The sequence below is a fragment of the Bicyclus anynana genome, chromosome 2, assembly GCF_947172395.1.
Source record: "Bicyclus anynana chromosome 2, ilBicAnyn1.1, whole genome shotgun sequence".
Lineage (NCBI taxonomy): Eukaryota > Metazoa > Arthropoda > Insecta > Lepidoptera > Nymphalidae > Bicyclus > Bicyclus anynana.
The window spans coordinates 8,985,841-9,053,639 of NC_069084.1; the positions used below are offsets into that span (position 1 = coordinate 8,985,841).

The 67,799-nt window shown below is 34.6% G+C and overlaps 2 protein-coding genes across 2 annotated transcripts; both read left to right on the forward strand.

Moving 5' to 3' along the window:
• The first annotated feature begins 5,941 nt into the window (after positions 1-5,941).
• On the forward strand, positions 5,942-26,144 carry LOC112048868 (nose resistant to fluoxetine protein 6). The gene is made up of 14 exons (XM_024086553.2): positions 5,942-6,122; positions 10,536-10,721; positions 12,385-12,587; positions 13,953-14,164; positions 14,959-15,044; positions 15,971-16,152; positions 17,986-18,134; positions 19,072-19,240; positions 20,062-20,255; positions 21,440-21,581; positions 22,843-23,026; positions 24,346-24,488; positions 25,285-25,394; positions 26,023-26,144. Exons 1-14 carry the CDS (start codon positions 6,071-6,073, stop codon positions 26,093-26,095), a joined length of 2,085 nt encoding a protein of 694 aa, XP_023942321.2. The 5' UTR covers positions 5,942-6,070; the 3' UTR covers positions 26,096-26,144.
• A 145-nt stretch (positions 26,145-26,289) lies between these two features.
• Positions 26,290-47,769, forward strand: LOC112048858 (nose resistant to fluoxetine protein 6). The gene is made up of 13 exons (XM_052887719.1): positions 26,290-28,502; positions 29,550-29,752; positions 31,480-31,691; positions 34,522-34,607; positions 37,124-37,305; positions 38,463-38,611; positions 39,850-40,018; positions 40,963-41,156; positions 41,590-41,731; positions 42,929-43,112; positions 44,256-44,398; positions 46,412-46,521; positions 47,160-47,769. The coding sequence occupies exons 1-13, from the start codon at positions 28,196-28,198 to the stop codon at positions 47,230-47,232; spliced, it is 2,154 nt and encodes a 717-aa protein (XP_052743679.1). The 5' UTR covers positions 26,290-28,195; the 3' UTR covers positions 47,233-47,769.
• The last annotated feature ends 20,030 nt before the right edge of the window (positions 47,770-67,799 follow it).

The following is a 67,799-nucleotide window of genomic DNA, read 5'->3' on the forward strand; positions in this document are numbered from 1 at the left end:
ATAAATTCACTTCACATACACACTTACTTGCACAAATAATCATCCGCCTCGCGTATTTTGTTTAGATAATTAATAAATAACGTTTTTCTAATTGTAGTTTATTTTTAACATGGTCATGATATATTTATTAATCGTCATGATGAGCCCTTAAATTTGATACCCATATTGCAATATTCTAATTTTTTTTCTTCTAGTCTATAGCGTCTCCCAGTCGTCAATTTGGTTTTTTTTTTCAATTTCACCTATCTAACAACACTAGGGTTATTATCAGCGGTTTGGAAGATATGAAATAATAAATAATATTATATAGTTACATACATACATACATACGCGCGAAAAACATAACCATTCTAGCAGTCAGATACAAAGTGTTACTTCACCAAATTAGTAAAAAAATGCTGTCCAGTTTGGCAAGTAACTAATTAAGAAAAACAACATATCCTTAGTTTGCCATAAAATTAGGTACTTCCTTGAATATTGTTTCTATTAGCATAACACTGTTAATGCGTACGAGGTGCTCAGATTTTATACAACAAAATTAAATACAGTGAATTCCGATTGAAATCTCTTATCTATACTAATCTATACTAATATTATAAAGCTGAAGAGTTTGTTTGTTTGTTTGATTGAACGCGCTAATCTCAGGAACTACTGGTCCGATTTCAAAAATTCTCTCAGTATTAGATAGCCCATTTATCGAGGAAGGCTATAGGCTATATATTATTCCCATATTCCTACGGGAACGGGAGCCACGCGAGTGAAACCGCGCGGCATCAGCTAGTTTTTAATATAGCTTTCTGTTTGGCTATGTCTATAATATTATAGCTATAATATACCTGCATATTTCTAGCATAGCTAGCTATTATTTATATTATTTTTACCAATGAAAATCGCACATAAATGTTTTTTTCTAGTAGATAGATTCATTAACAACCTGTGTTCGGCTCACTGTTGAGCACGTGTCTCCTCTCAGGGTTAGGCTGGGCTGGCCCTTTGCGGATTAGCAGACTTCACTCACGCAGAGAATTAAGAAAAGGTTTCCAGACGATGTTTTTCTTTCAGCGTTCGATAAACTTGCTTTATTTCTTAAAATGCATATAAATAAAAAGTTGAAGGTGCATCTTATGGAAAAAATGTGTAGGCAGCAATACTTTGATTATATTAATATAATAATCTACTTCAGTAACTTACTTTAATTAAAGTATGTAGGAACCACGTGACAATTTTTTTGAGGCTCCAATGAATTTGTCACCGGCCTATATTTGTTATATTTACGCCAATGGACAACATTCTATGATAATTGGGATAAATTAATACATAATTATTGTAATAAACCTGATAATATTTATATATCGTTAGCAATAGACCGGTTTGCGCGTAGGTAGGTACATAAATAATTTTTACGTGTTCGTTTAAAAAAGTAAAAAAATTACTTATTCAATATACAAAAGTATTACCTGTTTGCCTCGCTCTGTTCGCATAGCAGCATGAACTTGGGATTTCTAAACGTAATATTTTGGATAAATGAAACAAGTTTCTTTATCACTCGACTAGCCGACTAGCAAGAAGGGTTATGTTTTTCACGCGTATCGTGTATGTATGTAATATCTGAAGATCTGTTGAAATCTAGATTATTATAAATCAAATTTTCATCACAATAATGATAATTATAACACACACGTTTTTTATATTGTTAAGTGCCTAAACTTTTTAAATTCACTCACACTTTTTGTTATTTTTGTAAATAATCCGGGGAAGAGGGCTGGTTATCCTTACGACAGATCTGTAAAATCTAGCTAGGATAGTCAGTTCTTAAACTCATGAAAAATTGTAAACTTTGTGTGATAGATAAACGATTTTTTTTTTAATTAGTTGCCTCTTAACTCCCAAACCGCTGAATGGGTTTACGTAATTAAGGTGTCGTTAAATTTGTATGGATAACCCAAGTGTTCTTGGTAGATAGATGAAGTTAAACACAATGACTGTGAGACGCTATAGACTATAGGTGCGTAGGTATTTTTTTTAATATTTATATATGGGTATCCCAGTACCCATACATCAATATTAAAAAAAATAGGCCATATTAAAAAAAATTCAATTAGGAAAAAAAAATATTCTTATTTATTAATTGTCAATGCAAAATACGCAAATTGGACGAATTTAGGAGAGAGCAGGTTTGTGAAGTGACGTTATTTTACACCTAAAATAGACTGAATAAAATATATGTATATTGGATTATAAAATCGGACTCGTGCGAGTCGGATTCGGCAACCGAGGGTTCCGTACAAAGAAGGCTATTTGGTTAACCTCGGTGGTTGATAAACGATTACGTACTTTATATTATTTAAAAGACGATATCATGAACATATTAAAAAAGCGCAATAAGAAATATTATGTTAAAAAAATATTTTTAACGTGAATTTAAAATAAGCAACATGTAACAAACGTAAAAAATAAAAAACAGTTGGGACTCATTAAATAGACTTAATCATTATATCCATTATTGGTCTCGACTGATTTATTCTTGATTTTTCTTTTCGGTTTTTATATTTTATGCAGTCGGGCTTTTAATTTACTCAATTATTTATTTTTGTTTTATCTACCAAAAAATCTTTCGCGTTCAAGAAACTCGCAGACGCTCTGTAGTTTTTAAAAGTCAAAACTAAAGGTGCTTTTCCACAAAAGAGCTATGCTGCATAGATGTGAAATCTACGCTACGAAAAAATTATGAGACCGTTTCCACTAGCCTAAGCTATGTAGCTGCGTGAGAAAGATACTCTTCTCTGCACATAGCTACTTGTACATATGTTTTCTGTGACATAACTACCCACTTGCGACGGCCCATAGCACGCATCCTTATCACGCATCTTCCCATATGTGTACCTTGAATATGAGTGGAGGATATCAAACGCATCTATAGCAACGTAGCGTAGCACTCTGGTGGAAAAGCACCCTTAAACTATGTCAAGTAGATTTAGTTTATAAACACTTTTGGAACGTTATAGGTTATGATAAAACGATATGGTGATAAATAAAGTCGAAAACATAAAATTCAAGTTAAGAAGTTTCTAAACGCGCCTTGGTCAAAGAGGAGCCCACTACAAACTCAGCCAGGGTTTTTTTGTCTAACATATATATAAGCGAAAGTTCAATCATCACTTGTAAACTGCTGTACAAAGTTGATTTTTTGCTGGGAGGTAGTTTATAGTTAGAATACGTCCGCTAAGAACGGATTTTGCGACAGATCCGTCGCAAAATCACTGCCTTCTGTATCCTCTTGATCCAATAGCCTAACATTAATATTATTACAATCACACCTTCTTGTCAAGCTTATGTTTTTATGAACATACATTAAATTCTCAAATATGTATCCCCTTTTGTTTTGACTGAAGTTTTATTTCTTTAAATTTCTCTCTTAACGACTCTTTAGGTTCCATTTTGTTTATCACACAGAGTAAAGACGATACAGAGTGAGTCTTTACAAGCAGCGTGGTGACGCTGGTAAAACCCATAAAAAAAAAGTCACACGTCTCCTTGACATCCGCACTTACATTATTTGTATTTCAAAATTTCACACTAACAACAATTATGTAAAATAATATAATAAACAATAATTACCAATAAAAAATTTTATTAAATTGTTTTTTTAGTTTTTGTGATCAGTTTTTAAAATATTTAAAAACATAAGACGCCATTTTTCTTGATTAATATTGAAAGTTACTGATGCGACGCTTCATGTCGTACTGACTCGAGAATGTATTAGTTTTTGAATTTTGTATTCGGAGCGGTAACGACACCGTCATGTTCTGTGCAATCCATCGGTCTATTATTCTTAATTGGTGGTATATCACAAGAAAGACTGAAGGACCATTAATACTGTCAGCACTTTCACCCGCGTGGGAATATAATGGGAATAAATATAGCCTTTTTTTTTATTCTTTACAAGTTAGCCCTTGACTACAATCTCACCTGATGTTAGTGATGATGCAGTCTAAGATGGAAGCGGGCTAACTTGTTAGGAGGAGGATGAAAATCCACACCCCTTTCGGTTTCTACACAGGATCGTACCGGAACGCTAAATCGCTTGGCGGTACGTCTTTGCCGGTAGGGTGGTAATTAGCCACGGCCGAAGCCTCCCACCAGCCAGACCTGGACAAATTAACAAAATCTCAATCTGCCCAGCCGGGGATCGAACCCAGGACCTCCTTCTTGTAAATCCACCGCGCATACCACTGCGCCACGGCGGCCGTCAAAATAGGCCTATACACATAAAGTCTATAACATGGCATCAAATTCATAAAAGAATAATCCAGAGATTATTCCTACATTCTCATACACTCGCAAACCTTACCTCTTTATAATATTAGTATACCTAGACTAGCTGTACCGTAAAAACCTTCGCAAATTTTGGTAAAACACACAAAAAAATTAATAAAAAGTGTTATTTTTTGCTGTTTTTTCTCGCATTTTTTTGGTATTTTCCTTTTCATAAGAACCTTCCCGAATCAAAAATATGAAAAAAAAAACGATAAATCGTGAGTCAGAATCACCCACCGAGGGTTCCGTTCTTATTTATAGCTACAACTTTAACTCCACGATTAGGTATTTTAATTAACGACTGTATTCTTATGATTATAAAATACAAACCTGCAGTTTTTGGACGTTTTCCAATGCTTATTGTAAGTCAATATTACAAATTGCCAAATTTCATTGTACTTTTTCTAGATTCACATCAGTGGAAAGTATCTATCCTATAATTTTTTTAATGTTATTTTAGATGTTTGACAGAGAGAGGGACAGATAATTATACAGACAGACGAACAATAAAGTGATCCTATACCTCTTGAGGTACAGAACCCTAATACGCTTTATACTTGGACGGTTGAGGGTCATGGCCCTCTAAACCAGATTCGTCCTAAATCCACCATGATTTTAACTCAACAGCTACGAGGTACCTGACCTATGGTAGGAACATAAATTGACAAACGGACTCCGCGGTGGTTTTACAACTACAAAACTACGACAAACTATTTACTAACTAATAATTTCGTTAATGGTTTCGTTTGGTTAATGTTTAGTGTTAACGTGACGTCATGAAACATGAAATATAAACCATCATGGCCGACAGCGTTTTGGCTCGTACTGTCAAAAAATATTTAAAAATTGAAATATCTATGTAATCATAACAAAATACATTTTTTCAATCTAGTAGAACGCTAATGAACTATTTAAGAACCTGTTTAAAAAAAGTGTCAACTAGCCTATGGACGACGGTGTGGCTATCACAGGATCTTAACATAACAATCTTAATATATAAATGCGAAAGGTCATTCATCACGATATCTCGAAAATCGCTTAACGTACAAAATTGAAAGGAGATGGTCCACAATTTTATGGAGCCCAGGATCAGACATTGTACCTACCTTGGCAGAAATAAAAGAAAATATTTTTCAAAACTATTTTTGATTATACAAGTCTACGAATTTACTTTTATTGTTTCGAAATAATATTCATTCTCTCCCAAGAAATACAACTCTAATATGGGCAATAATGGTGGATTGAGGACTTTTTTAATGCAGTAGTCGATTTGACGTTTGCTGGCATAGTTGCCTTATGGGCGCCATCCTGATATAACTCAAAAACTTGGGTTTTAATTTTATTTATTTCATTTTATTTAGTTACATTTATTCACTTATTTAGATTTTAATGAAATCCATGTATTTTTTAAATTTTAATGTTACGTGATACAAAAGTGGACCTGAAATGGACCATCTTTTGCCAGTTTATAGGTAGTGGATTTTGTGAGAAGGCCGGATTAAGGAGGTCTAAGGGCGGACGAAGTCGCGGGTGTCCGCTAGTTAGCTTTACCAGCGCTTCAGTCCATCCAGCCTTGTGTCGATATATATTAACGTACAAAAGTTACTACAGCAGTTGAAACTGGAAAGCCAGATAAGATTAACATTGAATTGATTAAAAAAAAAATTGTTTTAATACAAATTATGATTCCATTATAATATTTTTTGATAAATATTTACATCTGTAAGCTTTATGCCTTAATTATAATTGAAAAATGGAAATTTTGAAGTTAAGTTTGTGTATATTGGTGTTTTGTTTATTATTTGGTATGTATTATTGTCATTATTTATACCTACCTACTAATATAATAAAGAGGTAAGAATTGTGTGTTTGTGACTTGTTATTTTCAACAGACCTCAAAAAAAGGAATTCTTAATTTGACGCGTATGTGTTTTTTCATTTAAAATTTTGAAAATATTTTTTTTGTTTGAAAGAGTATACGTTCGTTTTCATGAAAATCGGTTCAGTAATTTTGTGTTAAAATCAACATAACTGAAATACGTCTTTGAAGTCAGTTCCATTTTTGTGTTAAAAAGATTATTACATCTACTGAATGGATTTTGAACATTATTATTTTTTATTTTTATTATTCTTTTACAAGTTAGCCCTTGACTACAATGTCACCTGCAGGGTTATTATGCAAGTCGGCGTACCATTCAAGTAATCATTCACTACATCGTTTTTCATCGTATTTTCGTTTTTGCAATCATCAAATTGTGTTTTCAACAAAATTACACAAATTATCTTCATTTTACGTATATCAATATTATAGTAAGTAAGTAGTATAGTAACAAAAAAACTGGTATTTACGTAATTTCGTCGAAATATTCATGTTAGATGATCGTAGAAACAAAAAAACATTGCCACTTTATGTAAAATTGTGCAGTTAAAGTTATTTAGTTGAAAACACAGTGTTGTAAATACGATGAAAAACAATGTAGTGACTGATTATTGAATGGTACAGCGAGTTACATAATGACCCTGCTGATAGTAAGTGATGATGCAATCTAAGATGGAAGCGGGTTAACTTGTTAGGAGGAGGATGAAAATCCACATCCCTTTTGGTTTCTACACGACATCGTACCGGAACGCTAAATCACTTGGCGGTACGTCTTTGTCGGTAGTGTGGTAACAAGCCACGGCCGAAGCCTCCAGCCAAATTACTAATAGAAAATCACGTTATGTTGAGTGTCATAGGCTATAGTTTATCCCTGTATTCCAAGGGGAACGTTAACTACGAGGATGAACCCACGGGACGTTGGGTAGTCACTTATAAACACATTTTTCTCCTATTACTCTAGATTTATAAAATAGTCATCTTAACTTTGAAATAAAAAGTGTACAGTTGTAGAACAAATAAGTTTGTACTTCCTCCTTCGTACTCCTTTGATGTTTTGCAATTTCAATTTTTTTTTTTTTATTTTTTCCAAATTTCAATGGGTTCTTTACTTACTTACTTACTTACATATTTTATTGGTCATTTTACATTTCTATGGTATAAAGTCTTTAAAATATTTAATGCAAAACCCGTTCGAACTTGGTCTTATTGAATTGATCGATGAGTGGTCAATGCAAAAATTCTCTTTTTTGTGTTTTTTTATACATTTTCTTTGCTTATCTCTGTTAACGTAGGTAGCACGTCAAAAATTAATTTGTTATTTGAGGTAAAACGAATTTTGGAAATGCTAATTGCGCATGTGTGACCGGTTCTGTGGCTAAACAATTTGTTTACAGGTTTTTTAATTATAAAAATACTTTATTTAACAACGACATTTAATCTCTATAACTCAATCTCTGTAACTGATCGCTTAAAAACTATAATCACCTGCCGCAAAGTTACGCTTTTATAATTGAATTCAAGATTAAAACAGCTTCATTATAGCAATTAACTTCTAACCTTAAAACATAATCTATTCATATTCCGTTAAGTTTCCGTCACATCTAACTATCTTGTTGTCAATAAAAAACTAATACACTTTTTTTCATGCGGTTTTCACCAACAGGTAGAGTGATTTATGACCAATGTTTAAGTAGGTATGTAGTTTGTATCAGTTGAAATATGACGATAATTATTGGAAATGTCGGAACGATGCCTAGACAAAGATTTTTTATACTAGATATTATGTTACGTGCCAATAAAATCACCGAAAAAGTGATCCGAATTTAACTACTCCACTAGGCACACACATGCACAATTTTGTGTTTATTTGTGTTAATATTTATATATATATCGTTTTTACACTTCCTAAACCACACAAATTGACATTGTAGACAATATTTAGGTTAATATTTAAGTTTTTATTATTTGTTTAAATAACTTTCGTTGTTTACAATGCGACTAAATGAAATTGAGACAATTATCCACTTTTTGACGTGCTTATGACATACATCTGTAGTATAAAATCTTTGTGTCTAGACCCTTCAAGATATAATAAATAATGCATGGTGGCATATTCCCCTTTTAAAGGCAAGTAGGAACGCCCTGCCCTGCCACAATTATTACATCTACCTTTTAAAGATTCTAAAGCGTCCTATTACGAAACCCATTCTATTACGAAAACCTTCAAGAACTGCTGGATTCAATAGATTGTTTTACAATATATTATGTATGTATAATTAAACGACAATAATTTGAAAACAATTTATTATAATATTGTTTGTGAATAAGTTGTAATAATAATGTAATTAGATTTCAATTGCATTCAATGAACTCACAACAACATGGAAAAATAAATAATTACTAATTGAAAGTCGTAGATACTAGGAATATAATCGCATATCTCATCATATCTCTATAAATAAAAATGAATATATGAAATGTGCTGCTCAACGCTAATCTCGAAAACTGCTGAAATTTCGGTAATTTTTATTAGAATACTCCTCGAAGTACGAGGCTTACGGAGAGATTTTTGTAGGATAGGGTTAGGGGTAGGTCAGGGTAGGAGTAGGGTGGGATTAGATTAGGATAAGGGTAGGAAATGAGTCAAAGCGAAGCTTGACCGGTTCCGCTAGTACAAGAATAAATTGCTAATTTATAATGACCTCTAAAACTTTTATGCCCATGTATAATACTCTCAAGTTTCATAGACCTTCAATTATGTAATTTATGTATCATTTAAAAAAAAACTTTTTTAAATGATACATAAATTTTTGTTTATTCAATGTCAAATATATCCTAGACTGTAAACCTTACTTGATGTCAAATGACGATGTAGTCAAAGTTCAGGATGAAGCGAACTAAACTTGGAAGAGGTACAATTATATGACAACGGCGGATATAATATAATTGACAGCAACGGATTTCACGGATTCAGAAATGGGATGTAAACAGTGACGTCAGAGGTCAATAGATGTATATACCTAAGAAGAGGTCCACCATCACAAAGTCAAAGTCAAATGCATATTATTTTATTTCAAGTAAGCTTAGTTCACAAGCACATCTGAAACGTCAGATTATGTTAAGATAAATACTGGCGATGAATTAACTCGTAATTTAAATTCACGAGGGTCCCAAATCCAGCAAGAAAAAAAATATGACTAGAGGACATTTAACTATACGAGTATCCTAATAGGAAAATCTTTTGCCACGATAACTACTTCAAACGTGCTCCTCGGATCGTGTTGGTGGCATTTCGGACTATCGGACTATTTAAGAAGATACTTTTTGTAACTGTACGCTACAAAAATTAATACGGCTATTCTGTAACGATATTTTTATAACTCGCAAGTGCGAGTTTCGAATTTACCTCTATCTCTCTCTGTTTAACACGATACAATAGAATGAGAAAGATAGAGGTGAACTCGAAACTCGCACTTGCGAGTTACAAAAATATCGTTACAGAATAGCCGTGGGCAAATTTGTGAGAGAGTAGAAAGGCCACTGCCACGGCTGCCGTGCGCCACACCGACGACGGCCGTTGACCTTACAGTTCGTTCGTGTGTCTACTTGAAGGTGACCATAAAAATCCGTTTTAAAGTAAACATCTTCGGTATTTTCTATCTATAATATAAAAATGAATGTATGAAATGTGTTGCTAAGCGCAAATCTCGAAAACGGCTGAACCGATTTGGGTTCGGGGAAGTAGGGGTAGGGTAGGGGGAGCTTGGGTAGGTAGGGGTAGAGTAGGGTAGAAGTAGAGTTATAGGATAGGAGTAGGGAATGAGTCAAGCGAAGCTTGACCGGGTCCGCTAGTTTTATAATAAAAAGAAAATATACGTTTCTCTTAAATATTGTTTATGTACAAAATGTAGAAGCACACTTCAAAAAACTTCTTTATGAACCTATTAGATTAATATATAATAGATTGTACCACTCGTCCTACGTTGATTGATAGTCTTAATAATTATGAGAATAGCTACTGTCATATCAATAGTACTAGTGTACTGTCTAACAGTAGCTATACAGTGTGCCTAGTGGGAGTTTTCAATGTGTTCATACTGTGACTATCGCGTTAACGTAAACACGAATTTATATGGAATTGAAATAGCTTTGCAGTAGTGCCACTAGATGGCGCTGTTTCGATTCTTTAGAAATTTGCGTTTACGTTAACGCGATCGTCACTGCCACTAGGCCCTCTGTACTATGTGTTTCTGAAGTACTTTCTGACAGTATCTGTACTACAGGGATCAGAGAATATTACTACGAGAACGTACATACCTATTGTTTTTTTTTTCATCAGGGCATACTCTACAGCAAACCCAAATAGGCAAGAGCAATCGACACACACAATCCTATGGGTTGATTATATCAAATTTTGAAGAAAACCTATTACACCACGAGTGGGCGAACGAGGAACTACCATGTCTCCAAAAGACCTTGGATATACTGAGGAATGTAAAGAATCATACGCTTTGGGCTACTTGGAGTAAGCTTTTTATCTTAGATTTGTTATAATTTTAGATTTAGATTTGTTATTTGATTTATTATCTATAGGTACTATTAACCACATCATAATTTATTGTATTAAACGGCTTGAATTAAAACATCACTTGCTTGGCACCGGCTTCAAACTGATCAGAAGGTAGCATAGCATAGCTGATCATAGGCAAGATGTTATTTTTTGCTTTTTAATTTAGGTTAATTTTTGAGTTGGAAGTTAGTTGAATTTTTTTTATTAATTTTTTTTATTTTTTTCCCTATTTTTAACCATTATTTTTTTTATTTTTTCTTTTTTTTAATCATTATTATCCTAATCCTCCGACACGGCTATCCTACATTACACACGTCCCAGTGTGTTACGCTACTGTAATAAACTCAGCGGACAGTATCACACCGCTCGGTCACTCATGACCCTCAAGAAAGTTAAAAGTTACTAAAGTGTGTATCTACTATGTTTTCGATAGCAGAGCAATTCCTATTTCGCATTAACTATTTGGTCAAATGTTACACAAAACATCACAGTAATAATAAGTAGAAAACAAAACAGTTATAATACTGCTGATCCAAACTGGTGTTTGGATCGTGTCGCGATGCAAGAACCAGCTCATTAAGGGCCCGTATGGGTTCGAAACTAGTCGGGCATACTCCTACCTAATATTATGTGAGTTTTAGCCGCGTTTCATAATCAATTAATATGAATAACACTCACGATAGTTTAAATTCTAAAATAAAAAAAAAATTAAAAACCAATAAAATAAAAACCTGATTTTAATATTATCACAATAGTTAACCTAAATTTTGCTAACCGATAAAATAACTCGCTCGCCGACATATTCATAACTTAGTTTTGCTATTAAATATGTTTATGTACAGCTTAAAATTTTTAAAATACTTTATCAGAGTACGTTTTATACTAGAAATATAAAACGAAAAACGCTTAATAACAGAGGAAAGCAAAAATATATTTACTGATGATTTTTCTCTATAAAATCACTGACTTAGTTGTGAGTTTATTAATTGCCGATCTAAGTTAGTTTATTGTTGACCAAAGTTAGTGATATTTCATTTTTTTAAAGTAAACCAGTGGGTTAGGCAGTTTTGAACTGACTGATATATTTACGAAATTTGTATGATTTAACTTTAAAAAAAAAGTGTATGAACTATTTAATAAAATTAAACTACTGTTTAATGCAATAAAAGGTGTTTTTCGCGATCAAATAATAAATAGTCAATTTAGTAAGTTTTCGCTTTCGTGTTTGCATTGAGTTATCGAAATTTTCGCTATGTAACTAGCTGTAGTTAACTCTGCCATTACGCTCTAGGTACCAAAGGGTAGACATAGTTACTTGGCGCATTTCATAAAACAAAAACTATGGCAGCAACAAGAACGACGGATAGACAGATATTTAGAGAATAAAATGGTGATTTTAATGGCTTTTTTCAAATTCAAATAATACGAGTACGTTTGATAGGCGAAAATTTGCGTTTTTCGACGACTACATAATTCTGTAAAAATATAATATTTGCAATTACATTAGATGCAGAAAAAAAATATATTAAAAATACATAAAAATATATAAGAAAAATCATGCACGAGTTGTTTTTAAATAAAAACGAAATAAAATATTATATTATTCTATATTTTTAAGTTTGGGACTCGATGCAGAGTCCAACTGGAGTGCTGTATGGGACAAGAAACCAGTTCGGAAACAACGAGCAATGTATCCATCCACCCTGGATACACACACATCCGGAACTACGCACACAGTACTGTCTAGCCGATATTAAGCTTTCTAAGAAGAGACAAATTAAACATGAGGACCCGTATACAAACGCAAATGAGTATGTATCTGTAAGTAATTATAATATTTTTTGTACAAATTCAGACTTCCTAGGTGACGAGGCGAATATCTTAGCAATCCATGGATTCACCGTGCGGGTGGGTCAAAATTGGTGTGTGTATTACCAGAAAAATAAATAGGCAAAGAAAGTTTACGAGGACATAATTATGGTCCAGTTAGGTAGGTTGAACATTCTTTCATCGATAAAAAACGTTATTTGCGCTACGTTATTTGCGAGTGTTACAGGCATTTTTTTTACTCCGTGATCTTTCGGGTACAGGAACCGCGGGGCGCCTTTTAGCAATTTTGTATTATCTCCGAAACTATATGATTAATTAACATAGTGTAAAAGGCAAATCTTATCTCTATACCTAATATCCTCCTGATTATTAAGTAATTCACTTTGGTACGGATTTAAGTTTAGTTGTGTATTGTTGTAAACGATAAAAGTTTAAAAAATGAGTGATTCAAGTGAAAATTTGACTTCGATTGAATTAAAACAACAAGTAGGTAATTGACAGCGTATTGGACTTTTTCTGGCAAAGTCGAGAGAAAAATACCTAATAGCTTATGATTTCTTTACAAAGGGGCAAAAACATTTTCGGAGACTGTAATTTGGTCATATTGTTTTTGTTACTTATTGGTATTGGTATTAGTGGAGCATATATTGTATGCATGGAGCATTAGCAGAATACCCATAGTAATAGCAATATTTTTAAAAATTGAAAATCCAAATCTATATACACTGGCGGAAAGTTACATTGAAGATTCGTTAGAAAATAAGTCAAACATTAGTAAAGGAAAAGATTATTGCAACCTCAAAACTCTCCTCAAACTACAACCATCTACATCCAAAAAAGAAAAAGATAATTTTTGCATATCCTTCCTTCCTTCATCGTCATCGGAAACATCTCCTTTGGAATACATAAAAGAGGACGCAGAAATATGTCATATCTGTAACAAGCACAAAGATAAATGTGCCTTTTAAAAATGTTACCTTTAATTCAACAAATTGTAACAATTTTACATTTAATTTTTAAGTTATAATTTAAAGTTCTACTACTTATCTATTCAAATAAATATTATTCTCACATCTTGTATTTTTTCGCTATTGTGATAAAGTTGTATGTATCACACAAGAGCAAAGTATTTGTCTCTTGTGCCTCCTTCACAACACTCAGGATTCTAAACTAGAATCACTCGCTACGCTAGCGCAATTATAGAATCCTTCGCTTGTTCAGGATTCAAACTCGCACTCGACTAACAAATTCGAACTTTGCTTACTTGTTGAACAAATAACTATTTATTTACTGTGTATTTGTACACCACAATTAGAATATAATTACCGCAAGTATAAAATATATCTTTTTTTACAGTCGATGTCGAAATATAAATTGGCCTTCAACAAGCTAACATGGGGCCTGTGCCTTCCGGATATCTGTACGCCAAATTCTATAAAGAAGTTTGCGGAGACTTTCCTAAACAACAGTCACCTTGGGTTTGCGATACCTGAAGTAACTATCAGTATAGATTCCTGCCAAAGTTATAATGAAAAGACTGAAGTATCGTATGGATACTACGCCACTGTGTATGTATATATATTTTTTATATTAGCGGTTTCACCCACGTATTTGCTGTTCCTTTGAAGATAAGAGGATAAAATAATATAAAAGCTTCACCCATTCGAATCACTGCTAAGCTTGAATCTCCTTTTAGAATGAGAGGGGTTAGACCAATAGTCCACCACGCTGGCCCAATGCGGATTGGCAGACTTCACATACTTTCATTTTAGAAAATTCTCTTAAAATACACGCAACTGTGAAGTTGAAAGTGCATGTCACTGACCGGATTCGAACCCACACCTTCTGGAATCAGAAGCAGAGGTCATATCCACTGGGGTATCACGGCTCTTGTCCTCTTGTCTTGAAAAAATGACGAAAATAACTTTCTTAAGAATAAATCGTTAGTATTAACTTTTCCCGTTTCCCCCAATACCTGATTAGAGGATCCGACCACCTTGAACTATTTACTGGATGAAAAGTATTTTATATCAAATGAATTATGCTATGTCAACAAATATATTGCTAATGGTTTGCCAAAAAAAAACAGTCCAGGATATGATTATGATTATTATTATTTAATCATATTCTGGACTGAAATTTTTCGGCAACCCAATGGCAATTTAATTTGATATAAAAAACCTTTTGAAAGGTTGTCATATATACGGGATCTTAGACCACTTTTTTACCAACTTCAAAAAAAAGGAAAAGGTTTCTCAATTCGACCGTATATTTTTTTTACGTGTGTTCACGTAAAAAAACATAACTTCGTCGTTTATGGAATAATTCTGATGATTCGTTTTTTTCTTAATTTTATTTCCAGTGCCTTTATCGGATCTATGGTTCTGCTAACTTCATTTTGTACACATTATTACGAAAATCACCGCTATGCGAAAGAAGAAACTCGGAGTAAGTTACATCTTTGTTTTAATTTGTATATCTATCTATGCACTTCGGCTTTTGGGTCTTGATTCTTGGCCGTTGCGTACACCTTATAATTATTTTTAGTTATTATTTAACCGACTTCATTACATAAATACTTATAGTACTTATAGTTAAACACATAAACACGGACCTTGGATGAAAATCACTAAAAGACAAAATATGTTGATAGTTGTCAGTGACTGTTGCTTTTTATCTATACTATCAGCTAATTCACTAACTTTGACGAATGCTATTTGACATATACGACATTCAGATTCTATGTAACAAATGTCATCCGGTCAATCATACAGTAGGTAAATGACATTTAATCAATTGATTTTATATTTATTTTAATAGGTTGCTAATAAAGACTAAAATAGTGAATAGGCCAGCTATACTACCATAAAAGTACTAAAAATATTATAAACCTTAAAGATTAAAAAAAGGGTTTGAAGAATTTTTATTATATAAAATCTATTGATCAAAAATGTTTTGGATTGTATATATTACCATTAAATTTAATATAATTTATTAACCGTTAGTTTATAATCTAACTTATTTTCATCATATCTTATTGTGAACTGAAAATACTAATTACTATTAATTAATTAAATGATTAATAATTATTCTTATTATAATGACTATTTATTATATTTAAAACAAGCGAAAATATTGTTTATAGAAAGGGGTGAAATAGGGGTTGAAAGTTTACATCGATTTTTGCGCGGATGAAGTCGCGGGCGTCCGCTGGTTTTTTTATAAATGAAGATTATGTTTTATATCTATATGCAACGATCTTATATGTGCCTGCACGTGGTACATGTACGTAAATAATTACAATGTCTTAAAGAAACAAAAACCTTTTAACTAACTTTTTAGCAGTTTGACCAAGACAGAGATCCTTGTTACAGAAATCCTTATAGCGAAAGCATTTTCAGCAGTTGTGAATACAGCAGAACTCTTCAAAGAGAAGAAAGATGCGATCTATTCCCTCAATTCGTTGAAGTTCTTGACAGCGTGTATATTATCATTTATACACTATACCATTATCTGTTTTGAAACAGGGATAAGAAATTTCAAAAGTGTAGATGCCGTAAGTATATCACAAGATCGCATCAATCATCAGCCTTAATCCGTCCACAACTGGACATAGGCCTTTCCAAGATTGTGCCACCACACACGATCCACCGCCTTCCTCATGCTGCCACTTTCCACTACCTTCTTAATGTCGTCAGACTATCAATGGCATAGCTACCCAAGCTCAGCTGGGGGCCCTCCAATTCTTACCAGAAAATCACGATCGAGCTGAACTTGTAGAACTTGAGAGCTGATGCTAAAGTACGTAAGCATTCTTATGTATTTGTACATATTTTATATTTTTAGTTAATAAAATCTAACCAAGTCTTCGTCGTTAACTATGGGCCTCATAAGAAGGCTCAAAGTCACACAGCGGGCGATGGAATGAGCTATGCTCGGAGTATCTCTGCGTGATCGAATCAGAAATGAGGAGATCCGCAGAAGAACCAAAGTCATCGACATAGCTCAACGAGTCACGAAGCTGAAGTGACAATGGGCGTGGCACATAGTTCGAAGAGCCGATGGACGTTGGGGTCCCAAGGTGATGGAATGGCGACCCCGCACTACAAAGCGCAGTGTTGGTAGCTAGTACTTAGCCGAACGCTCGGTGGGCGTACGTAAATTATCGTACTTTGTAATAAACGTAATAAATAAATCCGAAATTAACCATCTATCGTAACTAAAAAGTGTGAAATAAATAAATTAATTAAACAAATAAAAAAACCCGACTGCATAAAGTATAAAAAAACTGAAAAGAAAAAAAACAGGCTCAGTCCAGTATGTCTTATGTAGTTTTTTATTTCTTCAATTAATTAATTAATTTTAATAAGTTGATAATAAAGACCAAAATATGGCAGGCCAACTTGGTATGTTTTACAGCCTTCTGCATCATACAATAATATTATTGTCAATTTAATATATCTAATACCAATACATATAAAAAATTAAAACTTCTGCCGTGTTTTTATGTCTGACTTTCTGTCTGGTATTTAAAAACTACTGAATGAATTTTTATGCTGTTCACCAGTAAATACAGTGATTTATGAGAAAAAAATTGTTTAGCTGAAGAAACCAAATGAACATCACGTACTTCGCCGCAAAAGCAGTCAAATTAGAAAACAGTCGGGACATAATATGAAATAATATATTAATTAATTCTAACTTAATTCATTCTACATTTTTGTTAGAACTTTTTTAATTTTCAGTTTTTATATTTTATGCAGTCGGATATTTTTTATTATTACAAATATCCCGAAAGGAGATGGTTCAAAATTGTATGGAGCCCAGGTCCATTGTACCCTAATGGAAATAAAAGAAGATAATTTTTCAAGTATTTTTGATTATACAAATCTACGAATTTACTTTGATTCTTACCAAATAATATTCATTATCTCCCAAGAATTGCAACATTACTATGGGCAATAATAGCGGATTGATGACGTTTTCATTACAGTAATCGATCTGACGTTTGCTGTCAATTGTCATGTCATAGTTACTCTATGGGCGCCATCTTGATATAATTAAAAAACTTGGTTTTTTATTTTATTTATTTCTTTTTATTTAGTTAGATTTATTCACTGTTATAAATTTTAATAAAATCCTTGTATTTTTTAATTTTTAATAATACGGGGTACAAGAGTGGACATGAAATGGACCATCTCCTCTTTGATTTTTAGTGTATTAAGTAGTTAGTATTGACCTAATATTCCTGAATGTCTCCAAATTAATATATTTAACGTCAGTCAGATTCCTCTCGATTGTGCAGGTGATATAGGGTGTATATTTCCCGCATTTCCCACCTTTTTATAGAGTTGGATTTGTTGTGTATTTAATTTTTTTTTTTTTGCAGTTCATAGAACGCTATAGCCTGCATTTATTTTTTCATTCAGACATACTAGTTGATAGTTGTATAATGATATCTGGGGTTTTGTTGATGAACAGCATCTTGTCGACTGATAAGCCTGTTACTGTAAACAATGTGATTAAAAGATACTTCAGGTAAGATATTCCAATCTCAAAACGTTCAAGGGCAGGTTTCATCACCTTCTGACAATTGTGTCGTATATTCTAAACGTATTCAGTTTTTTTTTTTAATCTTTACAAGTTAGCCCCTTGAATACAATCTCACCTGATTGTAAGTGATGATGTAATCTAAGAAGAAAGCGGACTAACTTGTTAGGAGGAGGATGAAAATCCACACTCCTTTCGGTTTCTACACGACATCGTACCGGAACGCTAAATTGCTTGGCGGTACGTCTTTGTCGGTAGGGTGGTAACTAGCCACGGCCGAAGCCTCCCACCAGCTATTTTTATGGGATAAAGAGTTGCTCAATTACTTCCTCTATCTTTCAGTGAAAGTCCCATTGAAATCAGTATAGCCATTTGAAAGATTAACCCAGACAAACAGACTGACGGACACAAAATTTTACAAGTAATAATGTATTAAATGTAAGCACTTAATAAAAAACAGTTATTTTAAGATCACAGACAGAAACTTCATTTATTTTTATATGTATTGTATTGCCGAGAAAGACAAAATCTGCAAATAAGCTATTCGACATTTATCAAAAGACGATGAAACCTTAAATGTGTTAATACTTAAACACATACACTATTATTAACAATTCATTCAAATGTTTATTTAATTTGTTAATCTACAAAAAGAAACATTCTAATTAAAAAAATAGATTAAAAAAAATATAACGAATGAAGATGGTGACAAATTATTATCGATGAGAAATACGCACGACTTACCAAATTTTAATTTATTCACGTCTAAAATCAATGCTAATTGCCTAGAATACTGTAGCAATTTTTATTGAACTTTCATTTGACGAAAATCAGAAAGGTGCATGTTTTTTTTATTATTCATCAGTAGTTTGGCCTGTGGTTACAAGAGTAGAAGTTAACGATTAACGTGTGCTCTTGTTTACAGGTTAACATACGTACCGATGGTTGTAATATTGTATATCACCCAAGTATCAAAATACCACAGTTCAGGACCGTTATTGCATAAGAAATTATTATCTGATGTTGATAATTGCAGAAACAATTGGTGGACTGTTTTATTGAATGTGAACAACTATGTAGACTTTAGAAAAGCTGTAAGTTTGTAGTATAGAAGGAATTACTACTTCAAGTATTATTATTAATACAATTTAAGTCGTTCTCAAGCTATGGTAACGGCATTAGTTATGATTTTTCCCGCCAGTAATGTCATTAAAAATTACTTAACCAATTACATACTTTTTTATTAACGCTTTGTAGAAAGGAGATGGTCCAAAATTGTATGGAGCCCAGGATCAGTCATTGTACCCTGGCGAAAATAAAAAAAAATATTTTGTAACTATTTTTGATTATACAAATCTACGAATTTACTTCAATTTTTTCGATATAATATTAATTCTCTCCCGAGAAATGCACATGGGTATTCATGGCGGATTGATGACGTTTTCAAAGCAGTAGTCAATTTGACGTTTGCTGTCAATTGTCATGTCATAGTTGCTATAAGGGCGCCATCTTAATATAACTCGAAAAAATGGGTTTTTACTTTATTTATTTCTTTTTATTTAGTTAGATTTATTTACTTATTTAGATTTTAATACTTGTATTTTTTAAATTTTAATGATACGGGGTATAAGAGTGGACCTTAAATGGACCATCTTCTTTCTTAAGAAATGAAAAATTTTGAAAATTGCATAAAAATTGGAAAGTATTAGAAGAATTTAAAAATATTAGAAGACTTAACGACTAAATCACGGCTCATTGGCTTAACAAGTCTGGATAATATTTGTCTCAGATATACAAAATTTCAACTTTGTACGTTTGTACGTCAATCGGTCGATATTACGTGATGAGTGATCATTCGCTTTTAAATATTTAGATTTAGATACCAGTATTTAATCCCAATTTTTTTGATTTTCAGTGCTTGCCAAACACGTGGTCAAATGCTTGCGACTTTCATTTAACTATAATCGGTACAGGACTGTACTGGTTGTACCAACAAAATAGATCGCTCGGTAAAAAAGCTTACATTATAGGAGCACTTGCTTCAGTTATGCTGCCGACTTTGGAAGCGTTTCGATATGGATTGGGTCCAATAAATATTAGTGATTTGGAGTAAGTACAATCAATCAATCAATCAATTTATTTATTTGCAGAAACATGCAACAGTATGTATTAAGGTGGGTACAGATTGGTGAAATGTTTAGTTTAGTTTAAGTTAGTTGGTACGAAGCCGCGTAGATACCGTCACAGGTATGGGATGAACAAACATGTACCCACAGAACAGAAAACGCTAAAAGCTAACGCTTTAAGTACCTTTCAAGTTAGATCGCTTCCTTCTGACTCCATTACATTGTCACTAAACATTTTTGTCATTGAAAATTAAAATCTAAGATGGTAGCGTCCTACGTAGGTAAAACAAAACTTATTTCTAGTTTGACAAGTTCGTTGATAACACTCCCATGATATGCGGGCGACAGGGGGAAAGACTGCGCGGGTGTGAAATCGAGCGTGCGGGGAAGTGACGTGCACCAGTCGTGGGTTTTTCATTCATCGCTACACGCCCCTGGCTCGCGCGAAACATCGGGAGTGTTCGAACGAAGTTGCCAAGCTATACTCGTATGAGTGCATCTGTCTGTTAGAGATGTGAGGTTTCTTAGATAAAAAATTATGATTTCAATAAATTGTTTAAGATTGTGTACCACAGTTTTTTTCAAATTTATTTCATTATTACGAGAAGACAATTTTAAAGAAAATATTATTATTTGTGTATTCTATGCGCAAAATCACGTTTTTAATTACCAATTACAGGATTTTTTAGGAATTTCGCATTTCCAAGATCATCTACGTACAGTTTGTTACTTACTAGGAAAAAGCCGGACACTTTTTATAATTAAAAAAAAACAAATAACATTAATTTTGATACGATTTTGTTGTATTTTTATTGTGAATTTAAGTGGATAAAAACTTTATCTCGGCAAATCTTTTCGAAGTGTTTAATTAATAATTTTTATTTAGATTATGTTATTATCATCATCATCATAAGCCGATGGACGTCCACTGCAGGACATATGCTTTTTGTATTGACTTCCAAACATCACGATACTGGACCGCCTGCATCCAGCGAATCCTTGTGACTCGCTTGATATCGTCAGTCCACCTGGTGGGGGGTTGACCACCACTGCGCTTTGTAGTGCCGGTCACCATTCCAGCACATTGGGACCCCAACGTCTTCGCGTAACGTTTGATTACGTATAATCATGTATTTTTATATTATTTATTAAAATGTTTAATTCTAGACGGTTTGGTGACTTTATGGCCCATCTAAATACGGCGACGTACCTACATTCACATCTGCGGAGTGGGCCATATTTTATTGGACTTGCTTTTGGTTGTCTACTCTCTACATATAAACCAGCCAATTACAAGAAACTGCCAGTGGTAACTTTTATATTTATTTCACTTTGTATTCTACCATTATTTATAACTAGCAGACGCCCGCAACTTCGTTAGCGTGATTTTCTGCGGTAACCATAGATTTTTCCAGGATAAAACGTAGCCTAAATATTCTCCTACATCTACCAGTGAAAGTCCCTTTTTAATTCAATGATATTAAATACTGTTAGATGTGTTACTAGCGCATGAAAAATGAGGCGCTCAAAGGAGGAAATTTAGGTATACACAACTCATTGTTAGTTAATGATTTTAAACTTATTTCGTGGTTGTTCATTATGAATATTATTTAATTATATAATATTATTTAATATCGACATTAAAAATCTCGTCGTTTTATCGTGGTATGTACCCGTTTAAATAATTTTCATTGTTAGTTGTGGTCAACAACGAACGTTATTATATATATATATATATATATATATATATATATATATATATATACAGGGTGTCCCGTAATTAATGGATAATACGCAAATGGTCGATACACCACCTAATTATCTAAAACTTATGTGACCAAGTTATGTTTTTTATTTCGGATTTTTCAAATTTTGCTTTTTTTAATCAATCTTTTCAATGCTGTAGCTGTTGTAATTAAGATTTTAAGGATCTGATTTTTGTTATACATTGCGGATTAAATTACTAATGTACTGTTATACTATTTTTATAAATCATGTTTGTTTCTTTTTAAAAAAATTGAGTTTGTTTGTTTGAACGCGCTAATCTCAGAAGCTACAGATGCGATAAGAAAAATTCTTTTAGTGTTACATAGCCCATTTATCGAGAAAGGTTACATTTTATCCCTTTATTCCTACGGGAAAGGGAACCACGCGGGTGAAACCACCCGCGTCTATCTACCTATCTACTAGTATTAACTATAACTGCCTCTTTAGTGGTTAGCTCAGTGGTTAGCCTATGTGGCTTCGGATCACGAGCTCCTGTGTACGAATCGTGTCAGGTCCTAGAATACCTACTGAACCAAATTTTAAAATTGTTTTACCACTAGAATGACACGTTATTTACAAGTGTCTTATGCTATATTTTGTCCCCGTGTTCTCATAGGAACGGGAACTACGCAGGTGAAAACGTGGGGCGTCAGCTAGTAAATAATAATCTAGATGAGTCAGTAACATTAATTACAATTTTTACCATAAAATATCTATAAATTTGTATACTAACTTAACTACAATTAATAACTAACACAAACTAACTTTAATACAAAACTATAAAATTTTTATTTATATTTCAGAACACATCAATTACTATACTTACCCTTGGATCAGGGTTAGGTCTATTTATACTTATGCTAGGAGGACATTTAGCATATCAAAACTACAGTCCATTCGAGGCGGCCTTATATGTGGGGACTAACAGGACTATTTGGGCTATTGCCTTGGGCATCGTACTAGTTAGCTGTGAATACGGTTATATACGTGAGTAAATACTTTGTTTTTTAAAGGATAATATATAATTAATGTGATATTTCTCCATTCATACCTAGTTAAACTAATTGTATAGTTCCCTTAACTACGGCATTATGAATTCTCTAAAGTGTAATGGCTAACTAACCTCAAGGCAGTGGCGGATTTGCAAATTTACCGCCAGTAGGCTATTGATTTTTTACAGCTCCAACTGTACTCTGAAATTCGATAGGTATTCTAGTTTGCAATACAAATAAGTACCTTAAATTGTGTCAATAAAATTGTAACTTTTAATATTTTAGTAAGACTATATAAGACTAAAATGTTAAAATTGTCGTTACATTTTCTTTCTTTCTGTAAAACAGAAAATCTACAGCCTACTTAGCCTACTGCTAAATCCACCACTGCCTTAAGGCTCCCGTGGTTAGCTGGTTCAGCTACGGACAGTGAGGTCTAGGGTTCGAATCCCGGGTCAGTCGAACAAAAAAACTACGTTATTGAGATTTTTCTTACAAGAAAAATCTTATTATCAGCAGAGTTGGGAAGTTGGCGGTGTTGGTTACCCCCTGGGCCTCGGAGAGAACGTAAAGCCGTCGGCCTACGCCTGATCCTTCACTCGTCTGCCGTCCTATCGGACTATAAAAGTGAGGGAATAGAGAGTGCACCTGTGCCTGCACACACACTTGTGCACTATAATATTTACAGTATAATATTATTACCTGACGTTTCGAAAGAGCTTGTAAGCTAAGCCTATTTGAAATAAATGAATTTTGATTTGATTTGATGTTTATAATACCTCCTGCGTACATGGTTTCTCACCATGAGATTGGCCGCCGTGGCCAAAAAAAAATAATTCATTAACTATCTTAAGTCTAAATTAATTAATCTTAGAAAAACTACAATAATTCGACACATATATGGATAATCTAAAAATAACAAACATAAAATAAATGCAATAGCTCAAAGACGTGTTTGTCAATACGTCCGCGCGCATTTTTATGTATACAGTCATGCTGCTTAAATTTTCTGAAAAAAAAAACAGTTGTCTTTATTGTCATAAGAAAATACTGATGGAATGGTTGCATTTCTCAAAAGAAAATGTTCGCTTTTCTAAAATACTGTTTAATAATATTCATAGACCAGAATATATTTTATTTCTTGTAAAAGAAAGTTGGCAACCCTAGAGCGAGGGAACGACGTATGACGTCAACTTTTTTCGGATCGGCCGGCTCCATCGAATTATAAGACGAAGACGTTGTCACGTCAATAACTTTGCGTGTGCTTTTTTTTTAATATTACGTTTTTTATACTGATCGTGTTTCTTATTTCAGCACTTATATCTGATTTCATACACTGGCGAATTTTCATCCCCTTAAGCAAGCTAAGCTTTAGTTTGTACATAACACACTGGCTTGTAATAAAAATGAAAAACTACAATACAATGGGTCCTGAAACTTGGGACCTTCCATATTTGGTAAGACTTATTCTTAGAAAATTAAGAGTTACATTTCAGCCTTCCAGCGGCAAAGTCTCCTTACAGGCTGATTCCCGCCGGGTTACCTTTTAAAAATCCATACATTATCATCATCATTATCAACACATATTGGGCTCACTACTGAGCTCAGGTCTCCTTTCAGAATGAGAGGGGTTAGGCAAATAGTCCACGCTGGCCCAATGCGGATTGGCAGACTTGACACGCTCAGAGAATTAAGAAAATTGACAGTTATGCAAGTTTCCTCACGATGTTTTTACTTCACCGTTTGAGAAACGTGATATTTATATACATGATCATTATTGTGTAGACGACGATCCTCGGCCTCCGTAGCGCAGTGGTATGCGCGGTGGATTTACAAAACGAAGGTCCTGTGTTCGATCTCCGGCTAGGTCGATTGAGATTTTCTTAATTGGTCCTGGTCTGGCTGGGGACGCTTCGGCGTGGCTAGTTACCATCCTACCGACAAAGACGTACCGCCAAGCGATTTAGCGTTCCGGTACGATGTCGTGTAGAAACCGAAAAGGGGTGTGGATTTTCATCCTTCTCCTAACCAGTTCGCTTCCATCTTAGACTGCATCATCACTTACCATCAGGTGAGATTGTAATCAAGGGCTAACTTGTAAAAAAAAAAAGATGAATATATATGTATGGATGTAAGAGAAACAGGAGTTTGTGTGAATGCGGTGGCTTCGGTTCACGGCATCCTAAGTTCGAGCCCTGGGTCTGGCTGTATTGATTTTTTTCTGGATATGTTGATTTTTTTTCTGATTAACAGGTAATAGACTCACTGGGCATAATAACATTTTGCTGTGTACTGTCTTATTTGCTATGGTTGGTGTTTGAAGCGCCTATGAACAATTTGGTAGCACTTTCACTACGAATGAGGTAATTGCATTATATTATCTGCACGATTTTATATATAAAGTAATATTATAAACACGTAAGTTTATCCCACTTTATATATTCACACTTTCTTTTCTTTTATATGTTTTTGTATTTTGACGGCCTCCGTGGCGCAGTGGTATGCGCGGTGGATTTACAAGACGGAGGTCCTGGGTTCGATCCCCGGCTGGGCAGATTGAGATTTTCTTAATTTGTCCGGGTCTGGCTGGTGGGAGGCTTCGGCCGTGGCTAGTTTCCACCCTACCGGCAATGACGTACCGCCAAGCGATTTAGCGTTCTGATACGATGCCGTGTAGAAACCGAAAGGGGTGTGGATTTTCATCCTCCTCCTAACAAGTTAGCCCGCTTCCATCCTAGACTGCATTATCACTTACCATCAGGTGAGATTGTAATCAAGGGCTAACTTGTAAAGAATAAAAAAAAATGTTTTTTTGTTACGGATACATAATACGTACGCAAAAAATTAAAAAATCTAATATACGATACGTAAGCAAAAAATTAAAAAAAACACCCAAAATATAAAGGCACCTCACATGCAGCCACAAATCATTATACACTTATGATTAATGTAGCAGTAGCCGTTAAAAACTGTTAAATGTTTCTTTTTCAGATCACATAAAGAAATCAATGATGGAACATCACCAACAATCGGAGTTCCAAACACGGTGAAGAAAATAACTTGAAACAACAAAAAAATATGTTTAATTTTATAAACTACTTTCCAAAAACACCCGGCATTTTATTTTATTCAAGTATTTTTAATGTAAACATTTTTAAAAGCAAAATAGTAGATTATAAAACGGTTGTATAATGACGGTCATTAAAGCACGAGCTGCATTTTATAAAACGAACGAAGTGAGTTTTATAATAGAGACACGAGTGATTTAATGCCATATTATGCTCGTTACACATAAAACTACTCTGTACCATAATAGTTTATTCATTGCGGCAGTGAGAATTTATAATAAGTTACCAAAAGAAATTAGGAAAGAAAAGAATATAAATTGCTTTAAAAATAATTTATATAAATACCTAACTCAACAGGCATTCTACAGTATAAATGAGTGTTTAAGTTAATATTATTCTTATTTTCATACATATTTTAATTGTAAAGATGTAAATTTTAAATGGTGAAATTGCTTTTTGAATCATTAAATACTTAATAAATAATTTGCATGCCTAATTGGCAAGATACATTTACCATCTACATCTACCGACCACCTGTATAAATAATACATGTATCTGCAAAGAAATAAATTGATTGATTGATTGATACATACTCAACTTTATCTAATCTTATGAAATACGAATCTAACCAAATTAAATACTACTACATTTTCCGCGACTTAGGTTCGAGTTCACCGTCAATTGTTCAAACATAATCAACCGTTTAAATAAGTTAAACGCCGTTTAGTCCAAATTTCCTGTTCACCACAGCCCATATACCGGTTAAGGAAGTAAATCGGGCGTTTATGTTATCCGAGCTTGCATACCCCGGTTATTCTTCGGTTAAGACGTCTTTGACAGATGCGGGCTATGTTTTTATAACGCTCGCAAGTTTCGTGAAGTTTACTCTCTGTTAAACTCTATTTAATTATAAAAGAGTATATTTTTCATCTCAGAAATAATTCATTGTCTCCCATAAATCAATCACTTCCTACTTTCGAATTTGTTGATAGTAAATGGTTTTAACTATTTTTTGGTCAAACGCGGGAGTCGAACCTTAGAACTCATGATCCCTATTATATGTTTTTCAAATCGGACCAGTAGTTCCTGAGATTAGCGCGTTCAATCAAACAAACAAACTAACTCTTTAGCTTTATAATATTAGTATAGATATAATCGGTCTATTAATATAAAATAACTATAAGTCCTTATATATTAACGAACAAAACAATGGAATAGCATTTGAAAGTGGAAAGGCAGCTAAGATTAACATTGCGTTGATTAAAAGTTTTATAAAGTTTTTTTAATACAAATTACGAAATGATATTTTAACTATCATATTTTATATAAAATATTTACATCTGTAAACTGAAGCCTTAATTTTAATTTATTCAATGGAGATTATGTGTTTATTGTTATTTTGTTTATTCTTTGGTATGTATATGGTATTGTAAAACACATTTTTCTCATAAATGTACATTAAATTACACTAGATTTAGAAAATATTCATCTTAACTTTAAAATTAAATTTTAACATTTGAAGTAAGTTTGTACCTACTTTAGTTTTTTTCTTACAATTGGACAGTGTTATGTAAGAATAGATTAAGCGACACAAGAGAGAATTTGAGAAAACGCGCTTCAAAGATTTTAAAGTTAAAATTGTCGCTGTGAGCTCATTATTTATGTTACGTGTGTGATTTTTTTACTGTAAATTAAGATGTGTATAAAGTTTAGATTAATTAAAAATATATTACAGTGCAGAATATACTTTAAAAGATATAGCCATTTTTCCGCTTAATTCATTAATGTATTATAGCTATATTCCGATTAATAAAAGTCAATAACGTACTATACGACATGATTGTCGTTTGATTCTTTCATACGATTTATTCTATGTTCGCTGAAAGTGCCTTGGAGTTTTGATGATCAGTCAGTCAGTGAGTGAAATAATTAGGAAACTATGACTTGTTATAATTCTTATACAACTCGTTCAAATTCAAACTGATAGACCAACTTCGATGCGATATTTTTAACATGAAAGCCAGTTTCCTTGTTGTGGGTCTTAATTATATTTGATAGATATCGGTCCAGCAGAGTAACAGCTGTTTTCCAAAATAATGCAGGTAAAGCATTTTTTTTTAAATGTCTGTGATGAAAATCATTTCTGGCATAACAGTCGTTATTCTAGTGAATTTCATGACTTACGTGAGTTTTTCAACATTTTTAATTTCGTTTCTTTAGGGCATACTGTACAGCAAACCCAAATAGCCCACAATCGACACACCGGATCCTATGAATTGATTATATCAAACTTAGAAGAAAACCTTTCACACCATAAGTGGGCAAACGAAGAACTACCATGTCTCCAAAAAACATTGGATATACTGAGGAATTTGAAGAATCATACGCTGTGGGCTACATGGGGTAAATATTTTCTTAGATTGTACAAGTATATTACAAGTAATACCCATAACTAGAACTTTCGGAAGTTTCGGAACAAACTTTGCTGACACACGTCTCATGCCCAAAACATCCAAAAAAATTGCATGAAACGAACCGATTGATATATCAACATCCTCAGCAACTTCCCGTATGGTAATTCAACGAATTTCAAAAACAATTTTCTTCACAACTTTGACGATATCTTTTATGTTGATGTGCTAGGGGCGTCCAGAGCACAGATATAGTTAGCTTTTAGCGATGTCTGTTCTGTGGTCCAGAGAGTGGTTCGTCGTTGGGACCTTCTTTCGACGTTCGTTAACACTTACTTAATTCCATTTTTCACACAAAATTTGATTGAAATTCTTTGCTCCACTTTTTTATAATAACAAAAAATCGCCAATCACAACAGAATACCTCTTACATTTTTATCTTTCAAAAACAAACTATGTATGCTATATGTTTGAAACTCTGAACATAAGTTTGGGAGATGTGTACCAACACTACAACAAAAAAAGAATCGAGTGTACGTTGCCCGTGAAAATTGAAAAGTCACCTTGGTTTTTGAACACCCCTCGTACTTAGGACCATGTAAGTATTATACGAAATTAATATGTGATTCTACTACCCTATTGTAGAAACACGAGGACGAAGAAGTATTGGGGGCCACTATCATCATCATCATATCAGCCGATGGACGTCCACTGCAGGACATAGGCTTTTTGTAGGGACTTCCAAACATCACGATACTGAGCCACCTGCATCCAGCGAATCCCTGCGACTCGCTTGATGTCGTCAGTCCACCTGGTGGGGGGTCGGCCAACACTGCGCTTACTAGTGCGGGGTCGCCATTCCAGCACTTTGGGACCCCAACGTCCATCGGCTCTTCGCACTATGTGCCCCGCCCATTGCCACTTCAGCTTCGCAACTCGTTGAGCTATGTCGGTGACTTTGGTTCTCCTGCGGATCTCCTCACCACTTGATTGGGGACCACTAGTGTTAATATAATTTATAACTACGTCTTTTTTAAAGTTTGGGACTCGATGCAGAGTCCAACTGGAGTGCTGTATGGGACAAGAAGCCAGTTCGGAAACAACGAGCAGTGTATCCATCCACCCTGGATACACACACATCCGGAACTACGCACACAGTACTGCCTAGCATATATTACGCTAACTAAGAAGAGACAAATTAAACATGAGGACCCGTATACAAATGCAAATGAATATATATCTGTAAGTAAATAGACTAAGTAAGACCAGTGCAATTTTAAAAAAGGTTACGTAAAAAAACCTAAACCCTAGTACCAAAGAATTTATAAAAGAGAAGATATGTCACTAGCCCGTCAAAACTGAGGCGAACAAAAGCGGCTAATTGTCGTAATTTCATTAAGTCACATAGTAACCAGAGAACAATACCTAAATATTGTATATGTCGCCGAGTGAGTTATTTGAACAGTTAGCAAAATCTAGGTTAATTATTGTGATAATATTAGAATCAGGTTTCATGGAATGGGGATGATGACTAGGTTTGAATATATTGATTTTTATGATACATTCGGGTAAATAAGGTCAATGTTAACTAATTTATACATAAAAAGCAACGATTGTCTGGATATTTAAAAAATAAATGAGATAATAAAATTTTATCGTAATTAGATGAAAATTCATACAGTTTTAGCTTCCTTACATTAAATGTGACATTTTTCAATAAATTAACTATAAACATAAACGCACAAATAACAAAGATATTAGTAATTTTGTTTGAACGCCCATACAAACCTAACGATCAGCGAGCCAACGACGTCACTAAATCGTGCCATTTTGTATGGAGCGTTTTTCAGGGATCCTCGGCAGCGCCGAAAATTTAAATCCCTGTAGCTCCGAAAGTAATGATCGCAGATACCATATTACTTTTACAAAATTGATTTGCTATTAGTATACTCTTAATTTATATACAATTAAAAAAACTGTCATCATCCCTATTGGAATTTAATTATTTACTGTTTAAATAAATAACACTGAAAGATTGATTACGTGATTCTCGTCTCGTATTGCGTTAAAATGGCGCCTAGGCGATACGTTTTACGGAATAGAGGTGCTTTGCCACTCTGTGGCCTGTTGGTTGAGTAGTTCAGTGTAATCAAGTTCTTGGAATGGATACTCGTCTTCCATTTGTTAAATAGTAATGGTGCAGTGTTAAAATAGTGATAGTGTTTCCGAACTTCAGTGGATGAGTTAATAGAAGTAAGGCCATTGCATTGTTAATTAATTAGCTAGAAGCCAACACCAGCTGAGAATGGGGAGTGTTTGTATACTGTAAAAGACGTCTTTAACCCAACTGTATAAGTTACAAGTCTGACATCAGCTGGTGGCTGACTCCTTGCTCTATCATAGATAACCCTGGTTTATATGTGATGGTATCAGCGCTGTACTTGATCAATATAGAGGGTAGAACTTTAGTTGTAAGTTAAGTGCTCGATTCGGTGATGATTGATAGTGTTACTTTGTGTATCTGCCATCCTTGACACATAAAGCTTAGAACCTGCTCTTAGACTACGGCTTCGCCGATATCAGGAGTGCAATATAGTCGGTGCCCCGATATATACAATGTCGAGTTGTGTGTTTAAATATAAGAATTAAACACAAAATTGAGCATGTGTGCGCTCAGTGGAGTAATCACATAAAGGATAATTCGTAACACATAATGCGGTGAATTTGTAACATCGTTATAGACCTTGAGTAAAAGAAAAATCTCTAAGCTATGTTATTAAATCTTATATAGGAGTACTGAAGTTCGGTAAACGCTCGACAAAAACGTACGGAAAACTCGATGGGTAAATACGACTCGAACTTGTCCAGTTTTTTAATGAGTACACAATCCATTCACGGTAGTGTTTCCAGGTATATTCCTCCATAATCTTCAATGTAAATGTACTTTAACAAATTGTATATATTTACAGTCAGTGTCGAAATATAATTTAACCTTCAACAAACTAACATGGGGCCTGTGTCTACCAGCTGTTTGTAAATCGAATTCTATAAAGCAGTTCGCGAAGACATTCCTTAACAACAGCCACCTTGGTTTTGCGTTACCAGAAACTACTATCAGTATAGACTCCTGCCAAAGCTACAACGAAAAGACTGAAGTATCGTATGGATTCTATGCTGCTATGTAAGTACTCGTATAAAAATAATTTATAACATATTTCCTCGTAAACTGTCTCGTGTTTCACCAATTTCAATATCATTATGTATATCGTTACGCACTTATGCGTTATTGTATTGTAAAATACACGGTTCATCCTATAAACGATCAGTACTTTTTGAATCTTAGCAAAGAGTTTTTATGTCAGAAAAGTGGTCAAGATTTTATGAATAAGATTAACTTTGTGAGATAAAATATAATAATTAAACATTTTACTCCTTAATTTTATAATCATGACAAAAAAATTACAACCATTTATCAGAAACAAAAACACAATAATATTAATTTACTGTATTAGTAATAATGGCTAAAAAAGTGCTGGTGCGAGCACTTTGCAATTCTGAGAAAAAATGAAAATTATTCCGCGCACTTTTTCTTTCCTCTGTATTGTTTTATTAGTTACTAGCGGACGCCCGCGACTTCGTCCGCGTAAAATTAGCTTTTCACAAATACCTAGGAAACCATGGGTTTTTTAGCCTATGTGTTAATCCAGAGTAATATATATTTCCATTCCAGACATACATACACACGAACTTTCGCCTTTAAAATATTAGTGTGATAATCTTCCCTACCCCTACCTTACCCTACTCCCTACCTTACCCTACTCCCTACCTTAACCTACTCCCTACCTAAACCAACCCTACTTTTCCCCTAACCTACCGCTAACCCTAACCCTACTCTACCCCTACCTTACCCGTAGGTAGTGGTTAAAGTATTAATTCGACACCACAAGAAGTCCCAAAAGCAGCGAAGAAGGTTACTTTAAGATAGATACTTGTAAGCGTTTCAAAATTTCATCATGTGGAAAACAAGCAAAGATACAAATTCGTTTTCAGAATGTGTGTTCAAAGTGTGTTCACTCGCTTTTATAATAGGCTACTTGCCTCTTTTCTAAACGGTGTTTAAACTGAATTATGGAAGTATTATAAGCTATATTTTATTTTGTCCCGTCAATAATAAGTAAAAAATCAAAAATAAACCAGTAAAAAAAAAAATTTAAATGAAAAAATATCTACGTAAATTTTTTGCCGCCGAAACACAACACATTAACAAGTGACGTCATTCATAGAGATAACAGCGTGATTGGCGTTTGCAATGATGTGATTATATCACGTCACCGCAAGCGCCAATCACAAACCGATGTCTTGTAGCGAAAGACGTTACAGTTTATGATTGGCGTTTACGGTGACGTGATAATAATAATAATAATAATAATAATAATTGTTTATTTGCAAGAATACAACATTCCACTAAATTAATAGTGTGCAAATATAAAAAAATACAAATAGTCACAATTACCAAATTAAATGAAATGAGATTAAGAAAAAGATAAATACAGTCACAATTACTAAATTAAATTAAATGAAATTACAAATAAAAAAACATATCATAATTGAATTATTATTAAGGTTTCATATAATATATTATTATTAAAAAAATATATATATTATTATTATTATTATACTTTACTTACACACCACAATGGCAAAAAGAAGAGAAATAAAATTAAAAATATATATTACAATGGTATAATTATTTTTATGCGAATATAATATTAATTTATATACTATAATTATTACAATATGCATGTTAATTATACATGAATATTCTAATAAATTAAAAAAATATATTTTATAACACTGCTCTTCGTATGGAACGTGTGATATAAAAATAACTTTTGTTATAGCCTGTATATGAATATATATATATATATGAATATATGTATATGAATATATGTATATATATGTATAATGAGAGCTCTGGGTTCTTGGTCTTTTTACAGCTCTGGGTTCTTGATTTTTAACTTATTTTATTTATATTTTATTGTATTAAAATTTCAAGTTGATATATTTTAATTTAATAATTTTTTTTAAAATTAATTTATTAACAATTTGAAAAGAAATTTTAATTGTGATGCAAATACGAGTATGAAGACAATGCTGTACAGTGTCAATCTTTGCCTGTTGGTGTTGTATTGCGCAATATAATTACATGAGAATTACATTATAATTAATTAATTTTTTAACTTTTTTTAACACTTAATTTTTAATTGTTAGTACGACCTACACTTTATGCATGATGTGACTACCTTTAAGTAAAGTTATATGTTTCTATACCCTATTTATTAAGTTTTTTAATTCTGTATACATATAATTTTGTTGGTGGTTCAAATAATAAATAAATAAATAAATTATAGATTTAATTACAAATTAATATTGTAAATGCATTTTTAGCTTAGTATTTATAGCAAAATGCCTAAATTGAACTCTGACAGATATGAAACAGACTCCCCCAGATATAATGGAAAGTGCTACAAACATAACCATACATATACAGCAGATAATACTAAGAAATCATGATATGGAAAAAAATAGGACCACCCTGGAAGCAAACCCACCAACAAAAAAAGAACTTTCAAAATCGGACCATAAATGACGGAATTATCGCTGGACATACATAAAAAAAAAAAACATCCGAACGTAGAACCTCCTCCTTTTTGGAAGTCGGTTAAAAATGAATAAAAATGCCTAGCATATTTCAAGGACTTATCAGAAAAATTTAATTTTTCATTTTTCTGGGCGAAATACTCCAAGATTAAAATTACACAAAGTATTTACAAAGACATTTATATAACCAAATAAATAAAGGAGGGTAGTTTATCAACATTTTCATCCCGGAAAAATCCATAGTTCCAGAGGTATTTGTGAAAAACTAAATTTTGACGGACGCGGACGAAGTCGCGGGCGTCCGCTAGTATATCAATATTCTTTTAACATTTTCGTATTTTCATTTCCAGTGCCTTTATCGGATCTATGATACTGCTAACTTTATTCTGTACACATTATTACGAATATCACCGCTATGCAAAGGAACAAACTTACAGTAAGTTACTTTTATGTTCTAATTTACTGCCACATTTAGTTCTACTAACATTATAAACGCGAATGTTTATATGAATGTTTATTAAGATATTTGTTACTCTTTAACGCTTATAAAACTTTATTTAAAAATCATGTATTTTTCAAATTTTCTAAACGTCAAAAACGCTGTTGTCTGTTTTGTGACGTCACAGTGTTACTTGATGTACTAACGTCAAACTAATTGTTAACTCATATTTTTGACAAACGTTCTGTTTGGTTTTGTTAACGTGACTTCATGAAACAGTTGAGTTGAATATAGACCATCATGACTGACACGCGTTTTGGCTCGTATTGTAAAAAAAATCTCACCTGATGGTAAGCGATGATGCAATCTAACATGGAAGCGGGCTAACTTGTTAGGAGGATGAAAATCCACACTCCTTTCGGTTTCTACACGGCATCGTACCGGATCGCTAAATCGCTTGGCGGTACGTCTTTGCTGGTATAAAAATATTTCAAAATTAAAATTTTCATGTAATCACGTCTCAAAAAATATGATATTTTTTTTTTTTAATGTAGTAGAACGATAATGAACAATTTAAGACCATTTAAAAGAAAGTGTCAACTAGCCCAATCAGACCATTGTGCCCAAGGTTTCACATACGTAAATCCCATTTCTGTACAAAAAAAGTTATAATAAGTAGTCTAAACTACTCATTATAACATCAGAAATCTGCCAGTGAATGTACCTTCAAATTCGGTCCAGCCCTTTCTGAGATTAGCCGTACCAAACAGACATACACAGACAAAAAAAACAAAATTGATTTTTTACCGTCTTTATGGGGTAATGTGATGTCAATAGCCTCAGTCAAATGTCCTAGCGCAGGGCGAGATCTCCTGCTGGTATCATTCAAGGAAGCTAAACTATCAGTACTGCAGTATGATCCACAGATCAACAACTTGGTTACATTAAGCATGCATTACTTTGAGGAGGATGATATGAAGGTATTGTGTTATAGAGAGATCTTATTATATACATTGAATTTGACATTTTTGATAAGTACCCTTAGTAACATTATATCCACAATTTAGACTTATATCCACAATTTAGACTTTGCATTCAATTTAGACAAACTGCAGACCACCTTAATCTGGCCCTATCGCCGGTTTTCGAGATTTCGTGATGAATGACCTTTCACATTTATATACCTATTAAGATTTGATATGGGTCAACTACCCTATTGGTTGTTAACAACTACTTTCACCTTATTGGTGGCCTCCATTGAACATAGCTCAACTATAGGAACATCAAGTGTGAGTACTGAATAACTAAATTCCAAGTAGGACAAATTGCAATTTTTTGATATTAAATGGACTTTAAAAAAGTAAGAGTCTCTCTGAGATTTGGACACATTTTAGTGTAAATGATATATTATGATATTTTTTACCCGCGTAATAATACATTAAAGCTGGCAACTTAAAATTACAAACTGACACTTTTATTTATTTCTACAAATAAATCATCATTAAAGATTAGTAAGTCTATAAATTTCTATACTTATATTATAAAGAGTCACGCCGCGCCACCTAGCGTCGGCACGACCCAAGACACCAGACCGGGCTACGTCATATTCGTGTCAGTTACTATTACTATACTATTATTACTATTACTATTTCTTACAGTTATTTGAATACCCTCATCAGTTATTCAGTCGTATAATTTGTCAAATGAAAACTTACAATATTAGCATAATTTAACTGCTTGGTTGCCTATTATCTAGTTAATTCCTAGATTTTGTATGAAAAATGTGTTTGGTCACAATTTATCTAGGCAACATATTTGCAATGTGTCACTGTGAACATTATCTATCATCTATTCCATAGCATATTAGCAGATGAGGGTAAATATTTTTATGCCGTGATGAATGATGATTTGAATTGACCATAATAGGGATGATGACAGTTTTTTAAATTGTATATAAATTAAGAGTATGCTAATAGTAAAGCAATTTTGTAAAAGTAACAGGGTATCTGTGATCATTACTTTCGGAGCTACAGGGATTTAAAGGGTCAGATTTGCGGCGCTGCCGCAGATCCTTGAAAAACGCCCCATACAAAATCACACGAACTAATGATGTCTGTCGTAGGCAATGTAATGATCGTTAGATTTGTATGTAAGTTCAAACAAAATTACTAATATCTTTGTTATTTGTACGTTTATGTTTATAGTTCATTTATTAAAAAATGTCACATTTAATGTAAGAAAGCTAAAACTGTATGAATTTTCATCTAATTACGATAAAAGATTTTTAATAGATTTTGAAATTTTATAATCTCATTTATTTTGCAAATATCCAGACAATCTTTGCTTTTTATGTATAAATTAGTTAATATTGACCTTATTTACCTGAAAGTATCATAAACATCAATATATTCAAACCTAGTCATCATCCCCATTACAGCTGTCTTGCACAAACATAATCCGTTTTTACTACCACTTTAGCAGTTTAATCATGTCGTAATATATCCTTGTTTCAGAAATCTTAATAGCTAAAGCATTTTCAGCAGTTGAGAATACAGCTGAACTCTTTAAAGAAAAAAAGGGTGCGATTAGTTCTGTAAATTCCTTGAAGTTCCTGACGGCATGTTTAGTAGTAAATATGCATTATAGTGCTATCTGTCTTAAAACAGGGATAAGAAATTCTAAAAGTTTAGACTCCGTAAGTAGTAAACGTCGCATGATAAAAATTACATGCTATTTTTTTATAAATATAACTTTACTTTTTTTCAGTACTGTTTGTTTGTCGCCATAGCTTATTGGTTGCTTCTGTAGCAGTACCTACTAGCCAATGGTGTGAAGTTGTCAAGTGGAATAAATCATAGCGATTCGTTAGTTGCTGTAATATTTTCATCATTATCAACCCATATTCGGCTCACTGCTGAGCTCGTGTCTCTTCTCAGAATGAGAGGGGTTAGGGCAATAGTCCACCACGCTGGCCCAATGCGGATTAGCAGACTTCACACACGCAGAGAATTAAGAAAATTCTCTGGTGTGCAGGTTTCCTCACGATGTTTTCCTTCACCGCCTGAGACACGTGATATTTAATTTCTTAAAATGCACACAACTGAAAAATTGGAGGTGCATGCCCCGGACCGGATTCGAACCCACACCCTTTGGAATTGGAGGCAGAGGTCATATCCACTGGGCTGTCACGGCTTTTACTTTGTAATATTTTAGCTCCTTTTAATGATTATCCTCATCAAACTCATTTATTTAATTGTTGGACACGCTGCCATACTCATATACCTGATGATGATGATGATGATGATGATGATGATGATGATGATGATGACGATGATGATGATGTTGATGATGACGATGACGATGACGATGACGATGACGATGACGATGACGATGACGATGACGATGATGATGATGATCAAGCTAAGTTATAGTCTGCTATGAGTGTTCGTACAGAATTGTGCAGAATAACAAATGCAGTAGCCCAACAATTATCGGCTTCATGACCAGTCGTGCTCGTGGGCGAAAATCCGGTCGCAGCCTAACCGTAGCTTTTGCGACCACGACCAACATTTCGTGGTCATAACCGGGTCTCTAATGCCAACCACATGCGGTGAGGTATAAGTACCCAGCAGCAGACTTGAAGCGCTGTTCGATACTGATACTCGATACTTGAAACTTATGGCTTGAGGTTCGCGATGTGCATGTTAAATAGGTACACTTGAAGCATTCATTTTATTTTCATTTTGCCGACTTGACAAGTCTGCCGCGCCTCATGCCAAATCGACCGTGAGTTAGAGCCTTACTATTTAACGGAAATGAATTTGTTGTGTTTTATAATATTTTTTTTTCTAGTTGATAGAACGCTATAGCCTGCATGTGTTTTTACATCCGGATATATTTGTTGATACTTTTATAATGATATCTGGGGTTTTGTTGATGAACAACATCTTGTCAACTGATAAGCCTGTTACTATAAACAATTTGATCAAAAGATACTTTAGGTAAGCCACCACCTTATAATAAGAATACCCACAGATTTAGGAAGTAATTAGATAGATAAAGTACCAAATTATTGTATTAAACCAGCGTACCCGGAGCGTGGCGTAAACAAACTCTTCTATAGTTTAATAATACTAATAATAATAATTTCATAATATTATAAATTATTATACAATACTAGCTGAATCTCGTGGTTCCCGTTACCGAAGGAATACAAGGATAATAATATAGCCTTCCTAATTAAATTGGCTAACACTGAAAGAATTTTTCAAATCGGACCAGTAATTCGCGCGCTCAAACAAACAAACAAAATATATTAGCGCGTTCAAACAAACAAACAAAGTCTTCAGCTTTATAATATTAGTATTGATAGAGTAAGTATTATACGAGTATAATAGTCCAATTTTTTATATTGATTAGAGCCTAAACTTTACCTTAATTTTTTTTTTAAAATTCACATTTTTTTGTTATCAAATGTAATTAATCCGGGGAAGAGACCTGCCTCTGTAGCCAAGTGGCACGCCGATTCTCTTTCTACGATCGCAAACGCTTCGAAAAGTAGAAAAATGTATGGGAATGACATTTGCGACCTGTCGATAGCAACTTGGCTGCAGATATAAAGGATATCCTTAACAGAGCTCCAAAAAATCTAGCTAGGACAGGCTCTTGAACTTAAAATAAAAACATTATTAATAATACTTATTACACTGATAAACTCTTCACGTAATAATTAAAAGCGTTATCTTTTACCGCCGTATCAAAAAAAATTAAAATATCCTTTAGGTTATGTTACCGTCAATTTTATTTAACCAAGCATTTTTGTTTTTTCTGTGAGAAATCTTTACCCAGCCCCCTAGGTAAAACCCTCTCTGTAAAACGTTTTCTTTTATTCATGTCTAGAATAATGTAGGGGAGAACGGGGCGGAAAGTGCCAATTTTGACTAAACCTTATATAATTCGGATAAAACACACCCACACATGGCCCCTCAGTCCACGTCACTGACGGAACTAAAAATTAAAATGGCAGCCTCGTGGCGTCGGCTGTTAGGAATTACGCGACAGAATACTAACGCATATAATATATCTCTTTCTGTTTTGGAGATATTTGCGTTGGCGCAATTTACCCCCGGCACTTTCAGCCCTGCTCCCCCCTAAAAAGTGATCATTTTGAATTACAGTATATTGCCTGTTTACTATAAAAGTCAAAGATTAACGTATGGTTCTATGGTTTTGTTTACAGGTTAACATACGTACCAATGGTTCTAATACTGTATATCACCCAACTATTAAAATACCACAATTCAGGACCGTTACTGCAAACGGAGTTATTATCTGATGTTGAATATTGCAGAAACAATTGGTGGACTGTTTTATTGAATGTCAATAACTATGTAGACTTTAGAAAAGCGGTAAGTTTATGGTATTCTGTAGTAGAATTGCCTCCACGAAAGTAATATAGACTTATCTGTATGTATCATTATCAATATCACCTTTACCAGATCCTAACACAACAATCTTTTTATTAATTTCAAGTTGCAGAAAATGTAAGTTAACTACAAATACTCAATGTTCATATAATTGATTTTAAATTAACCACATCACATGGTATAGAAAAATGTTAAAAAAGCATCGGAAATCTATTAGGTACATCCATTGAATTGTATCCTCTCCAAAGAATTGCATTCAGGTGACGCATTCTTTTAACATTATAACGATACAAGGGTCAATTATTTAAAAGCATTTTCATATTCAGTTCTATAATCATTTATACTCGTAGTTTTAATAATTTCTGACTCATTTGTGTATGGAAGACCTTAATAAACTTAAGCATTTTTAAGTTATGGCACATTTAAGATTTTTATAAAAAAAAATCCGACTTTTTGTTTATTATCCATATTTTTCAGGATTTTGTGTCTTAATTTTACTTTTCTTTGCGATTTCAACAGGAATGGGATATAGGTACCTACGTGGGTAACCGGCGCGGATTACAGATATAATTAAGGGGATTTAAATAGGTCATCATCATTCTCAACCCATATTCGCTGCTGAGCTCGAGTCTCCTCTCAGAATGTCCACCACGCTGGCCCAATGCGGATTGGCAGACGTCACACACACAGAGAATTAAGAAAACTCTCTGGTATGCCGGTTTCCTCACGATGTTTTCCTTCACCGTTTTTTGAGACACGTGATATTTAATTTCTTGAAATGCACACAACTGAAAAGTTGGAGGTGCATGCCCCGGACCGGATTCAAACCCATGCCCCCCGGAATCGTAAGCAGAGGTCATATCCACTGGGCTATCACGGCTTAAGTAATAGGTACCAGTATTTAATCACGATTTTTTGACTTTCAGTGCTTTCCAATTACGTGGTCTAATGCTTGCGACTTTCATTTTACTATAATCGGTACAGGGCTTTACTGGTTGTACCAAAAAAATAGATCGCTCGGTCTAAAAGCGTACATTATAGGAGCCATCGCTTCAGTTACGCTGCCGACGTTGGTAGCGTTTCGATTGGGATTAATGCCAATAGATTTTAGTGATTTGGAGTAAGTACACCAATTTTTCAACTTTTTAAGCAATTATTTCAACATTATTCAAGTGAATGAGAAATACTTTAAAACATTTATATCTCAAAGGAACTACCTATCTTGAACAATTTTTACGAGTGAATTATAAAGATTCTTATTAATTGTATGTAACCAGAGGCGCTAAAGGTATATTTTATTACATATCCGAAATCAACTACTTACAATTAAGAATAAGCTTAACCTTTTTATATAAAAAACAAGACAGATGATACAAGCTTTTGAATTGTATTTTTCATTTGCAAAAAAAAAAAAATAACGTTTTCTCGGACTTTTACTCCGTAACCTTTCTGTTGTTCTATCCATTTCTCACATCTTCCACGGAGTTGTTACTTTAATTTTAATAAAATATATAATATTTTTTATTTTTAATTATGATGACGTTTAATTCTAGACGGTTTAGTGACTTTACGTACTATGTAATCACGCCGACGTACCTACATTCACATCTGCGGAGTGGGCCGTACTTTATTGGAATTGCGTTTGGTTGTCTACTCTCTTTATATAAACCAGCAAATTACACGAAACTTTCAGTGGTAACTATAATTATACTTTTATGTGTGTATTCGCACTTCTTTATAATATTTCAATCATTCCTAATGTAAGATTCTTAACTTCAAAAGAGCTCGACCACAGCGATCCGGCTCGAAGGACCAGAAAGGTTGTAAGAAAACTTACGGTTGGCGGATCTTCGATTAATTAATATCACATAACACGTTTTTCTTGTGCCGGCCGGCTCCGAATCTTTTACACCTACAAATTTAAACAAAATGATAAAAATATAATTAATAGAAAACTGTGATAAACTATTTTATAAAAAATCCAGCTCTCTCGTTGTTAGGCTTTTGAATGCCCAATGCTTATGTGCATTTTTCGCCATCTTGAAAAAAGTTTTAAATACAGTTTTTTTCTATAAGTTCTCCGTTGAGTTACGAAAATATTGACGCAATACTTAAAATATTTACTTATCGTTTAAAGTTGATGAGAACTATGAACGATAAGTAAAAAAAACTTAAGAGACCTTAATTTTAGCGCGTACAAAGTGCTCTTTATACGCTCTCGGCTCTATAACTTAGGTCTCCTCTCTTACATTTTTTATCTATCGTTCATAGTTATTGAGATATCGATCAAAAAAGTCATATACATTCCGTTACCGAACCGGTTTGGCGATAATTATGAAAAATTTGATAACTCTATAGATTTATATGAAGTTGTTTGCCGTTATTTTAAAAACTGGAATTAAAGTAAGCTTTTGAGGATGATGATACCGTCAGTGTAACCATAGCAGTTGAACAAGCATCGATTTCAATCGTCTGCCAGGTACATAGATCTAATTCTCAAGAATGCAGTTAGCGACAAACTGACTAAGGGGGGAAATTGATTTCCAGCATGGCCAAACCGGTTTGGTGACGGATTTTTTTTTAATTTTTTTTATCGATATCTGAATGAATGATAGATAAAAATGTAAGAGACCTAAATTGTAGAGCAAATAAAGAGCATACATAAAATAGTATCACAACAAAATTTCGAATCTCAATGGAGGACGTAGTTATTGTAAAAAACTGGAAAATGCACATAGGAAATCATGGTCGAGAGATTGAAGTTAAGCTGCTTCTTTATGCTGTTCCCATGTCTTATCCAAAATTCAGCTTTCTCGGTTAATTTTCATTCCAAATATTGTATCTAATAGTCAATCTCTTTCAGAGCTTACAAAATTCTAATTTATATTTCAGAAGGCATCAACTACTATACTTACCCTTGGAGTAGGATTAGGTATGTTTATAACTATGCTAGGAGGATATTTAGCACATCGAAACCACAGTCCATTCGAGGCAGCCTTATATGTGGGAACAAACAGGACTATATGGGCTATTGCCTTGGGCATTGTAATAGTCAGCTTCGAGTACGGTTATATACGTGAGTACATATTTTGCAATTTGGTTGAAGGATAATTAGATATTTCATACTAAGAGAAAGGCAACCTTCAATCTAACCTTGTTAAATTATCTAGCTAAGATACTATGGGTCCTCTATATAAACTACATTCCTTATTGGTTTTATTTGGTACATTTATATTAACGAGTAAGTATAATATTTCAACCTAGAACCTAAATTACTGAACCGAATTTGATGAAAATATTTGTTAAAGTAACTTTAAGTTGTCACACAATTAACAAAATAACGTGTTTTAAAGCTAAACAATAATTAAACCTAAAAAGGGAGTAATTTAGTTAACCAAACAGAAGTACTTCGTATTTGTGATGCAAAATATACCGGCCAAGTGCGAGTCGGACTCGCGCTCGAAAGGTTCCGTTCCAATATCTATAAAAATTATCACGTTTGTTGTATAGGAGCCCCCTTAAATATATATTATTTAGTATTTTTTGTGTGCCTGCGGCAACAGAATATATCAGTAAAATTTTCAACTTTCGGACTATCAGGATTAATGAGATACAGCCTGGAGACATATGTACCGACAGACGGACAGCGAAGTCGTAGTAATAGAGCATCAACATCAAAATCATTCCAAGCTTTGGCACTGGTCGGCCGTGTTTTGGCTCACTGCTAATGCTGCTAATGTTCTCTCAGAATGAGAAGGGTTAGGCAAATAGTGTTATTGGCAGACTTCACACACGCAGAGAATTAAGAAAATTCTCTGGTATGCAGGTTACCTCACGATGTTTTTCCTTCACCGTTTGAGACATTTAATTTCTTTAAAATGCAGAAGCATCGGTGTCAGAGGTCATAATTATCCACTATATCACGACTCACAGTTTACAGTTGATTAGAAACTAGCAAATACATAGTTAGAGAATAGTCGGTGTGCGTACTAGCAGACCAACCCGACTAAACTATCGGCCGATTATCGAGCCCAACCCTTGTCTAAGGACACTAGAATGTTGTTCGATTTATTTAAGATAGCGGTTAATCGTAGATGATGTATGTTAATGTATAATATAGCTCCTATGTAGGGTGGCATGTTCAGGATTGAACAAACCCTCTATAAATAAAGAAGAATTAAAAAAAAACGACGTTTAGTAAATTAATCAATTATTTCAGCACTTATATCCGACTTCATTCACTGGCGAATCTTCATCCCCTTAAGCAAATTATGCTTTAGTTTGTACCTCACACACTGGCTTGTAATAGTAATGAAAACCTACAATACAATGAGTCCTGAAACGTTGAAGTTTACATATTTGGTAAGAGATTATTTACATTTAAATTGTTGTATTGTTTACATTGATCATACTAACACTGTATGCTTATTGTTCTACATTCTCTCTTCAATTGTATCGTACTTATTGTATACTACCGGACACCCGCGACTTCGTCCGCGTGGAAGTCAATGTAAAGCCCTATCTCTCCACTTTAAAGTTTTCCGTATTATGGTCTTAAACTGTGCCAAGTTACATTTGAATTCATTCAGTAGTTTCAGCGTGATGCCCGAATAACAAAAAAATACGGGCAGACAGGCAGACAAACAGACAGACAGACACAGAAAAATGGAAGAAGAAAAAAATTAGGCTTCAGTACCGAAAATATAATGCCCCAAAAATTTTTTTTCAAAATATCTTCAATGTACAGAATGTACAAAATTTACAGAATTCGTATTATAAGTATAGATACTAGATGGCGCTGGCGTCCGTTATGCCACGGTAACGTTTGGTGTTACAAATGGTACATGTAAAATCTCAAATTGCGAAAAAATATATAGAATTCGACCAGTTTTATTACAAGTATAGATTCAAAAACACAATTTGGTTTTCGTGATGGACTAGGTACAAGGGATGCACTGTTTGGTTTTCAAGTGCTAATGCAAAGATGTCTGGATTTAAATTGTGATCTGTATGTCTGTTTCATTGATTACGAAAAGGCGTTTGATCGTGTACGCCACACCAAGCTTATGGAGATTTTGTCGAAAGCTGGCTTAGATTATAAAGATATCCAGTTTATCAGGAACTTGTATTGGGAACAGTCAGCTAATGTCAGGGTTGAACGACACACAACTTCGTATATTGACATACTGCGCGGGGTACGACAAGGTTGCATTTTGTCTCCTTTATTATTTAATGTTTATGCCGAAGCAATATTCGAAGAAGCGCTTGAGAATATCAATGAAGGTGTAACGGTGAACGGCATACTAATAAATAACATTAGATATGCGGATGATACCATTCTATTAGCCGATAGTCTAGAAGGCTTGCAATCGTTAGTCAATGAAGTATCCTCCGCCAGCAATTCTTATGGCATCAATATTAACTGCAAAAAGACAAAATACATGACCATCAGCCGAAAGCCAATCAGATGCAACTCTTTGTATCTACATGATAAAATAATAGAAAGGGTACAGCGATATCGGTATTTGGGATGTATGATTGACGAAACCGGGGATCATAGTCTGGAAATACGATGCCGCATTGAACAAGCAAGAAATGCTTTTACTAAATTAAAAAAAGTTCTCTGTGACCGCAATTTAAAAATATCTCTGAGGATGAGAGTAGCGCGATGTTACGTTTTCTCTGTGTTACTTTATGGGGTTGAAGCCTGGACACTAACACAAGCGATGTGTAGTAAGCTTGAGGCATTTGAGATGTGGGTTTACAGGCGGATACTGCGAATATCATGGAGGGATCGTATACGCAATACTACTGTGCTGCAAAAAATGGGAAAGCCAACAGAAGTTCTGCAACAAGTCCAAAGGAGGAAGCTCGAATACCTGGGTCATATAATGCGAAACTCCAAATATCACCTGCTCCAGCTTATTATCCAGGGAAAGATAAAGGGGAAACGAAGGCCTGGTCGTAGACGTACTTCTTGGCTCAGGAACTTGCGCCAATGGTTTGGTATGAGTACCAGATCACTCTTTCGGGCAGCAGTGAACAAAGTTAAATTAGCCTTAATGATTGCTGACCTCCGATAGGAGATGGCACTATAAGAAGAGAAGATAGATTCGTCAGCTGTCTTAGTACCCATTACTCAGGCTACTTGAGATTAGACGACTAGGCAATGTGGCTATATAATTACCTATTTATTAAAATTGCCCCAAATTGTATTGTCTCACAAGTGTCATACTTGATCCTGTCCCTATAATTTTTTTTTTCTCATTCCCCAATCCCCATAATATCAATGAAACAGTTAGACAGCCGGAAATGCTCTTATGTCTATTTACTATTATACAATGTTATTCTTTTGACGATTTCGACGATCAACAGGCAATAGACTCACTGGGCGTGATAACATTTTGCTGTGGACTCTCTTATCTGCTGTGGTTGGTGTTTGAAGCGCCTATGAACAATATAGTAGCTCTTGTACTACTAATGAGGTAATTGCGTTAAATAAGGCAGGCATTAAATATCTAGTAGAGTAGGACACAGTCTTCTTGTAAGAATTTAAGCTTTTCCAGTGGGAACTCTTTGATCTCTGTGCTAAAAATGTATCTCAAGTTTCATCAAAATTGATTCAACGACTGAGTCGGAAGACAACAAACTTAATTTCGCATTTATAATAATTGTTGCGATGTCAACGAAGACGTTTATAAAACAAGTTTGAAAGTGCAATATAAAATAGCCAAGCGATAACTTTGAGAAGAATCTTATACACATATAATTCATAAATGCACGCTTGTACGAGTAGGTTTCTGTTTGTAAGTAAATCATAGGTTTTCTATTTGACTCAAGCCAGAAATCAAATGTAAAGGCATCTCTCACCTCACAAAACATTAGCTGACGCCGCGCGGTTTTACCCGCGTGGTTTCCTTTCCCGTATGAATACGGAGATAAGATATAGCCTTCCTCGATAAATGGGCTATCTAACACTGAAAGAATGGTTCAAATCGGACCAGTAGGTCCTGAGATTAGCGCGTTCAATCAAACAAACAAACTCTTCAACTTTATAATATTAGTATAGATATGGCTGTAACCGTTAAAATCTATTAAATCATATTAAATGTTCTTTTCTCAGATCACGCAAAGAAATCAATAACGGAACATCACAAACAAATGGAGATCTAAGCGCAGTGAAGAAAATAACTTGAAACTTTTGAAATTAAATTTTATCTGCTAGAATACCCGAAGGTTGACGTTATATTGTCCAGAAAATATTGACAAATAGTCATAAACATAATTACATTTTCATTTTAACATATTTGGTAATATAATTGGAGTGGGTTGGTAATAAATATAATTTTGAAATATATGTGAAAAATATTATATGCCTTTTTTACGTAATATTATTGTAATAAGTGTATCATTAATTGTGATTGTTCCTTCTTCAGCTCAGCAAGGAACAAATAATAATATAGACATAGGCCTCCTCTAGACACTTCCGTAGTACTTAGTCTCTTGTATTGTAAAATATATTCAGATAAATTAAAAAAAAAAAACTTGAAATTATACAGGCAAAACTCCCAAACCCAATCCTTTATCTACCGATTTATTTATTTACCTTTTTTTCCCCAGTATTTTAGCATTCCACACAATCATGCAGCTAGATAGATAGCTAACTGTTATCAAATTTAGACAGAACCTAGATCGATTCGCACTTGGCGGTTTTTCTATGTTCCAAAAAATTCTCAGTATTATAAAAGACTACATAAGGCACTATCTCAATGTATTATCTCTAAGTTAGGATATTAGTTCTGTTACGGAAAAAGTGTCACATTTGCTCCATGTTTTCTCCACCCAACAAAAGCATGTTAAGCCGTCGACTTCCCATCTCTCCAAGCTGCTAATTGATTTGTTAATGATGATGAATTGGTCAAACGCGGAAGTCGAACCTTAGACCTCATGGTCCCTATATTATGATGTTTTGTAAGACTCTTACAGACTAATAATACCGAGACCCTTATTAGGTAATCAGCAAGTTCTGTATGACCTTGCTGGCCTATTCACTAACTTCGAGTACCTTTAGTTTTTGTAAAGTAAGATTTATTAACTAGCTTTTTTATTTTTTTTTATTGAGAAAGAATACAATAAGGAACTTTAGCTAACTTATCCTAATAACTATTATGCCATGCCAACACAAATCATGCCCACGTGGAATGGTGGCAAGAATACTGGCTGCATTTCCGCGCTGGACAGCCAGGCTGATCCTTTGCGCAAAAAATGAGCCAACCCTTCTGTCACCAGTCGAGGCAACTTGTACTAGCTTTCGTAATTCTTAAGTCACCTGATTTGGTATTAACTATTTATTTAATGCTTACTGATCAAAATTGAGATTAAAGGTAAAAAAAATATTAAAATCGGACTACTCAGAAAAATTTACACGTGTTCATACATAAAAAAATATACACGTCAATTTGTTAACCTTCTCTCTTTTTTCGTTGGTTGAAAATGTCAGTCGGTGGCTACTGACAATCTTCGTGGATATCATAAATTAGAAAGTGGATATGACCCAGTTGATGTTATGATTTTCGTTAACTTGGCTTTAGGGTATAAGCAAAATGCGGTTGTTATTGATTTGATGTTAATTATATTATGTGGCCAATATATTATATCAAATTATTGAATGCCGAGCAAGCGAAGGATTCTAAGATTGAGCCGTAAAAAAGCGGGAGATAAAAAATCCTAAGAGCGCTTAATGATAATGGTGATGATGATGATTATGATGATGAATATGATAATGATGATAATGATGATGATGATGATGATGAAAATGATGATGATAATTCAAAGTTAGTGAATTGCCCGACTGAATTTGCCGCAAGAAGAGATTAGAAGTTGTTAACTGTTAAACCTACAGTTTATATATTAACGAACGAAAATTACAATAGCAGTTGAAAATGGAAAGGCAGCTAAGATTAACGTTTTTTTGATTAAAAGTTCCAAAAAGTTGTTTTAATAATTACTATTATATTTTTACATTTGCATCTGTAAGCTGAAGCCTTTTGGATTTTGTTTTTAATTTTAATTAAATAAATGGAGATTTTGAAGTGCAGTTTGTGTTTATTGTTGTTTTGTTTATTCTTTGGTATGTATATTTTACTTGTATTATCACCAAAAACACATTTTTCTCATAAACTTACATTCAATTACACTATATATTAAAAAAAAAATCATCCTAACTTTTAGCTTCGCTTTGACTAATGTGCGCTTCTTTCCTACCCTTCCCTACTTCTGCCCTATCTCTACCCTACCCCCATACTGCCCCCTACTCCTATCCTACCACTACGCTACCCCTATCCTATCCTACCCCTACACTACTCCTACCCTACCTTAGCTTTCTACTTTGAAAATTTCGTAGTTCCCCATACAAACTTGCACCCCCCATTTTAGGGAAGTCAGAAAGAGACAAAAAGTAGCCTATGTCAATCTCCATCCTATCATCACTTAAAAAATCACGTCAATTCGTCGCTCCTTTTTGCCGTGAAAGACGGCTGGGCCGATTGAGGTTTTCTTAATTGGTATGGCTGGTGGGAGGCTTCGGCTGTGACTAGTTACCATAATACTGACAAAGACGTAGCGCCAATCGATTTAACGTTCCGGTAAAATGTCGTGTAGAAACCGAAAGGGGTGTGGATTTTCATCCTCCTCCTAACAAGTTAGCCCGCTTCCATCTTAGATTGCATCATCACTTACCATCAGGTGAGATTGCAGTCAAGAGCTAACTTGTAAAGAATAAAAAAAAAGATTTCGATATTTTGTGATCTTTCGCTTTTATTTATTTTTTACTATCTATGTTTTTTCCAAGAACAGGAAAGCCGGTTCAAAATCAATACAGTGTTTATGTAATTACTAGCGGACGCCCGCGACTTCGCCCGCGTGGAATTCAGTTTTTCACAAATCCCGCGGGAACCATGGATTTTTCCAGAATTAAAAGTAGCCTATGTGTTAATCCAGAGTAAAATCTATTTCCATTCCAAATTTCAGCCAAATCGCTTCAGTAGCCGCAGTGTAAAAGAACAAACATACTTACACACTTAACACACTTACACACTTTCACACTTACACACAAACTTTCGCCTTTATAATATTAGTGTGATATTTCATTAATCTGTGATTGCCGCATCATTTTAGCATTGAATATAAACGTCTTAAAATAAGCTAAGAATTATTATAATTAAAGAGTAACCTTAATCATTAGCGTAAGGTTACTACTAACTAATGTGTAAGGTTATTTAGGTATTATGCTCAGTGGTGTAACTACCCAAGGGCTTAGTAGCCTTCAAGCTCAGAGGGTCCTCGAATCCTTACCAGAAAATCGCGATCAAACTGACCTTAGAAAATTTTAAAAACGAAAAAGAGCTGATGAATATTTTTATTTGATAAAACCTAGATAGATATACTTTATTTGCACGCCACAAAGACAAAAACAAGTGAAATAAAAATAAATTAGGAAGAGATCAGCATACAAAAGGCGGCCTTATCGCTAAGTAGCGATTTCTTCCAGCCTCCAGGCAACCTTCCAGTTAAAATGGTAATGGGGACCATTTTATATTTGCACCAGGGCTTTTGGTCACCTAGCTACGCCACTGATTAAGCTGACAAACTCATACAATGGTTGTTTTTTATTCAGGGCATACTGTACAGCAAACCGTAGGCAAAGAAGAATCTAATGGATTTATTACAACAAACTTAGAAGAAAACCTTTTGCACCATGAGTGGGCAAACGAAGAATTACCATGTCTCCAAAAGACCTTGGATATACTGAGGAGTTTGAGAAATCATACACTTTGGGCTACATGGGGTAAATATATTCTTCATCATCCTCATCAATTCATATTCGGCTCACTACTGAGCACGAGTCACCTCTCAGAATGAGAGGGGTTAGGCCTATAGTCTATCACGCTGGGCTTTTGCGGATTGACAAACTTCACACACTTTGAGAATTAAGAAAATTCTCAGGTATGCAGGATTCCTCACGATGTTTTTCCTTCACCGATTCAGACACGTGATATTTAATTTCTTAAAATGCACATAACTGAAAAGTTGGATAATTATTTAATAATATTTTCTTAGATTGATTTTAATATCTATACTATAAACTGCTTCATCGTATTGTTTTATTTAACTGTCATCATCATCACTATCACTATTTTAACGACTAACTGCAGTGCTAGAGGGAATATGGAGCTTTGACCGACCTCGCTGTTCCGATGCTGGTAGGCAAGCAGTATGATGAAATATAGCTTATAATTCTTCAATAATTCCGTTTAAACACTATTTACAAAAGAGGCAATTAGTCCATTGCATACTAATTCCGTTGTTAAAAAGATAAAGTTGTCAGTCCAATAACCCAAGAGTCTGCTAATACTAGAAAGATGAGATTTGGTAAGGGTATGTATATGAATTACGTCTATAAAGAGGTAAAAAGAAAATTAAAAAAACAAATCTGGGGTTCCTTCCTACATGCAAAGTGAGAATGAATTTTTTATCGTCTATCTGTTAATGTAGGGTATCGTTATCAGTATTTTGTGCATTACTAAAGGGATTAAAGTGCTCACTTAATATACAGAACCCACCACTTTGCGCGCGGCCCGACAAGCACTTAAAGGCGACGGGAATGAGACAGGATAGAATAGTAGATAATAATTAGTTATTCCAAAATTAAATTCCACACGAACGAAGTAGCGGGTGTCCGCTTGTGTTAATATAACAACTAGATCTTTTTTTTAAGTTTGGGACTCGATGCAGAGTCCAACTGGAGTGCTGTATGGGACAAGAAACCAATTTGGCAACTACGAGCAATGTATCCATCCACCCTGGATACACACACATCCGGAACTACGCACACAGTACTGTCTAGCCGATATTACGCTTACTAAGAAAAGAAAAATGATATATGAGGATCCGTTTACAAATGCAAATGAATATGTATCTGTAAGTAAATAGAATAAGTTAGACCTATGTGCCTAGTGGGAGTTTTCAATATTTTCATACTGTTACTATCACGTTGACGTAAACGCAAATTTATATGGAATTGAAACAGTTGTGCAGTAGTCCCACTAGATGGCGCTGTTTCAATTCCTTAGAAATTCGCGTTTACGTTACGTGACAGCTTTGACTATTTAGACTATGAACTTGTTTCGCACCCAAATTCACTAGCAAAAAAGTCTGTCGTTTTTTGAGGGAGACGAGGTAAACTCACACATCGAAAATATTTAACACCATTAAATATATTCTGTGTCCATACACTACACACAACTATAAATTTGACTCGAAATACACACACACGTAATTTTTACACAGCCTAACAAACACATCACTTAGACTATCTACAGATTATATACATAGAATATTCGATTACTTGATCGATTTTTTGCTGTTCCGTCAAAAGAATCGATTACTTTTAGAAATTGTTTTTATTTAAAAATTTCATAAAACTAAGGTAGAAATACTTACAAATGAAACATTACTGCATCTCTTCTAAACCACAAGTTTTTGGCCGTTTTTTATGCCATTCAACTACACAAACTGGCATTTATAGGGAGCTCTTTACACGACGAAAACGATTACAACAATGAAACATCGATTCTATAGCAACAGTTTTTATAAACGCGTTAGATCATTGATTTTTGATCTTTGCCAGAGGTGTAACGGTTAGCGAGGCCGGTCCTGTTATTAATGGACGAAGCGTGACAGTAACAGTATCAAACTGCCACTAGGCCCTCAGTAGGTAGATCTTAAGAAAAGTCTACGTAAAAAAACGTTAAAAAAACTCAACCGACTTCAAAAACATAAAACATACTGACTAAACTAAAAAGCGAAAAATATAATAAAAAATATATGGAAAATTTTCAGCTCCTTGTCATTCGTATAATTTAGGCCTAAGTTTGTTTGGAGACTGGGTTTCTCCTATCGAAACTGTCAAGGGAATCAAAACTCATAAGGGATCCCATTGACCTAGAACTATGAAATTTGGCAAGTTGGTGTAAACCGTACAACAAAATATCTCTGAAATTCAGGAAATGCTCGGCAAAAACTGAGCAATTTGATTCCTGAACTACTTACGGATTTATAATAACGTAGAGGGATCCAACTCGAACTTCTTCGGTTTTTTAATCAGTAAACAATCCATTCACTGTAACTGGATTTCGAGGTATATTCCTCTATAATTTTCAATGTACATATACTTTAATAAATTGTATTTATTTACAGTCAGTGTCGCAATATAATTTAACTTTCAACAAACTAACATGGGGCCTGTGTCTACCAGCTGTTTGTAAATCGAATTCTATAGAGAAGTTCGCGAAGACATTCCTTAACAACAGTCACCTTGGGTTTGCGGTACCAGAAACTACTATCAGTATAGACTCCTGCCAAAGCTACAATGAAAAGACTGAAGTATCGTATGGATACTACGCTGCTATGTAAGTATTCAAATAACCTGTTATTAAGGCTTTTTATTTACTAGCCGTCGCTCCGCGGTTTCATCCGCGTAGTTCCCGTTACCGTGAGAATACGGGGATATAACGCTACGTATGACACTCGCAAATAACTTATCTCACAAGTAACATCTATTGGTAAAAGTATTTTCAAAATCCATTCAGTAGTTCCAGACATTACCTCCTATAATACAACACCACAAACTTCAGGGCTGCTCCAATGGCAGTTGGTTGGTGCTCTTATGGTGATAATGACGATTACTATCACCGGGAGCGACGTACTCCAGATGTCCAGCACCTTGTAGATAGTGTTAAGCAGTCCCCTCACATTATCTCTTAAAATTAAATTTTTGATCATACCTGTAACCTGTCAGTGGGTAGTTAAACGTAGAGCCATTGAGTCTATTGAGGAGAGAAACTGTAAGTTGAAATCTATGGTTCTAATTTTTTTTTCTATCTATCTATGGTTTTAATTTTTATTCTGCATATACATATTTCCTGTTTTCCCCAGTTCTCGACTTTATCAATATTCTTTTAAAATTTACGTATTTTTATTTCCAGTGCCTTTATCGGATCTATGGTACTGCTAACTTCATTATGTACACATTATTACGAAAATCACCGTCACGCAAAAGAAGAAACTCGCAGTAAGTTGTTCTGTATTGTTGCTATATTGTTCTAATTTATTTTCTTTGTATAAAGTACTTACTTTATACTTTTTAAAATATACAAAAATAACTTATATTATATAGAGAGACGAGATAGCCCAGTGGATGTGCCCTCTGCCTCCGTTTCCGGAGGGTGTGGGTTCGAATCCGGTCCGGGGCATGCACCTCCAACTTTTCAGTTGTTTGCATTTTATAAGAAATTAATATCACGTTTCTCAAACGGTGAAGGAAAAACATCGTGAGGAAACCTGCATACCAGAGAATTTTCTTATTTCTCTGCGTGTGTGAAGTCTGCCAATCCGCATTGGGCCAGCGTAGTAGACTATTGGCCTAACCCCTCTCATTCTGAGAAGAGACTCTTACCTCTAGCAGTGAGCTCAAGTCATAGGTCATCATATGGGTTGATAATGATGATGATGATGATGATATAGCTATAGATAAACACACGATCATTTACCAGTTGTGGGAATAGAACTGAACCTCGGATGCAAAAGCCAGGGAAACGTGTTTTTATAGATCAATAAGTAACAGCTACCTTTTATAAATTATACAGACCAGCTGTGGCCCGCGGTTTCACATGTGTAGATTCTATTTCTGTAGGCATAAAGTAATAAAAAGTAGTCTAACAGAGGAATTCATAAACGTTGCAGTGCACCCAGGGGACCATTCACCTGCTGAGTGTCGAATTGCCAAACGCACAGAGTTCAAATTCGACACTCAGCGGGTAAACGATCCTCTGGGGGCGCCCCCAGAACGTCTATCAATTCCACTGTAAGTTCTAAGTTCAGACAAAAAATTAAAAAAAAAATAATAATAAGTAGGTGCGGTATATACCTACCTACATACTTTCGTATGTATTTAGTGAAATCTGGTAATTTAAAATTACAAACTAACACTTTATTTTTATTTATTTATATAGATTAATTATTTAAGATTATGTAGGTACCTACTCGTACCTAGATGTGGTAAGAGATAGATAAAAATTTGAATTACCCATAATTAATGATGTCTTACTTGTGCTATAGACCTGCAGTTTTAACTGAACTGATTAAACTGAACAGTTCGACTGTTCAGTTCGTTCGTATGTAGTGGCCGTCAGTTATAACTGTACTGTTTTTCTAATAATTTTAATTGAAATTGCGATTGGGTGAAACTGTTACATTAAAACTAGTGAAGTTAAAACTGCACAGTTAAAACTGAACGTCTGTAGCGGTTTTTAAAAAAATATAAAATACGTTTTTACTATTACTTTAGCAGTCTAACCTTAACAATGGTCCTTGTTTCAGAAATTCTAATAGCGAAAGCATTTTCAGCAGTTGAGAATACATCTGAGCTCTTCAAAGAAAAAAAGGACGCAATCAATTCTCTGAATTCGTTAAAGTTTCTGACATCATGTTTATTATTACATATGCATAATGTCGCTATCTGCAGTGAAATGGGGATAAGAAATTCTAAAAGCATAGAAGCCGTAAGTAGTTTTCCAGACGTTTCATACTGAAAATTATATGCTATTTTTTTGCTAAATAATACTTTACTCGCCGTGGTTTATCACGAATGAGGAACTACATCATAATTTGCAAATTTGCACAGTAAAGGAGGAAATTAGGGGGCTAGCCAAAAGATACAAGAAGCGACTCCTTATTCATCCTAATAGACTCTTGACCGATGACTGTCCGAGGCGTCTTAAACGTAAACGCATACTCGACCTGGACATTTGAAAAACAGGACGCACCAAATGAACTCCTAATGAGGATCGACCTCCACAAGACAAAGACACTCGCAACATATTTGTTTATAGTCTTAGGACTGATCGCAGATTGGCCGTACAAGAAAAAAATAATAATAATACTTTGCTTTTTTTCTAGTGCATGTATGTATGTATGTTGACAGCGCTCCTAGAGCGCGGTTTTAAAAACTGCCAGTACTAATCGTAGACGTGTTTTATAGAAGTAATGAGGTACTATATACCATCCTTGTACTTTTCACTACACGCAATATAAGTTAGAACGCGATAGAAACGTCCCTACAACGCGGTCTAAAATAAACAAAGGTAATTTGACCCCGCTCCTTTTGTTATTCTGCCGACTTGACAATTCTGTCGCGCTTCATGCCAAATTGACCGTGTGTTGGATCCATTCAATTTTCACAGATATCCAACATGAGAGTGAAGGAGGACGTCTTAGAGTCCTCTCAATTTTGCAGGTGACATACTCGTATGGTGTATTTTTCCCGAATTTCGCAACTTTAACTACGGAGTTTTGCTTTGCTTTGTTTTTTAATTAATTGTTTTTTTTTCAGTTTATAGAACGCTACAGCCTGCATGTGTTTTTCCATACAGATATACTACTTGATACTTTTATAATGAGTTCTGGGATTTTGTTGATTACCAGCATCTCATCAACTAATAAACCTGTTTCTATAAACAATGTGATCAAAAGATACTTTAGGTAAGAAACACCAATTTCAATACATTGTAATAATAATAAAAACATTTATTCAGCCAAAAAAACATAACATAAATAAGAAAAAAAAACATGAGAATTAATACTAACTTAATACGGCTTCGGCTGAATGGGGCGATGCCTCAGCTCTATGCTACAGCTAAGTAACTGTAGCGCTGATTTTCAGGCATGAGGGATGAGGGTGAGCTCACGGACTGATCGGGAAAGCGTTGCGTCGTTTATTGGTTACAAATTTAATTGTGTGGTTTTTCATCTTCCTCCTAACAAGTTAGCCCGCTTCCATCTTAAGACTCCATCATCACTTACCATCAGGTGAGATTGTAGTCAAGGGCTAACTTGTAAAGAATAAAAAAAAAAAACTAACGCCCGCGACTTCGTCTGCGTGAAATTCCGTTTGCCACAAATCCCGTGTGTCGGTACCGTGTTTATTATTCTAAATAAAAAGTAGCCTATATGTTGCTCAATAACCTCCTCTATCTTCCAGCGAAAGTCCCATTTAAATCAGTACAGCCATTTCAAAGATTTTCATGTAAAAATATATTTTTTTTTTAAATCTAGTGAACGACAATTAACTATGATCATTTAAACAAAGTCTCAACTAACCTATTAACGACTTACCGATCTATAACTGTACTGATAAACATTTTCTTTTACTAATGCCTAAAATTCATGAAAGTTTTAATAAATTTTGATTCAGCAGTAGATTGCCTGTTTAAAATGCACTAGAAGTCAAAAGTTAACGGTTTTGTTTACAGGTTAACATACGTACCAATGGTTCTAATGTTGTATGTCACCCAAGTATTGAAGTACCATAACACAGGACCGTTATTGCATAAGAGATTATTATCTGATGTTGAAAATTGCAGAAACCATTGGTGGACTGTTTTATTGAATGTCAACAACTATGTAGACTTTAGAGAATCGGTAAGTTTATATGTAGATATTCTGTAGTAGCATCGCTTCCGACCAAAGCATTTTGAAGGCCTCCGTGGCGCAGTGGTATGCACGGTGAATTTGATGACGGATGTCCTGGGTTCGATCCCCGGCTGGACCGATTGAGGTTTTCTTAATTGGTCCAAGTCCAGCTGGTGGGAGACTTTGACCGTGACTAGTTACCACCCTACCGACAAGGACGTACCGTAACGCAATCAAGCGTTCCGGTACGATGTCGTGTAGAAACCGAAAGGAGTGTGGATTTTCATCCTTCTCCTAAAAAGTTAGCCCGCTGCCATCTTAGATTACATCATCACTTACCATCAGGTGAGATTGTAGTCAAGGGCTAACTTGTAAAAAATAAAAAAAAAAGTTATGACCTATATCCTTTAATAACGACACCGTTTATTTCCTTTCTACCTATACCCTGATGGGTACTTACGCCATATTTTAATAAAGACACCGTTTATTTTTTTCCATGTTTTAAAAATTTAGGGACGAAAATTTTTGAAAATTACGTTGAAATTGGAAAGTATTAGGTGTCTTGGCGACTCAATCACGGCTCAACGGCTTATCGTATTGTATAAAATTTGGCACTTTAGATTATTATCCGATATCGGCCATAAACTCATTTTTATCCAATATTGCTACAGGCATGAGATTTACCGATGGGTACAGCTAAAATTGAGGTGTTCTATAAGTAGAACCAGTATTTAATCACGATTTTTTGACTTTCAGTGTTTACCAATTACGTGGTCTAATTCTTGCGACTTTCATTTTACTATAATTGGTACAGGAATATACTGGTTGTACCAAAAAAATAGATCGCTAGGTATAAAAGCGTACATTGTAGGAACTATTGCTTCAGTTACGCTGCCTACTTTAGTAGCGCTTCGATTGGGATTGGGTCCATTCAACTTTAGCGATTTGGAGTAAGTACCTCCACAAGATTTCTGTCTAATTTGCTTAGTATTCGGAACAATGGTGCGTCGACATCTAAAACAATGTAATTTAATGTTTACGAGTAAATACTTGAAAATTTGCCTTTGCATTTAAAAATTTTCATTTGCCTGAAGACAAAAGTCTTCAAACAGTTGCCAGTTCCTATGGATCCAAGAGTTGGTCGCTAACTATGGACCTCATAAGAAGGCTCAGAGTCACACAATGAGCGACGTAACGAGCTATGTTAGGATCATCTTTGCGTGATCGAATCAGAAATGAGGAGATCCGCAGAACCAAAGTCACCAACACAGCTCAACGAGTTGCGATGCTGAAGTGGCGATGGGCGGCGCACATAGTTCGAAGAGCCGATGGACGTTGGGGTCCCAAAGTGCTGGAATGGCGACCCCGCACTAGTAAGCGCAGTGTTGATCGACCCCCACCAGGTGGACTGACGACATCAAGCGAGTCGCAGGTATTCCCTGGATGCAGGTGGCTCAGTATCGTGATGTTTGGAAGTCCCTACAAAAGGCCTATGTCCTGCAGTGGTTGTCCATCGGTTGATCGGTTGATCGGTTGATCATGATGATGATGACATGAAATTATTATTATTTATGTATTCTTTTATAGGCGTCGCGCCTGTGATAATATGTGAGCAAAATAGTAATTTTACTGAATTTTCTTTATATTTTATTACATTTCCGAAATTAAATACAGTTGTTTAGTTGTTAAGAAAACGCTGAATCATTTCTATATGAAAATACAAGACAGACAAGATGTTTATTATAGATATGAATTGTATTATAATATATAATATATATAATTAGGTATATCACTTACACAGAATTTTGCTCAAACTTTTATTCCGTTTTCTGCTTTTATATCGATTTCTCTCAACTTCCACGGAGTTGTTACCTTGATTTGAATAAAATATATATATTTTTTTGTTTTTGATTATAATGATGATTTTAGACGGTTGAGTGATTTTTCTACCTATATAAGAACGCCGACGTACCTTCATTCACATCTGCGAAGTGGACCATATTTTATTGGACTTGCGTTTGGTTGTCTACTCTCTACATATAAACCAGCAAATTACATGAAACTTTCAGTGGTAACTATTATTTATCCTCTCATATGTTTAATTGCCTTTTTCTTTAAACATTTCAATCATTTTCTTCCTTCAATTTTCGATCTCAATACACTTAATACAAAACACTGTATAAAAATTGTTTTACTAAAAAAATCAAAAATCTCGCAATGGGAGCCTTTACAAGGCTTTGAATGCCCAAGCAACCGTTGGTTAGTGTGTGTGTAAGTGTGGTATAGACAAAAATAATTCAAAAGGCAGTTGCCCTATAATTTATAGTGCAGCTTTAAGAGTCTGACTAAAGTTCTGATCTATAAAGTGACACTTTTGCTACTGCACCTACCATAATGCTGAAGAGTTTGTTTAGTTGAACGCAATAATTTCAAAGAACAACTGGTTCTGTGTGGTTTACCGGTTTCTAATTTGCTATGGTTCTGACCAGAGAGGCCTTGGGCTCGATTACCAGCACGGATCAGTTTAGGATTTTATATTTGACTAAATGGGTTAAGGTCTGGCCTTCGCTAGCTTCGGCCGTGGCTAGTAAAAACCCTGCCGACAAAGACGTACCGCCAAGCGATTTAAAGCGTTCCACTAAACTACCGTAGTATGATAGGTCTTTACTTGAATGTAAATGGCGATTCTACCACTAATTAGTTAATCCCTTTCAGGTAGCTGAGCCTATAAAATTCTAATTTATATTTCAGAAGACATCAATTACTATACTTACCCTTGGAGTAGGGTTAGGTCTGTTTATATTCATGCTAGGAGGACATTTAGCACATCAAGAATTCGAGGCAGCCTTATATGTGGGGACTAACAGGACTATTTGGGCTATTGCCGTGGGCATCGTAATAGTCAGCTGCGAGTACGGTTATATTCGTAAGTATATATTTTGCCATTGTGTTAAAGGTTATTATTAATAATATGATATTTCATACTCAAAGAAAGGCCGTATTAAACTATATAGATCTATATATCTCTGTACAAATTCCATGTCTTAATGATTTTATTTTCTACGTTTGTATTGACGAGTATATTCCACTCTAGCATCTAAATTCATAATTATCAACCCATATTCGACACACTGCTGTGCTGGAATCTCCTCTCAGAATGAGAGAGATTAGGCCACCACGCAAGCCCAATGTGGATTGGCAGACTTCACACACGCAGAGATTTAAGAAAATTCTCTGGTATGCAGGTTTCCTCCCGATGTTTTCCTTCACCGTTTGAGACACGTGATATTGAAGGTGCATGCCCCGAACCGAATCCACACCCAGTCGAAGTTTTAATATTTTAGTATAGAACGGTGCAGGACTTATATATTAAAATTATCGTCACCCGACACCCGGCATCTAAATTACTGAGCTGAATGTGATGTGATTTCTCAATGTCGTTTTTTTGAAGTTCAATAATAACTAAACCTAAAAAGGGATTAATATTTAGTTATACAAATAACTAAACAACCGATGGACGTTGGGGTCCCAAGGTGCTGGAATGGCGACCCCGCACCGGAAAGCGCAGTGTTGGTCGACCCTCCACTAGGTGGACCGAGGACATCAAGCGTGTTGCAGGAAACAGCTGGATGCTCGCGGCTAGAGACCGTTTTGTTTGGAAGTCCATACAAGAGGCCTGTGTCCAGCAGTGGACATTCATGTACTGTTGATGATGATGATGATGATGATGATGATGATGATGAAGTACATTGTACTGACGTTTAGTAAATTAATCAACTATTTCAGCACTTATATCCGACTTCATTCACTGGCGAATCTTCATCCCTTTAACTAAGCTAAGCTTTAGTTTGTACCTCACACACTGGCATGTAATAAAAATGAAAACCTACAATACAATGAGTCCTGAAACGTTGAACCTTACATACTTGGTAAGACATTATTTACATTTTAAGATTTATATTGTTTACATACACATGTTGGGGTCCCAAAGTATGGAATGGCGACCCTGCGCTAGAAAGTGAAGTATTGGTCGACCCCCCACCAGGTCGACTGACGACATCAAGCGAGTCGCAGTTATTCGCTGGATGCAGGTGGCTCAGTATCGTGATGTTTGGAAGTCCCTACAAAAGGCCTATGTCCTGCAGTGGACGTCCATCGGCTGATATGATGATGATGATGATTGTTTACATTGATCATACTAACACTTTATGCTTATTGGTCTACATTCTCTCTTCAATAGGCTAGTTGACACTTTTTAAAAGGGTCTTAAATTGTTCATTGTCGTTCTACTAGATTGAAAATAAATCATCAAAGTTTTTTGAGACATAAAAATTTCTATTTTTAAATATGTTTTTGACAATACGAGCCAAATCGCTAGTGACATCAAGTAAGACGACAGCGTTTTTGACGTTTGGAAAAATTTAAAATATACATAATTTTAGAATTCAGTTTCAAAAGAAATCCTTAACTTATAATACGACCTTAAATACTTTGACGGCCTCCGTGGCGCAGTGGTATGCGCGGTGGATTTACAAAACGGAGGTCCTGGGTTCGATCCCCGGCTGGGCAGATTGAGATTTTCTTAATTGGTCCAGGTCTGGCTTGTGGGAGGCTTCGGCCGTGGCTAGTTACCACTCTACCGGCAAAGACGTACCACCAAGCGATTTAGTGTTCCGGTACGATGCCGTGTAGAAACCGAAAGGGGTGTGGATTTTCATCCTCCTCCTAACAAGTTAGCCCGCTTCCATCTAAGACTACATTATCACTTACCATCAGATGAGGTTGTAGTCAAGGGCAAATATTCTTGATTAAAAAAAACAGGCTACGCTTGTGTTATGAGTACTAAAAGTAATATTGGCTACGTTAAAATTGCCGCAAATTGTCTCACAAGTGTCAAACTTTGTCCTGCCGCTATAATATTTTTTTTCTTATTCCCCTTAATATCAATCTATCAAGTTAGACGATGGGAAATGCTCTTGTCTCTATTTACTACAATATTATTCTTTTGACGATTTTGACGATCAACAGGCAATAGACTCACTGGGCGTGATAACATTTTGCTGTGGACTCTCTTATCTGCTGTGGTTGGTGTTTGAAGCGCCTATGAACAATATAGTAGCTCTTGTACTACGAATGAGGTAATTGCGTTAAATAATCTGCAGGAATTACACATCTAATACAGTGATCTAGTACAGTGGATAAGTTTTTGATGTATGTCTTGAAAATTAGTTAGTTATCAACCCATATTTCTCTAAATATTACTTAAATTTCTTTTTTGCTGTAGGTAGTGTTCGAAAGATCTATAAACAATATAATAGCTCTTGTGGTGAGTTCCGAATGAGTTGAGGTCATTTAATCTGTAGGAGTTAAAATCTATTTGTATGCATAAGAAGCGACCTTTACTATCTAACAACATAGAGCTTAAATGAATGAGTGGTGAAATTTGGTTCACAAATGGAACTATTATGACGTAAGCTTCCGCTATTAAAGGATTTTCTAAAACTGACCATGTAAGGAGAGTCTCTGACCCTGCAGGCTTAGCGCGTGCAAGGTATACAATCGCATAGTTGGAAAGAAAAGGGAAGTCATTAGAGAACTAGTTATAAGGAGTTAGCTGCAACCTGACTGAGTAATGTATACATTAAATCACTAATATCTGACTTATATCGTCCTACCACGAACACACCATAAAAGCAACATGGTAATATGAAGCTAGCTGATAATGGAATGTGAAGATGGTCATTGGAAACCTAAAATTAAACTAAATATACACATTAACTTGACCTCATTTAAATTAAATAATATAATATGCTAGTTTTATAAGACATATTAATTATAAATGATAATTTATTTCAGATCACATCGAGATATCAAAAATAAAACCGAAATAGACAAAAAAGAAGTGAAGAAAATAAATTAGCGAATAAAATTACTTAAAAGGAATATTTTATTCACCTTACTGATACCAGATAAGATCAATTAAAGTGATATACATAATTATGAATGTAGATTGATCTAAGAACACTAGACTACTTGTAATAATAAAGTAAAGTTTTGAAACATACTACTCGTGGATTCATTCTGTGATTTCGCCCAGTAGAAAGATCTTAAATCAATAGAGTTCTCACTGAACAACATTATATTCGGTTGTAAACAAAATGCAATGCAAGAAGCGCTCGAAACTTATTATGGTGAAAATCAATTGATGACCCGGGATTGTCCTATTCATCCCAGTGCAGTAGTAGCAGCGCCGGGCCGAAGTAAATTTTAGAATGGAGCGAGATCCAATTACTGCGCCTCTCCTGTTTGCTCCAGGCTCCTAATAATAATTATATGTACCAATTGTGAGTCCAAAGTAACTATGGAACGCGGAGATCTCGACCTTCCTCTGCAGTAACCAATTGAAAATCAGGTCCAATACCGTTTTAGTATTAGGACCGGTCGACTTGGATTTTAGTATTAGGTAATAGAATATCGATAACTTTTAAAATCATACTCCCAGACACCGGATTGTGAAGTGATGGCGCCCGCGGACTCAAAATAAAGACCATTGAAAAAAAAAAGAAATTTCTTATACTGTTCTTTACCATTTAGACGCCCCCTAGGATTTGGCGCCTGGAGCGCCTGCTACGTTCGCCGTATGGACGGGCAGGCCCTGAGTAGTAGGTACATCATAGCTCTGAATTCTGCAGCTAACATTTTTTTTAACTCTTTTTTTAATATCTGCTGTTATTCCTTGACCTATGCTGAGGAAGCTGAAGTGACACAAAAAGTGACCTCCAAACAGTTTCCATCACCTTTATAAGAGCCTAAGCTTCAAGGCGTTGTCGTGTTTGACTTGGTGTCACCAATTACGTTTTGTGCGATTATCGTATAGTATCCACTTGTCACACTTCGGTCCAAAATTACCTCCATTTTTGTACTAGTTTAACAAGGAAAGGCAGGCTTCAAAGCTGGAACTAGATTCTGAGATTACAGTGGAGTTGGCATTATATGAAAAGATACATCATCATCATCGATAACAACCCAAATTCGGCTAAATGTTAGACACGGGTCTCCTCTCAGAATGAGAGAGGATTAGGCTATAGTCCACCGCGCAGGCCCAGTGCGGATTGGTAGACTTCACACACGTAGAGTATTAAGAAAATTCTCTGGTATGCAGGTTTCCACACTGGATGTTTTTTCTCTCACTGTTTGAGACATGTGACATTTAATTTCTTCAAATGCACGTAAATCTCGACCTATCGGAATACTAATACGAGTACAATTGATTTCCAAAATATTATCCTGTTTTATCAATATATTCATATATACTTTCTTATATGAATCAAAACAGGATTGCAAATATTCTATCGTTTCATCTCATATTATTATTATTTCATTCATTATTCGTAGCGTTTCATGCAACTTTTCGTTACAAAAATATAATCTTGATTTTTTATTTACTTAATGTATAATTGTTGTGTCTAATTACATTATTAGAGTAGTTCAAAATGTTGAAAAAATTTGTTTAGTATATCCGGTAAATGAGTAATGAATTTAGAAACTTACCTCGTAACTCTCAATTTATATCATTTGTAAAGTAACTTCTTCGTTGTAATCACATCTCAATTTATTATCGTGTTAAATATAATATAATTTATATCTTAGTTAATTAAATTATGATGGTAAAGTGTATATTGTGTCTTATTCTTATGTGTATTTTATTTGTTGGTAAGTGCTGATTATAACGCCTCTGGAACTTTAGACTTAGGTTATGGAATTTACTTATGTTTTATATTCGTAATTATTTAACAGCTCGTCCTTCGTCATATTCCTCCCCTACCAATTTTCATAGCAGGGCTTAGGCCTTATGTAAGTACTTCCAAACATGACGATCCCGAGCCGCCTGCATCCAGCGAATCCCTAGGATGTCGTCAGTCCACCTGGTGGAGGGTCGACCAACACTGCGCTTTATAGTGCGGGGTCGCTATTCTAGCACCTTGGGACCCCAACGTCCATCGGCTCTTTGAACTATACCCCGCCCTTTGCCACTTCAGCTTCGCGACACGTCGGGCTATGTCGGTGACTTTGGTTCTTCTACGGATCTCCACATTTCTGATTCGATCACTCAAATATACTCCTAGCATAGCTCGTTCCTGTGTGTGACTCTGAGCCTTCTTATGAAGCTAGGGACCAATTCTCAGAACCATCACTGGCAACACGCACTGTTCGAAGATTGCTAATTACCAACAGCCGATGCCTACTAGCAGACCAGACCTTAGCTAATTTAGAAAATATACATTCCTAAGCTTACCAGACCTAGGAATCGAACCTTGAACCTCTCTAATTGATAACATTTTTGACATTTGATAACTACCACTACCAGCGCTGCATCAGAGAGATCGTCATAGTTGTAAATTGCTTTTATTGTTGTGATATTCTAATGTTGATCTATTGATAAGGGGCAATTAACGCGCAAGGTCAAGATAAAGTTCTCAGCTCAAGTACAACCGAAACTCAAAGTAACTCGAAAGTAACTCATACGAACAGAAAAACAAAAAATGGAGAACGCATATCACCAGTAGATTTGCTTATAGAAGATCTTACTGAACAACAATGGGCAACAGATGAAATTGTGTGTTCACATAAAGTCTTGAAAATATTGCACAATGTGAAAAATTCAACATTATGGGCAACTTGGAGTAAGTATAGTAACTTATACTACAACTAAGGATAGATTGATAGACAACTGAAATCACAATGAAAGTATAGCTCGAACATCAAGCCAATAAATAAGGTAACCTAGTAATTTTAATATAATTATACTTTTCACAGTATGGGATTCAATGCAAAGCCCAACGGGAGTTTTCTATGGATCCGTCTATCAATTTGGAAATTACGATCAATGTATGAAAGCACCGTGGCTAGAAACACACCCTGAATACCGCACAAAATATTGTCTTGCCGATATCAAGCTGACTAATAAAGAACCAAAGGACTCTGTAATTGTAGACCCTCACAGTTCAGTGAAAACTTATATAAATGTAAGTAACTTTTAAATCAAGTCTGATATGCTCTGAAATTCTTAGAAATAATTCTTCATGCAGAAAGATTGCAATGCAACACTTGAATACATCGGTGTTTTTTTTTTCAAAATCCTATAAAGTATTTATTATATAAGATTGAATCTATAAAGTAGATCTATATGCAATCCAATGTGATCCAGTGACTACGAAGCGACAAACTAAGCTTGGCTTAAAATAAACCTTGGCGGAGTTAGTTGTAGGCTTTTCTCACGAAGGCGCGTTTGGGATCCATTAAATCGTAGACAGAGAAGTATTAAACAAAAAAAATCCTTTAATTGCTTTAAAAACGCGATAAACGAAAGCTACTACGCGAAGATTACTGACAATCGCTCTGGGTGTGAGTTAAAACCATGTTGCCATGATGAAAATTCTTAACTAATGTTGTCAGCTAGTGAAAAAAATACATTTTATTTAATTAATTAAAAAAAATAGGGTTCCAAAATTTTTTTTATTTTAGGTTTTAAGCCAAAGAAAATAAAACATAAAACAAAACACAAAAGAACATATAATATATTTATGTTCTTTTAAGATAAAAATAATTTGCTCTGCTTAGTTGACACTCGGAATAAAGGCCCAGCCTCCATACAAAATTGGGACCTATTGGGACATGTCCTTTACGACTTTAATTTGAAATAACGTAAACATATTCCAACAGGAATAACACCATTGTTCATATAACAGTAAACACATTGTATTGTTCCAGTCCGCTTCAAAATATGGGGTAACTTTTAATAAAATCTCTTCGGGTGTGTGTGTTCCTGTCGAATGCAACCCAAATGCCATTTCAAAAATAGTTCATAGCATGTTTAAGCACACGCATATTGGACTAACAATACCGAATGTCGAAGTCAGTATTAATCCATGCGAGGTTCCCGGAGTCAAGGCGGTACATTCCAAGGAGTTTCAACTTATCATGTAAGTTTACTACTATTTTTTTCTGCAATTCCTTAAGAGTTTCGGTAAAATACTATTACAACTAATAATACCTAAAACTTTCATCATGTGTAATTCTCATAGCAGATCTCGTACGTTTTAGGTATGGTTTGGGTTTTTTCATAACAGCGGCAATACTATGTACACTTTTGAACAGTAATTCTAACAATCATCCCCAGAATGACAGTGTTGGTGAGTTAGTTTCTATTGTATGATGTTATATGCCTAGTCGT

Excerpts from the sequence above, each read along its gene's own strand:
- LOC112048858 (XM_052887719.1), top strand. The coding sequence starts at position 28,196 with ATGCAGGTAAAGCATTTTTTTTTAAATGTCTGTGATGAAAATCATTTC. Across the intron at positions 29,753-31,479 it reads ATGCAAATGAATATATATCT|TCAGTGTCGAAATATAATTT; the intron begins GTAAGTAAATAG and ends ATATATTTACAG. Across the intron at positions 41,157-41,589 it reads ATAGATTTTAGTGATTTGGA|ACGGTTTAGTGACTTTACGT; the intron begins GTAAGTACACCA and ends GTTTAATTCTAG.
- LOC112048868 (XM_024086553.2), top strand. The coding sequence starts at position 6,071 with ATGGAAATTTTGAAGTTAAGTTTGTGTATATTGGTGTTTTGTTTATTA. Across the intron at positions 23,027-24,345 it reads CTGTGAATACGGTTATATAC|CACTTATATCTGATTTCATA; the intron begins GTGAGTAAATAC and ends TTCTTATTTCAG. Across the intron at positions 24,489-25,284 it reads CTTGGGACCTTCCATATTTG|GTAATAGACTCACTGGGCAT; the intron begins GTAAGACTTATT and ends TCTGATTAACAG.